General features: G+C 43.2%; 1 long non-coding RNA gene across 2 annotated transcripts; it reads left to right on the top strand.

The window, feature by feature from the left end:
• The first annotated feature begins 32,631 nt into the window (after window positions 1-32,631).
• Window positions 32,632-66,821, top strand: LOC140736608 (uncharacterized). Of its 2 annotated transcripts, none has more exons than XR_012100985.1 (2): window positions 32,632-32,728; window positions 66,678-66,821. It is a non-coding gene; the product is annotated as an uncharacterized lncRNA (long non-coding RNA). The 2 variants fall into 2 exon arrangements; XR_012100986.1 differs by lacking the exon at window positions 32,632-32,728 and adding an exon at window positions 37,239-37,368.
• The last annotated feature ends 5,268 nt before the right edge of the window (window positions 66,822-72,089 follow it).

Here is a 72,089-nt window from a genome sequence, read left to right as displayed (position 1 = left end):
CACACATCTCTCCAACTGATTGTGACCCATCCTTTTGCTCTTCATCAATGATTTAGACGTGTGTGCAAAATATATTTTTTTAAGTTTGAGAAAGACACGAAGTCTGAAAGTGTGGTAACAATGTGAAGGAGAATAACAGAATACAAGAATATTGCTCTCCAACTATACAAAGTGGCAGATGAAATTTAAGCAGAGAAATGTGAGAAAATAAATATTGGTAAAAAGAATACAAAAACAGGAATGGCACAGATGAAAAGGCTGTGCAGGAAGTAAGGGAGCTTGTTGTCCATGTATGTATATCCAATCAATACAGCAGGGTATGTTGAAAGAGCGGTTAGTACGGTATATGATACTCTGTGAACAAAGACAGGAAAGTTTGATGGAAGTGGACAAATAACACTGCAATCATAATTGGTAAGTTCTAATTCTAGTCACCACTTCAGGAAAATCATAAATGTGATGCAAAAATACCAGAATATTAATTGGAGTGGTTCAAGGGATTCCAGCCATATTGTTATAATAGGGAAGCTGAAGCTCTTTAGAACAAAGAGATTTCAAAGGACATTTTCAATGTGCACAAGATCACAATCGGCTTATTAGAGAAAACACTCCCACGTTGGTGTATGTTTGTGAATCAGGAGTCATCTGTTTAAAAAAAATTAACAAAATATAAATGAGGGATGTGGGGAGTAGGGTAGGGTAGTTAGGGATAAAATAAAAGGACAGTGAAGAAGGTTAGTAAAGATTATTGATGAATCTTGAACGGCTAGACAGTGAAAGGCAAATGGCTTTCAGTTCATATAAGTACAATATATAGCATTTTGGGAAATTAAACCAGGTTATGGTTGGGACCTGGGGAATATTGGAGAACTGGAGTCTAGGAATCTAGGAGTACAAGTGCTTAGATCCCTGGAGTGACACACAAAAAGGATAGTGAAGAAGGTTATTGGCACACTGGCCTTCATCAGTCAGAGGATTACCTATAGGAAGTGCGGTGCTGTGTTGCAGTTGTACAAGATGCTGCTGAGGCCCCACCTGGAGTATTGTGTATAGTTCTGGTTACCCTGTTATAGGAAAGAGATCATTATGCTGGAAATACATTTACAAGAAAGTTGCCAAGATTTGAGGGCCTGAGTTAAAGGGAGAAGTTGGACAGGCGAGGACTTTATTCCTTGGAGTGCAGGAGACTACGGGGTGACCTTACAGAGGTATATAAAATCATGAGGGTCATAGGTAGGGTGAATATGCACTACATTTTTTCTAGGGAAAGGGAGTCAAAAACCGGAAGACATGGGTTTAAAGTGAGAGAAGAAAGATTTAAAAGGAACATTAAGACAAACTTTTTTCATGTAGAAGATGGTGCGTGATATGAAACAACTGGTGGAGGAAGAAAGAGCTTGAGGCAGTTGCAATACAACATTTAAAAAGACAGTTGGTCAAATACATAGACAGGAAAGATTTAGAGGGATATGGGCCCAGCAAGGACAAATAGGACTAGTTCAGATGGGCATCTTTGTCAGCATGGACAAATTGGTCCAGAAGGTCTGTTTCTATGCTGCCTTGTCCTATGATTCTATGACCTACAATGCACTGGTGGTAGATCTGTAGAAACAGAATCAATAAATGCCAGTGAAAGGGATACAGACTTGAGAGAGATAGGTTGCACAGCCTAAGGAATAGGACTGATAAGGAACCAGAATAGACTTGATAAGCAAAGTGGTCTTATATATTGTAACAATGCTACAGTTCTGTGAACAAACAAGGGCTGATCAGGCATTGCATTCCCAACAAAGTCTAACTAAAATTTAGCCCACAACTTCCCAGCAAAACAGGCCAATAATTGGAAACTCAGGAAGTATTTAATGGAATCAAAGATCTTGGTAGTCTTCAGGTGTTGTGAAGTACCAAAAAGTTATCAAAATACTAGGGGATTAAAAAAGAAATGTTGTAGAAGGAGAATTGAAGTACAATTAGATCATAAGGCCATAAGATACCATAGCACAATTAGGCCATTTGGCACATTGAATCTGCTCCACCATTCAACCATAGTTGATTATTTTGCACTCAGCTCCATTCTCCCTGTAACTATTAACCTCTTTGTCAATCAAGAAATTATTGATCATTCCCTTAAATGCACCCAATGATGTGGTCTCCACAGCCCTCTGAGAAAACAAATTCTATAGATTTGCTACCCTATAGCCAAAGAAAATCCTCCTCATCTCAGTTCAAAAGGGATGTCAATTTATTCTGACATCGTGTCCTCAGATCCAACACTCCTCTACTAATGGAAACATCCTCTCTACATCCATTCCTTCCAAACCCTTTTAATATTCAGTAAGTTTCAATGAGATAATCCTTGGCCTTTAGACCTCCATGGAGTACAGGCCCAGAGCCATCAAATGCTCCTCATGAGTGAAATCTTTCATTGAAAGGGCTTAAACCATCTTTCTTCAATAGCAGTAGCTCCTTTAAAATTCTTGTACACAGCTCAATCACTGAAATAATCAGCACTATATCTTGAGACTGGACAAAAAGCAGCTCTTAACTTACAAGGGAATCTGATAATCCTTTGGCCAGGGATGCAGACTTCATTCAGAATAAGAGTCTGAACTGGAATGAAATCTCCAAAGTGTTACCACTCAAGAGGTTAAAACATAGTTCAGAGGCCTCATAACGTACAAATTGAAATTCATATCAGCTGAAACAAAGCAGGGAACATGCCAGGTTTGGCAAGAGCTGGCAGGTGGGGTGGAAGGGAAGTTGGTTCAGTGATGGATTGTCTAAGGAATGAACAGTCAGTTCGAAGGATTGCACAGGAGAGTCATGTACACAGACTGTGATATGAGTACATAGAATACAATAGATTTGTATCACAACTCCTGGCTGCATGGGCTATTTTATGGTTGCTTGCCTTTGGAAATGAAAATTCTGCAACCCGTTGACAAATAAAGAGCTAAAGCTGGTAGCATTCCATTGAGAACATGTCCATTAACTGATGACGTGGCAATAACACAAATAGTGCTTTCATAGAGTAATCCAGCTCAGAAACAAACTCTTCATCCCATCTAGTCCATGCCAGACTGCTACTCTCATCGACCTGCATTTGGACGACAGCCCTCCATACCCTGCTCATGCATGTACCTATCCAAATTTCTCCTAAATGTTGCTATAAAACGCACATTCACCAGTTCCAGTAGCATCTTGTTCCACAATCACATTACCCTCTGTGTGACGAAGTTCCCCCTCAGGTTCCCTTTAAATATTTCATCTTTCACCCTTAATAGATGACCTCTACTTTTAGTCTTACTGAACCCCAGTGGAAAAAGCCTGCTTACATTTGCCCTATCTACTGTACGCCACTCATGCTATTGTTTATCTCTATCAAATCTCCCCTCATACTTGTACGCCCCAAGGAATAAAGTCCAAACCTTTCCCTATTTCTCAGATCCTCAAGTCCCAGCAGTATCGTTGTAAATTTTCTCTGTACTCCTTCAACCTTATTGATATCCTTCCTGTAAGCAGGCGACCAGAACTGCACACAATACTCCAATGTTTCAGCAGGCTGTCAGATTCAACATAACATCCCAACATGCAGCTCCCGTGTGGTTCGACTTATCTGATATTTGCACAGTCCAGAATCCCAAAGGCTGATTTGAAATGGATGGCATCAACCCAAGGGAAGGAATAAATATATATGCTGAATATTTGGACAGTGACTCTGAAAATAAGATTATGTTAACTGTAGTACCGTGTAAAAGTCTTAGCCTCATATATACAGCTTGGGTGCCAGAGACTTTTGCACAGTATTGAAGTAATTTTATATATTGCATTGTTCTGCTGCAACAAGAGAAAAAAACAAATTTCATAACATAAGAAAGTGATGATAAATTTGATTCTGATATTGGTCTCTTTTGTGGATTGAGAGTAGGAAGGGGATAGGGAGAGGGGAACCATAGTTGGGAAAAGGCAAAGAGAGAGGGAAGGGAGCAGGAAACACTAAAGAGACATTGTAATAATGATTAATAAGCTAGTTGTTTAGAATCAAATTGCCTTGCCTGGTGTCTCAGGGCTGGGTGTGTCTGCAATTGCGCCACCGCCCACCCCTGACACTCCTCCTCTGCCACCTGTCTCACAGCCCTCCCATGTCGCTCAGCCTCATTCCCAACATCCATTGCTCCCACCAGATTTACAAACCTGTTCTCAGCTCCATATTGACTAATACAGTACTGTGCAAAAGGCTTAGGCACCCCAGCAATTTATGTGTGACTCAGACTTCTGCACATTGCTGTATATAGGTGATAGAGGACAAGAAGAGACACATCTCCAGAGTACAGCTGGATTTCAAATGATCTGCAGCTTGTGAGATGGTAAAATGGGCTGCTTTGTTATGACTCGCTTTCGAAGCCTTTTCAATTCAAACTGCAGTTTCGCCCGCCTTCCATTCTTTTAACTGAGATTGACAAGCGGAACAATTGATTTGCATGAACATTACCATTTCATTTGCATGAATGTTTCCAGCATTGTCATTTCTCATGCTCTCTGGCTGTCTTTGCTTGTGCTGGTTGACCTTAATTATGTTGCTGTCTCCAAGATTCCTCAAAGTATCTGGCAGGAATATCCCCCTGGGATTCAGTCCAAACCCCGCCTGGCCATTCCCAATACAAACACGGGCAAATTCCTGGCAAGTTGCCACATTCTCCAAAGGAAACCCTTACGGGTGTTAGAAGAGTCCCAGAAACTATCACATTCAATAGCAGGTAAACTTTGAATGATTCCTTCAAATTACAACATTCCTTCCCAGGTACCACCCCACCCCCACCCCAACACCACCGCTAATTCTGATGCATTCCTATAAGACTCCTTGTAAATATTAACATGTTGCTGAGGAACATTTGTTCTAATTGGCAAAAAATATCATGTTAAAGCTAAAACTTCATTATCTGACATTGCAGCAAAAATCATGCGATGGCAGACTAGCTGAAGAGGAATTTTAATTCCATCATTTTTTATTGCTGCCCCAGTATTAGCTGCCCTCAGGTTAGCAGGCAGAACTTTGTGCTTCACACAAAAGAACTAGTAATAATGCTGAGTATGAATAGAACCATTCAGCAGGAGAGGTACGGTGAGTAGAATGAGTGTGTTGTCAAGTCAAGCAAGTCTAGGTAGTCTGGGGTTTGCATTCCTCAGAGTTCAGAAGAACGAGGGTGGTCCTCAGGGGGCTTGACATGGTAGATGCTAAAATGTTCTCACTAGTGAGAGTAACATAGACACAAACAAAGGGACACAGGCACAAAATAAGGAGCTGGTCATTTAAAACAGAGGTGAGTAGAAAACACAAAATGCTGGAGAAACTCAGCAGGTCAGGCAGCATCTGTGGAAAGGAATAAGCATTTAATGTTTCAGCTGAAACCCTTCAGTGAATCTCTTGAACTCTTTGCTCCTCAAAGTGATGGGGGCCAGATCATTAGATGTAAATAATGTGGAGAAAGGTATAGTATTTTGCAAAAGTCTTAGGCACTTGTATATAGATAGGGTACCTAAGACTTTTGCACAGTACTGTAATAATTTTATGTATTGCACTGTACAGCTGCCACAAAAAAAATCATGATATCTGTGAGTGATGATAAACCTGATTCTGATATGGATTTCTATTGTGGTCTGAGAGTGGGAAGGGGGCAAGGAGGGGGAATCATTGTTGGAAAAAGGGGAAGGGAAAGGTGAGGAAGTGGGAAGCACCAGAGACATTCTGTAATGATCAATAAAGCAATTGTTTGGAATTAAGTTACCTTGCCCGATGTCTCATGATGGTTGTGTTTGCATCCGTGCCAACCTTCCGCCCTGTCACCTGTCCCACACCCATTCCACGGCGCTCCACCCTCACCATTCCTTTGCTTCCGCCAGATTTACAAACTCGCTTTCCACTCCACATTGACAGATTCAGTATTCTGCAAAAGTCTTCAGCATCCTAGCTATACATACTTGATGATTAAGGCATTGTGAATGATGGGGAACTGGCACAGAAGAGGAGTCGAGGTCCAGCATTGATCAACACCAATCATATTGAATTGTGGGGAAGTACTGAAGAGCTGTGTGACCTACTTCTCCAATTTTCTTGGGAGGACATGAGATGTATCAATGCTGCATTCTACTGGAATGTGTCAGTGTTGCTATGGTAAACGTCTTCATTGAGAGGAACTTTAGCACAGTTTTTAAACCATTTCCTTTTATGTTCCACCTGTCTCCACCACATTGTCAGTGAACCATTTTGGAAAAGTGAAACAACTTTGATCCTACTGTTATGACCTCAGCCCCCTCCTTTGTGAGAATCGCAAGAGCCCTAGTCAAGGGGGGGGGGGGTCAACTGACCCAAGAGTGGGAGAGACGTGCTGAATAAACACAGGAAATGAGAGAGAGAGAGGGAGACGTGCGGAAGACCACGTTCTCCTGAGAAGCAGAGTAAAGTGACTCTGACTATTGTCTCATGAAGACCACGTGTAAAGCCCTAGGGCAACGTGGGCTGGGTGATGGGGGAAGGATTGCCTCACCCCCCACCCTGATTGACATCTACAACCCTGCCAGTCCAGATAAAAGGTGGGCTGCCGAGGTGGGCCCTGAGACGCACCAGAAGACACGCTAGAAATCCTGTGACAGCGTTTTGATAGCGACAGCCGGTGGTGGGGTTCGTGTGCGTCTTTTCCTTGCCTGGGATTGGCGACCCCACAACGGAAGAACGGCTTAGCTACAGGGGAGGCCACAGATGAGCGTTCATTCCCCCAATGAGGCTCCGACAAACCGAACTCCTCCAGGTTGGAAAACCGGTCGGGTAACTGTTTCATCCCATCTCTCTCTCTCTTTCTAACAAAAGTGCACCAACGCGACACCACAACCAACGGCAGCTGGTGGAACTGCAGTGACCGCAAAAGACTTTTAGATATCCAGCAAACAATATATATCTACATTACCCCTAGACAACGATAGAGCTTATTTCTGATTGATTATTACTATACCTGTGCTTTAGATTGAGTGTGACGACGTATATGATCTGAATGTTTTGTATTAACCATACGTTTGTACCCCTTTATAAATAAAAACGTTTGAAAATAGTAGCACCAGGCTTCAGCGGACCTCTCTATCTTTGCTAGTAAGTCACCCGGTTACTGGGGAACGTAACACTACTAACTTTACAGTTAAGTGTTGGGAAGTTGGGTGTGGATTATTTTCAGCATCTAAATGACTTTGTACTCTCCACAAGGCCTGTGGCACAACTATCAATGTGGTTCAATCATGCTGGTTGATGTTCTAGTCTATCCTGATCTTTCATATCCTTAAACTTTAAAGCATATGGAACTGCCATGCATTTGCAAAAGGACCCACTTTCACTGTGGTCTGATCTGTTCTGTTAGAGTAGTTTGAATGGACCTTCATATATTTCTGGGGAGTAAAGTTGTGAATTTGAAATGGCAGAGTGAAATCAATCTGTGTTGAGCTGTTGGTCAGTCCATCCATCTTTAAATTTTGACTGTTCTCATTCCTTGCTACAATGATAGGTAGCAAGACTGCCACTCATCCAATTTGCAAAAGAGTACAATCACACAAATTTTACAAAAAAGAAAACAAAAAAACACGGAGCATGAACTGTAGAGTCCCTGAAAGCGAGTCCACAACTGCGGAGCGCATTCAGCACTGAGACGAGTGAAGCTTGTCCAGGACCCTAATGGCTGCAGGGAAACCACTGATCTCGAACCTGGCAATGTGGGACATGAGACTCTTGCACCTCCCGCCCAACTGTTGTAGCAAGAAGAGAGAACAAGCAGACCAGTCAACAGCAGGTAGACAGCACTGAACACTTGTTCATTTTCCACTCCCATCAACAACGATTTTAATCTCGCTTGACACTATAATTGGTGCAGAGTGATGGAGCCAACCTCGAATTCATATTCCATTATCAGGCCACGATACTGTATCCACTCCCAGAGATGGCCATATCTGCAATCTCAAGCGTCTAGTTCACCGAGTCCCCTCGGAGATCGCAAGCCTACCAAATCACTTAGGGTTTAAAACTGCATCCATAAAAGGGAAATTAGAGGCTACAGACTACAGCGATCGCAGTTCAGAGGGCTGGGGAATTATAAGAAAATTAGGAAATTTGTTCACATGGGTGTCGTACAGATTAGAAAGGGTTGGTAAAGAGGCCGATAGCAGGCATGGTTTAGAGGAAACAGGGTAGTACTTACATTGTACTTTCAATTACAAGGGAAATCCAGAGGCAGCAGATATGAAGAAATTTAGCGTTAATGCAGGAGAGTTGATCATAGATAAGCAAACTCATAACAAAAGGATGTCCATAAATTAGAACACTCATCTGCAGGGAAAATACAGGAAATGGCTCTTTGATAAAGGAAGGCAAAGTCCCATCTGTCAAGGAGTTAGAGGCAACCCCGGTGGTGATAAAGCAGAGATCAAATACTGTGAATAAAAGTGGGATAGTTACAAAATTGTGAAATCCACATGTAACTAATGTAAAATGAATGGGTCAGTGGAGGATCGTTGAGCTCTCGTTCAAAGTGCTCCTCAGTGTACATTGTAACAGGAACTGAATAAACCAACTTGTTTGAAAAACTCACCACCGCAGAATGTGAGATTTTCTTTGTGTGTGGTCCTGAAGTGTGTGATAATTAAGAGGGCAATTGGGTCCCTGGTGAAAGCAGATTCAGGGTGCACAGCTCAAAATGCACTCAAGCTCTCCTGGCCATTTGTTTGTTCCTGTCTGAAGCACATAAACAAAGCTTGCCATTGGATGGACCTTAAACAGTTCAGTTATCTGAGTTTCAGCATTTTAGCTCCCTCTGGCCTGTTCTCGTCAAACAGTACACCCCAAGAGAATCTGCCACAAAAAACAGACACAGGCTTTTAGACACATTAAATTGCACTTAGCAATTTCAAATTAGTAGGAGCTCCTGAAAGTACTCTTTTTTCATAATTATCTTGCTTACAATATGTTCTTATGCAATGGCACTTAGCAGAACCAAAGAACACTCGAACTGAAAACTGCAGTGCCGGAGATTGGCTTCAACATGTGGACTGAATGAAATAGCTTCTGAAAGGCATAGACAATTGAATTGTTGAGACTGCACTCCATCTGGTTTCTGCATTAAGGAGACATAGTGTAAGGTACAGTAAATTGGAAGAGATGCAGTGAGGGCACTTGCATCAAGAATGTTACAATGAGAGGCACATTATATCAGGATTGTGGTATGAAGGGCCCAGCATTTCATAAGTATTAGCCTGTGCATTATATAATGGGAGTTTCATTGAGGAGACAAGTGTGCCAGGGGTTTTATACAGCAGGACATTGCATATCAGGAATGTCATTCAAAAAGCCCACTATCTCAGTGGTTAACATTGGATTACAGTGTCCTGCATTCATTAGCTCTGTTTTTCCAGCATTTCCTATATTTCCTTTTATAATAAATACTGCATTGTAATGGCATTTCCAATATTCCTCTGTTTTGCTTTTACATTGCTGGAAATCAAGAGCAAATGAGTGGTGACTTGGCCACCACTGCTGACCCACCAACTGGAGAGTGTACTGGTTAATGGTCGAACCAGTCTGTGAAGGCTGAGCACCATCTGAAGACATCTTCCCCTGTCCAAAGACTATGGTTACCTCATCAGGTAACCGAAGAGTGCATCTTGGTGTATGATGCAAGCAAAATCTGGTTCACCAGAGACTTCCAGGAAAGACTGGATGGCAACCAAGAAAGGTTGGTGATGCTAAAACTACGGCTGACCTCCAGGAAAACGAACACGGGCACACAAGGTGAGCAACCATACAAGCTATGGATGAACTAAATACTCAATGCTAAAGAGTGATTTGGCCCATTGAGACGAAGGGGGATCTTAAACCATCATGGCAACCAAACAGGAGGGAAAGGGAGACTCGCAACCTGAGAAGTGAGGTAAAGACCCTGAACAAACAATTCAAAAACAGTTCACCTGATGAAAAAGTTGTCAAAGATCTAACCAGAGAACTGCAGGAACAGGTGCAAAAGTGAAGAACGGAGAAAGAGAGGAGAATGCAGTTTGTTAAAAGCCCATTCAGGTTCAACAGGGCTCTTCACAGCCAGCGAAAATCTGGCACCCTAACCAGCTCGAAGCAGGAGGTGGGAGGATTTCTGTAGGAATCTCCACAATAATTAGGGAATAGAATTCAGTCAAGAAGTCCCCCAACCAAGAGTTGAACATGGCAGAGCCCACATAGCAGGAGGTCCAGGATATCATCAAGAGAGCAAAGTCATCTGCTGCCCCAAGACAATGTGGTATACCCTACATGGTATATAAGAGATGCTCAAAACTCCTCTGGAGATTGAGGAAGATAATGAGGAAGATTTGGACCAAAGGCTTTATTCCACCAAGCAGGAAAATGGCTGAAGGATGCTTTGTTCCCAAAGAAGATTCCTCCACAATCACCCAGTCTAGGACAATCTCCCTCTTTAGCATGAAGTGCAAGATATTCTTCTCAGTGCTTATGAGAAGGTTGACCTCTTATATCAAAATAACCCATCTATCCAGAAAGGTGGCATCCTGGGATTTTTTGGGTGCCTTGAACATACCTCAATAATTAGCCAGTTGATCCACAAGGCCAAGTTAAAGAAAGGTGATCGAACAGCTGTCTGGTTAGACCTAGCCAATGCCAACAGATCAATTCCACACATCATCATCCAGGTTGGCCTAGACCACTACCATATCCTGCCAGTGACACAAAACATGATCACCAGTTACCTAGGAGGATTCAAGCTAATCTTCACTTCAGCCCACTTTACATCCAGGTGGAATGGCTTCCAAAAAGAGATTATAATTGGCTGTACCATCTCCCACATCTTGTTTGTCATGGGTATGAACCTCCTCATAACAGCAGCAGCAAATATAACCCGAGGCCCAGCATTGGAGCCCGGCATCTGACAACCTGCATACAGGTGTTCATGAATGATATCACAGTAACCTCTGTAACCCGTATCCAAGCAAGATGGGTATTGGAAACACTGGACAATGTAGCTACCTGGACTAAGATGACCTTCAAGTTCACGAAGCCCAGATGCAAGGTGATCAAAAAGATCAAGATTACTGGCAAGTTCAGTCTTCAAGTACAGGGAGAAGTCATTCTATCCATGGAGGACAACCCAGTAAAGTGTCTTGGAAAGTGGTTTAATGCAACAATGATGGACAGCACCAACCTTACCAACACTGTAAAGCACAATGAAGAGTGGCTGAAGAAAATTAACAAAACTGGACTCTCTGATAAATTTCAGACATGGTTGTACCAACATGTTCTTCTACCAAGGCTGCTCTGGCTTCTCATGATGTATGAGTTCCCCATGGCCAGCTACAACTGCCTCTGTCATCGGTAGTGGAGGAGCTCAAGGTGGCAAAGTGTAAAGTTGTGTTAACACTGAGAGACTCTGGTGACAAGCTAACAAACCAAGCAGGAGCCACAACATGACTGGGCCGAAAGTGGATCACCAACTCGGCCATAGAACAGGCAGTGAGCTGGTCATCGACAACCCGTGCCTGGGACAGCAAAGGCTCAGCTCCGCACATTTCCAACAATGGGGGAGTGTAAGTGCAAGGGATCAGTGTGATATGGTCCACACAGAGGTACAGAACTGTGTGTACGAAGGGTGAAATGGGATCTTCCCAAGAGCAAGATCACTTGCTTTGAAGACTACAGCCCTTCCGTATTTCTTTCCTTCTGTGGTCTCTGTACGACACTTTCCCTACACCATCACTGCTGCACAATGGGGGCTGAGAGAGGATCCTAACTGCAAGCTTTGTGGCCAGCGGGGGCCACTGTCAGCATGTGAAGCAGCTTTAACGCAAGAATGGTAGAGATGGTACCACGACAAGGTCGTGCTGTCCCTTGCTGACACACTGGAGCGAGAGCGGTGTAAAAAGAGACCAGCTGGCACTGAGGCAAACAGGGCAGTCATTTTCATCAAGGAGAGGGCCACGCCTATCACATCAAAGATACCTAAATCCAAGATGCTGCAAACTGCAAGATCTTGAGATGAGGGTCAATGTGGGGAGGAAGATACCGTTCCCAGAGGTGCTGCATCATACTGTGGTCCACCAAAGACAAGAAAATCATCCTGGAGGAGTTCGCAGTACCATGGGAGGAAGGATGTGAGGAGGATCATGAGAGGAAGACCCTAAAGTACCAGTCTTTAGTCCAGGAGGACAAAGGATGGCAGACATGGCTATTCCTTGTGGAGATCAGCTGTAGAGGGTTCCCAGTAAGGTCAGCATGGAGGTTGCTGTCTGTGCTGGAACTTGATGGAAAGAGCAAGAAGCAAGCTGCTCGCAGGATGGGGGAGGAAGCAGAAAGAGCCTCTTACTGGATATGGAGCAGGTGAGAGGACATGATCTACAAATCAGGAGCAGATGGGCAGTGACTTGACCACCACTGCCGACCCGCCAGCTGGAGAGTGCAGTAGTTAAGGGTCGAGTCACTCGATGAAGGTTGGGCACCACCTGACGACATCTGCCCCTGACCAAAGGCTACGGTTACCTCATCAGGTAACTGAAGAGAGCAACCCCTCCCCCACCGGTGTATGAAGTAAGCAAATCCATGATTAGCAGTGGATTACAGTAAACTGTATTCATTAGCTCAGTTTTAACAGCACTTTCTATAATATTTCCTTTTATACTAAATACTACATTGTAACTGCAATTCCAATATTTCTTTGTTTTGCTCTTCCATTGCTTCTTGTGCTCATTTCTTGCACTGGTATTTTCTGAGAGGCCCTGGGTGCTATTGCAATACCTTTTCTAATTCTCTGCTGTACATAGACTGCTTTACTTTATGCTAGTCTGGTAATAGTTGTGCTGATAAATCAGGGCCACAGGCATTTGTGAAAGCTTCTATTTGCTTTTACAGTAATCTGACATAGTTTTATTGCAGCTGTAGTGTTTTTTTTTTGGTTGTAAAGTTCTTTGCATTTGTGTATATCAACTTCTCTTTGCTGTTAAATTACTTGCTTCAGTTACATTTGTGTTTACCATTTGCTATTAAATTTGTACATGCTCTATTGATGGTAATAGACAGTGAATTGTGTTAATTTTGTGTATTTCCTATATGGCATTATTGTACTGTTTAGTACAATTAGATTCATCATTGCACCAACTGCTGTGCAGTTTATCTGTATCACTGTGGTAATCTCTGCTGTCTATTGCCAGTTCAGTATTTCCCCCAATAATAAGCTGCTGTGATGCTGTCTGTTGCAATATTTTTGGTGTTGCTTAACTGTTACTAAACTACTCTTATCTTGATTGTGTTACAGGTCATGAATTACCATGCTTCAATATGTCTTGTGCTGCATCATCAAGGACCCCCACGATCTAGACCATGCTCTCTTCTTGCTGCTGCCATCAGGCAGGTGGCACAGAAGCCTTAGGTCCCACACCACCAGGTTCAGGAACAATTATGACCCTATGGTTCAGGCTCCTGAACCAGCGTGGATAATTTCACTCACTTCAAATCTAAACTGATTCCATTACCTATGGACTCACTTTCCAGGACTCATGTTGACAGTATTATTTACTTATTTTTTTCATTTGCATAGCTTCTCTTCATTTTGTACATTGGTTGTTTGTCAGTCTTAGTTTATGTGTAGTTTTTAATTGATTCTGTTGTATTTTGCTGTTCTACTGCAAATGCCTGCAAGAAAATGAATCGTAAGGTAGTATATGGTGACAAATACATATTTTGGTTATAAATATATACTTCAAAATTTGAGCATTATTTATATTGATGCAAAACTGAGTATTGCATTTGCACAAAGGAGATGGTGATGAATTTTAGGAAGACTAAGCCTGCATTGCTCCCTGTTACTATTGATGGTGAGGATGTGGATGTGGTGAGAACCTACAAGTACCTGGAAATGCACCTGGATGACAGACTTGAGTGGAGCACCAACACAGAAGCTGTTTTCAAGAAGGGCCAGGGTCACTTCTACTTCTTGAGAAGACTGAGGTCCTTTGTTGTATGCAGGCCTCTCCAGTACATGCTCTATCGTCAATATAGTCCTCTATGTGGCGGTGTGCTGGGGCAATGGCATCAACATGGGTGATGCCAACAGGCTCAATAAATTGATTAGAAAGGCTGGCTTTGTTACAGGAGTCAAACTGGACATACTGGAGACTGCGGTAGAACAAAGGACCCTAAGGAACATCCTAGCAATTCTGGACAATGTTTCTCACCCTCTGTATGTTACCTTAGCTGAACAGAGAAGCACTGTTAGTAATAGACTAAGACAAATGCGTTACTCCAAAGAGTGCCATATGAGGTCATTCTAACCCTTGGCCATTAGGCTCTATAGTGATTCAACCTATAGCCGAGGAAGTAGTGACTCCCTCCTGTTGGACTGTTTGAGCTAACTTATTTTTTATTCCTTCTTATATTTCTTCTACTATTTGTATATATATGCACTTGTAATGCTACAGTGACACTGTCATTTTCTTTGGAATCAATAAAATATCTAGCCATCTGTCTATATTTTGTGTCCTGCTATGTATGCTAGTTTGTGTGCTTTGTTCCAAATGTTCAGAATCAGATTCAGGTTTATTATCACCGGCATGTGACATGAAATTTGTTAACTTAGCAGCAGCAGTTCAATGCAATACATAATCTAGCAGAGAAAAAAATAATAGTAAATAAAATTAAGATAATAATAATAAATAAACAAATCAATTACGTGTGTATTGCAAATACTAATCAAAATGGCTTCTTTGTTTGTTAACAGTAAAAATGCTTCTTTGTTATGCTAAATGGTGAGAAGCTTGTTTAGGTTAAAGTTACTGATAATGGGGATTGTTTTCTTTTGTTAACCAATTGGGTTAGATGTTATTTTCTCTTGTGGGTTTGTGAGCTGTGATTGCGCGGGTTTTCTGGGGAGTCGGGAAGGAGACCATGAGGAAGGCGGACGGGTGTGGCACAGCTGGTTGATCACTGAGGGTGGTCCCAGCTGCGCAGGTCGTGGAGGTCGGAGAAGATCGGAAAGTGGTCGGAAGAATTGATGGTTGATATCCAACGATGTGCACTAATTGTCTGAACTCTGATAAGTTTTGGCGCCTTTTCTGTATTTTCTTTCCCTTCATATATATATTGTATTGTTATTAGTCACTTAGTCTTAGTAAGATTTATAAAGTGTATTCTGTAAATGTACCTAGTGTGCACTTGATATTGTGTGTGCGAGTTTGTATTAGTGTGTATTTCACAGCATCCACGTATACAGGAGGCGTGGTTTGGCGGTTGGACGAATCTTCCCCTAGACATACACCAGCCGGTCACGTAAGCATAACATTTGTGGGGGCTCGTCTGGGATTGCATTTTCTGTAGCTGTGTAAATCACGCACGTCCAGTAGTGCAGAGATGGATAGAGATAAGATTGTAAACTGGTGCAATTTAGAGGATGTACCGGTGAATTATGCGTGTGTGGTAAGCAGGGTGGATTTTCACATTTTGGATGGTGCGTTAGTGCGGGGGTTGAGTTTGGTCAAAGGTATGGGGCCAATAGAACTCATGGCACGTAGGTGCGGTAAAGCGCTGGAGGCAAGCTGGGTATTGGTTCGTACAAGTGCTGACGTCAGGATGTTGGAACTGCCAGTGACGGTCAGCGTCCAGGGGGAGGCGTGGCTGTGGGGCCTCCACACGCTCCCGGAGGACAAAGGTGTGAAGACCTCGCAATTGTTGCCAGGCAACCGGGTTCTTATACGGAATTTAGGACTACCCGATAAGCACAAGTTGATGGATCAATGGGCAGCCACCCCCTATGTGGTAGAGAGCCAGATGCCGAATCTACCTGTTTACCGGATGGGAAGGGGCCTGTCAAGGTACTCCATCGGAACCTCTTGCTGCCCCTGGGTCAAGCAGTGCAGGTGGATAAAGAGCCCGAGTGGGAGGTTACGCCTAGTACGAGGACTCTGCGAGCGCGCAGGACAAAGAAAGAGCCCACTGCGGAAGAGATGGGACCGGTCTGCAGCCCGGAAAGGGATACCGATTCGGAAGACAACAATTCAGATGTGTGGCCCCTGTTTCCGTTCATTAATTGCCTAGTACCGGAAGAAGAGGCCCCTGGCCCTTCCCCTACTGAGTTAGGTGAGAGGAGGGAGGGTGTTGAGGGGCAGACTGAGATGCAGCCGGCATTGGGGGGAGAGAGGGGGGAACCGGAACACAAGACAGAGGGCTCTCAGGTGAAGAGGGATCCCAGTGAGGAAGAGGGTGAGGATCCAACAGGTAGACCTGGGGTGTCCCCCATGGTGTCTGAGGCAGAAGGTTTGGCAGAGGGGGTATGGAGGTCTCAAAGAAGTATTCCCCCTTCGGAGCGGTTGACATATGCAGTGCCAGGAGAACTGAATGTGATCTCTACCGCCCTGGGCAGTTATGTCACTGCTTTCTGCACCTGGGTTGGGTTTTGTGTTTTGCAAGAAGCATTGGGGAACTCTGTTAGTGTCATGAGGGCATGACTTTTGTTGATAGGGAGAGAGTGTGTTATTAATCATTATTAATCACTTAGTTTTAGTAAGATTTATAAAGTGTATTCTGTAAAAGAACCTGGTGTGCACTTGATATTGTGTGTGCGAGTTTGTATTAGTGTGTATTTCACAGCATCCACGTATACGGGAGGCGTGGTTTGGTGGGTGGATGAATCCTCCCCTAGACATACACCAGCCGGTCGTGAATGCATTACATGTATATTAAATAGATTTTTAAAAACTGTAAAAACTGAAATACCGTATATTAAAAAAAAGTGAGGTAGTGTCCAAAGATTCAATGTCCACTTAGGAATCGGATGGTAGAGGGAAAGAAGCTGTACCTGAATCACTGAGTGTGTGCCTTCAGGCTTCTGTACCTCCTACCTGATGGTAACAGTGAGAAAAGAGCATGTCCTGGGTGCTGGAGGTATTTAATAATGGATACTGACTTTATGAGACACTGCTCCCTAAAGATGTCCTGGGTACTTTGTAGGCTAGTGCCCAAGATGGAGCTGACTGGAGTTATAACCTTCTGCAGCTTCTTTTGGTCCTGTGTAGTAGCCCCTCTGATACTAGACAGTGATGCAGCCTGTCAGAATGCTCTCCATGGTACAACTATAGAAGTTTTTGAGTGTATTTATTGACATGCCAGATCTCTTCATCCTAATAAATTATAGCCGCTGTCTTACCTTCTTTATAACTACATCGATATGTTGGGACCAGGTTAGATCCTCAAAGAGCTAGAGGCCCAGGAACTTGAAACTGCTCACTCTCTCCACTTCTGATCCCTCTATGAGGATTGGTATGTGTTCCTTCGTCTTACCCTTCATGAAGTCCACAATCAGCTCTTTCATCTTACTGACCTTGAGTGCCAGGTTGTTGCTGTGACACCACTCCACTAGTTGGCATATCTCACTCCTGTACACCCACCCGTCACCACCTGAGATTTTACTAAAAATGGAAATTTGTAGATTTATGCCGAGCCACACAGGCATGTGCATACAGAGAGTGGAGCAGTGGGCTAAGCACACACCCCTGAGGTGCACCAGTGTTGATCATCAGCGAGGAGGATATGTTATCATTAATCCACTCAGACTGTGGTCTTCCGCTTAGGAAGTTCAGGATCCAGTTGCAGAGGGAAGTACAGAGGCCCAGGTTTTACAACTTCTCAGTCAAGATTGTGGGAATGATGGTATTAAATGCTGAGCTATAGTTGATGAACAGCATCCTGATGTAGGTGTTTGTGTTGTCCAGGTGGTCTCAAGCTGTGTGGAGAGCCATTGAAATTGTATCTGTCGTTGACCTATTGTGGTGATAGGCAAATTGCAGTGGGTCCATGTCCTTGCTGAGGCAGGAGTTCAGTCTAGTCATGACCAACCTCTCAAAGCATTTCATCACTGTTGATGTGAGTGCTACTGGGTGATAGTCATTAAGTCAGCCCACATAATTCTTCTTAGGCACTGGTATAATTGTTGCCTTTTTGAATCAAGTAGGAACTTCCACCCATAGCAGTGAGAGATTGAAAATGTCTTTGAATACTCTCGCTAGTTGGTTGGCACAGGTTTTCAGAGCCTTACTCCTTACTCTAGAGTACTCCATCGGGATCTTCCACCTTGCGAGGGTTCACTGCCTTTAAAGAGTCTAACATTGGCCTCTCAGACAGAGATCACAGGGTCAACAGGTGCAACTTTAGAGCTGTAGTTGTGTTCTCCCTTTCAAACCGTGCATAGAAGGCATTGAGTTCATCTGGTAGTGAAGCATCGCTGCCATTCATGCTATTGGGTTTTGCTTTGTAGGAAGTAATGTCTTGTAGACCCTGCCAGAGTTGTCATGCATCCGATGTCACCTCCAACCTCATTTAAAATTGTCTCTTTGCCCTTGAAATATCCCTCCACAAATCATACACACAAAATGCTGGTGGAATACAGCAGGCCAGGCAGCATCTATAGGGAGAAGTGCTGTTGACAGTGCTTCTCCCTATAGATACTGCCTGGCCTGATGTGTTCCACCAGCATTTTGTGTGTGTTGTTTGAATTTACAGCATCTGCAGATTTCCTCGTGTTTGCTCCACAAATCATACTTGATTTTCTGGTTCATGCTTGGGTTGCCAGATTTGAATGACACAATCTAGCCTTCAGCAGATGACGTACCTCTTGATTCATCCACGACTTTTGGTTTGGAAATGTACAGTAAGTCTCTGTGGGCACACACTCATCCATACAGGTCTTAATGAAGTTGGTAACAACTGCAGCATACTCATCCAAATTCGAACATGAATCCCTGAATGCAGTCCAGTCCACCGATTTGAAGCAGTCCTGTTGACATTCTTGTGTTTCCCTTGTCCATACCTTTTTGGTCCTCGCTGCTGTTGCTGCAGACTTCAATCTCTGCCTATGCTCAGGGAGTAGAAGTACAGCTAGGTGATCAGACTTCTCAAAGTGAGGTCATGGAATATCATGGTAGACATTCTTGATGGTGGTGTAGAAATGGTCCAGTGTGTTGTTTCGTCTGGTATTGCAAGAGATCTGTTGATGGTAGTTGCTTAGTGATTTTTTTCTGACTGGCCTGGTTACAATCTCCCAAAACGATGGTGAAGGCATTAGCTTACGCTGTTTCATGCATGTTAATCCCATTACTCAGATAATCTAAAGCCTGATTGACACTGGCCTGGTATAGTAAACCCGTCAATCTGAATCGTTGCATCCGGTACAGAAGGGGTTAACCAGGATTCCGTGAAACAAAGAACACATGCAGTCAGTACTGTGCAAAAGTCTTAGGCACATATATACAGGGTTAGGGTGCCTAAGACTTTTGCACAGTATTGTAGTAATTTTATGTATTGCACTGTACAGCTGTCACAAAAAAAGTACATGTCAAATATGAGTAATGATAAACCTGATTCTGATTATCAGTCGCTGATGTGGGGAGGAGGTCAGGGAGAGGAGAATCGTGGTTTGGAAAAGGAAAAGGGAGAGGGGAGGGAGCAGGAAGCACCAGAAAGATATTCTGAAATGATCAATTATCCAATTGTTTGGAATCAAATGATCTTGCCTGGTGTCTCAGGGCTGGGTGTGTCTGCACCCACGCGATCCCCTACCCCTGACAATCCTTCTCGCTTCTCTGCCACCTCTTCCACACCTCTCCCACGGCACTCCACCATCACCATTCCCAGCAGCCTTTCCTCCCACCAGGTTTACAGACTCGCTCTCCGCTCCATGCTGACAAATACAGTACTGTGCAAAATTCTTAGGCATCCTAGCTATATACATTTGTTATCTTTGTGCAGTCAGTGAGCTGCTTTTATTTGTTATATTTCAGTTCTGGCAGTGTTGGGATTTCAGGCACATTACACTAAATGTAGTGTTGCACCAGGTTTTACTTCAATGCTGTTGCAGTGATGCAATTTATTTACACTTACGTTACTTTCTTGTTACTTTTGCTGTACTTGCTTGTTGTGAAATTGGATGGTATGGACTATTCATGCAAATGTCAATCTTCACAGCACTGGTGAGGATTGTATGAATATTACTGGAAGGAGATACAGGAGCAGCCCCTTATTCCATATTTCCTACGGCATAAATTCAGGCCATTCACCCAATAAGTCTATACCAGCTCATTCTTGCCGCTGTCTATAAGGAGTTTGTACATTCTCCCTGTGACTGTGTGGGTTTCATTTAGGTAGTCTGGTTTCCTGCCACAGTCCAAAGACTTACTGTTTGGTAGGTTAATTGGACATTGTAAATTGTCCCATGATTAGGCTAGGGTTATATCGGGGGTTGCTGTGAAGCTTGGCTCAAAGGGCTGAAAGAGCCTATTCTGTGTTGAATCTCAATAAATAAATAAATGAATAAATATTCTCCAACTGATTTTCCACAGAATATATTCACAACCCTCTTAATGCCCATCAATTTCATTGGATTTTACCACTTACCAATTCTCTGGGAGAAATTGACAGTTGCCTATGAACCTAACAACCCACATGTCTTTGGGATATGGAAGGAAACTGGAGCACTCGAAGGAAACTCTCATAGTCACGGGGAGAATGTTTACACTCCACATGTGGAGTGGTATAAGTTAGGATTGAATCAAGGTCACTGGAGATGCAAGGCTGTGAGGCAGGAGCTTTACTTACTCAGCCACTGTGTTGTCCATAGGGTCTGTCACTGAAAACTGGCCTCAGTAGACCTCTTTAACAAACTTACTCATCTCCCTTCTAAGCACCTCCGAATATTTAACCCATCTGCTCAAGCCTTGACAACTAGTAGTGGTAGTGCATACACTCGAGTTGAGTGTAATGTTTTCTTAAGGGGTGGTCTAATGGTGGGTCCTCAGGTGGCTGCAGAGGTCAGTCCAGGATCCACATATTCTGGGGCAGTGTGGGTAAGAGTAAGTGGTGGCTGTAGTTAGTCATTCAGTCTTTAGGTTGTTCAGACTCTCCTTTTGCAGCTGACACTTGTTCTCTGAGGCACAATGGGGAGCATTCTCATTTAATACAGCTCCATCTTGGACAGATTTCCTGCAGGTGTATCAATTGAGTGTGATATCTTCCTGTTTTAGATATAATGTTGAATTTCTTCAACCTGATTTTGATGTTATCTTTGAAGAATTTCCTTTGCTCACAAGGGAGTCACTGACCTTCCTTCAACTGGGAATAAGGGATCTGTTTAGGGAGACACAAGTTAGGCATACACATGACAAAAGTTGGTATTGCTTTATTGTGGTGGAGATGCTGTTCACATTGGCCTTCTCCCAAAAGCCAGTTTTAGTGCATCTGTCTTTCCAATGATCCTCAAAATCTTTTGTAAGGCTCTTGAAAGAAGACTACAGGGAGTTAGGAAGGAAGTTAGGCAGGACCTCAAAGGTAGTAATCTCAGGATTACTGGCTGTGCCACTTGACAGTGAGAATAGGAATAGAATGAGGTGGAGGATAAATGTGTGGCTGAGAGATTGGAGCAGGGGACAGGGATTCAGATTTCTGGATCATTGGGACCTCTTCTGGGGCAGGTGTGACCTGTACAAAAAGGACGGATTGCACTTGAATCCCAGGGGGACCAATATCCTGGCAGGGAGATTTGCGAAGGCTACTGGGGAGACGTTAAACTAGAATGGTTGGGGAATGGGAATCAAATTTAAGAGACTAGGAGAGAGGAGGTTAGTTCACAAATAGAGAAAGCTAGTAGACAGTGTGTGAGGGAGGATAGACAGGTGACAGAGAAGGGGAGCACTCAGACCGAAGATGTAGGGGAGAAGGACCACCTTATAGACCACCTAATGGAGAGCGAGAATTGGAGGTGGATATGGCTTGTTCATAGGAAAGGCCAGGTGATGCAAGTTTCAAAGCTTTATAAATATCCTGATTCCTCAAACCTTGTCCCAACAATCAGCAGCCATGGGCTCCTCTAAACAGCTGCCTAGCACTCTGAAAATTAAAATAAATGATGCCCACAAAGCAGGAGAAGGCTATAAGAAGATAGCAAACCGTTTTCAGGTACTGGTAGCTGTGTCCTCAGTTCATAATGTTACTAAGAAATAGCAGTTAACAGGAATGGTGGAGGTCAAGTTGAGGTCTGGAAGACAAAGAAAACTTTTGAGGGAACTGCTTGTAGGATTGCTAGAAAGGCAAATCAAAACCCCCATTTGACTGCAAAGATCTTCAGGAAGATTTAGCAGACTCTGGAGTAGTGTTGCACTGTTCTACTGTGCAGCGACATCTGCACAAATATGACCTTCCTGGAAGAGTCATCAGATGAAAACGTTTCTTGTGCCCTCACCACAAAATTCAGCATCAGAAGTTTTCAAAGGAACATTTAAACAAGCCTGATGTATTCTGGAAACAAGTCCTATGGACTGATAAAGTTAAAATGAAACTTTTTGGCTGCAATGAGCAAAGGTATGTTTGGAGAAAAAAGGGTGCAAAATTTCATGAAAAGAACACCTCTCCAACTGTTAAGCACGGGGGTGCATCAATCATGCTTTGGGCTTGTGTTGCAGCCAATGGCATGGGGAACATTTCACTGGTAGAGGGAAGAATGAATTCAATTAAATACCAGCAAATTCTGGAAGCAAACATCACACCATCTGTAAAAAAGCTGAAGATGAAAAGAGGATGGCTTCTACTACAGGATAATGATCCTAAACACACCTCAAAATCCACAATGGACTACCTCAACAGGCGCAAGCTGGAGGTTTTGCCATGGCCCTCACAGTCCCCTGACACAAACATCATCGGAAATCTGTGGATAGACCTCAAAAGAACAGTGCATGCAAGATGGCCCAAGAATCTCTCAGAACTCAAAGCCTTTTGCAAGGAAAAGGGGCAAAAATCCCCCAAACAAGAATTGAAAGACTCTTAGCTGGCTACAGAAAGCATTTACAATCTGTGATACTTGCCAAAGGGGGGTGTTACTAAGTACTGACAATGCAGGGTGCCCAAACTTTGTTTCATGCCCTTTTCCTTTTTTGTTATTTTGAAACTGTAAAAGATGGAAGTGAAAAAGTAATCTTGCTTCAAATATTAAAGAAATGTGTCATCTTTAATGTTATGCCTTTTACTCACTTAGCTATTCACAGTGACAGAAATTTTGACCAGGGGTGCCCAAACTTTTGCATGCCACTGTATAACCTCTGGCCACTTTGAATGAGCATCCCCAGCAATCAGAAACATGGAGTCCATGAATGGCCCAGCAAAGTCAATATGTATTCTTTGCCATGGTGAAGGCAGTCACTCCCACAGGGGTAACGGTGCCTGTAGGGGTGCATTTTGAACTCTTTGGTATCCTGAACAGCTTTTGGTCAAGCCTTCAATCTATTTATCTATCCCCAGCCATCACACATAGCTCCAGGCAAATCTCTTCAATGTTTGGGAGAAACCAGTGGTAGTATTTTATAAGGCTGAAGTATGATCTCAGTTGTGACACATTTTCCAGTTTGGGTACCTGTAGCACAGTTTCAGTCTTCTCTTGTGATGTATGTAAGCCATGCTTGTCAATGACATGTCCATAATATGAGATTTCTTTCTTGAAAAACTCATAGATCTCTCTCTTTGCACATAGACCACACTCAGTCAACCTGGTATGCACTTTACCAAGTTTCAAGAGATGTTCTTCATCATTTTTGCCTATCACAATGATGTCATTAAGGTAACATTAAGGAGTTTCTGGGATATCATGCAGCACTTTCTCCATTGCTCTTTGCCAAATTGCTGGAGCTGATGTGATGCCAAAGATGAGACGATTATACTGAACTGTCCCTTTTGAGTGTTGATTATGAGGAACATCCTGCTTGACTCCTTAATCAACATTTGCAGATAGGCTGGAGACAATTCAATCTTTGAAAACTTCTCCCTGTGTGCCAAAGATGCAAAAATGTCTTCTATTCAAAACACTGTATGCAACACCGGGTTGATGGTCACTTTGAAATCCACACATATGTAAATGGCTCTGGCCTTCCCTTTCTTGATCACTGGGACAATAGGCATGGCCCAATCACTCCACTCACCCTTGGAGGAAATTGCAGACCCCTCCATCTTTTTTTACTGATTTACTCATTTTTACTGAGTTAAGTATTGTATGTAATTAGTTTTGCTACAATAAGTGTATGGGACATTGGAAAAAATGTTGAATTTCCCCATGGGGATGAATAAAGTATCTATCTATCTATCTATCTATCTATCTATCTATCTATCTCTGCAGTTCAGCATCCACATTAAGATATAGTGCGTAAGGAACTAGATGCCCTTTATGGAATCATGATGTTACTGTTTCATCCAGTTCAATTATGGCCTTCATGTCTTTGAGCTTACCAATCCTCTTCTCAAACACTTTCTCATCAGCATTAACCATCTGTGCCAGTCTCTGGTTAATGTTCCCGTTTGGACTGCAGTTGCCTGTTGATGCCACACCCAGAGCTTTGACTGAGTGCCAGTCTAGTTGGATTTTTCTCAACCATCCACATCTGAAAGTTGCTGGTCCTCCACTTTTCAGTACATAAAATTCTAACTACTGTGTTTGGCCGCTGTATGTCACCTTCACTTTCAGTTTGCCTTTGGCAGACACTTTTTCATCTGTGTAGTTCTTTCGCATCACTGAGTCTTCTCTAATGATATCTTAGAAACCAGTCTGTTGTAGTCAGCCTCTGGAATTATAAACAAAGCCGACCCCCTATCCAGCCCCATTTTCAATTTTACACTGGACACACCTACTGTGATCCATATTATATTATGATCTGCTTCAGTAATACTATGCAGTTCTACGCATGAAAGTTCACCTTTGTCAGACTCTATGCTGTCTGATTCTGTTTTACATTTAGTAATTTTGTGCATTTATTTAGCTTTGTGTTTGAGACTTTTCACTTGGTTGTGCTTTTTGTCTGTCTTGCACAGACTCTATGTGACCTTGTTTGTGACTCTTTCTGCAGACTTTATCCTTGAACCAACAGTCATTTGCATCATGGGAGGGTTTGCCACATCGATAACATTTTTGGCTTTTTGCATCATTCAGATACATTTTGTGCATTTCACATTCTAACCTCCTTTTCTATAGTTCTGCTGCATCCTTTGCTGCAGTCTCTAATGATATTGCAATGGTCAATGCCTGTTCTAAGGTTACGTCTCTTTTGGACAGTAGCCTCTTTCAAGTGCTTTGACTATGTGTGCCAGATACAAGTCCATCCCTCAATGCATCAGAAAGTTCATCTCTAAAGTCACAGTACTGGGAAAGTTTGCACAGTTCTGCAATGTATTCAGAAAGGTTTTCATCTTTTGACTGAATCCTTTTGTAAAATCTAAATCTGTCAGCTATTACCAGTGGTTTAGAGCTGAAGTGATTTTGTAATATTGTAACAATTTCATCGAGCGCCTTGCTTGCTGGCTTTGCAGGGGTTACTAAGTTGCATAAGAGACTGTAAGTTCTTGGCCCATTAAGCTAAGAAGTATAGGGGCTTTCTTTTTCTCCTTCATGTTCATGTCACAATACAGTTCAACCCTCTGAATATACAACTCCCAACCTTCATTAGCACTATCAAATTCGTCATCTTTCCCTGCTGAAGCCCACATTATTTTCAATTTAACTTCAGTGTGTCTTTCACTGTTACAATGCCCTGTACTCACCTGTTTGTTAGCATCTGTGACAAACCTCCAGCCTCCAGTATGTCCAGTCATTGTTCTAAAAAAAAGATCCATACAGTACATGACCAATTAATCTACAGTACACCCCCCTCCCCACACCTTTGGAAAATGGGAGGAAATTGGAGCATTCGGAGGAAACCCATTCGGTTACGGAGAGAACATACAAACTCCTTACAGACAATGACAAAATTGAGCCCAGGTAGCTGGTGCTGTAATAGTGTTATTCTAATTGCTGCACTACCATATTTGCTAGATACATTAGTTCCTATCATTGACTTTGCTGCCTTGTACAATATAATTTGTTATAATGTTCGCTGCATTCCAGGAACACAGAAGCAGATGTAGAATCTCTTTGACTACTCAACAAGACCACAGTTGTTCTGTCATCTAATTCCCATGACAGGCCCTGCACCCAAAACCCCTGCCCCTGCACCACCCCCCCCCCCCCCAGTTAGGGAACACCCAACTTAAGGACACTCCTTACATAGAAATGGGCATTTAGAAAACAAATGTAAATTAATTCATGGACTGCTGCAGGGGTGCTGGGAGCATGAAACATTTAGTGGCACCTTCTCTCACAGCACCACCCCCCCCCCCCACCCCCCGACTCCAGTCCCAAGCTGAACAGAGCTGAGCAGAGCTAGGAACACTGGGCAGACTCATTCACTCGTTCACTTAGTCATTGAAGACGGCTGGTGTCTCCTCGTCCATGCTCGTTCAATCTTCCGTCATAGCTGCTTCAGTGATCCTCTCTCACACACTGTTGTCCATTTCCAACTTGCAAACAGTTCAGAATTATGAACAGTTGTCAGAAACAACACTCTTATAAATTGGGGGCAGCCTGTACAGTCCTTTCATTGACTTCCCCAATAGAATATCTGAAATTTGTCAAACTCACGTTTAAAATCAACCAGCATCAATTGATTCATGCAGTGGGGAACGAAGTTAAACTATTTACACTCTTTTAGTATTATTTATATTGCATTGTTAATTATAATGCTACAGGCGTCCCCCACTTTATGAATGTTCGGTTTACAGCACTTCGCTTTTACAAAAGACCTACGGTACATTGAGAACCTGTTTTCACATTACAAAGAGGATTTTCACTCTTACGAAAATGTTTCCCATATAAATTAATGGTTCCTTGCTTTATGCCAGTTCAGCTTAAGAAAAGTTTCATAGGAACGCTCTACCTTTGTAAAAGGGGGGAACACCTGTACTTCGGTGCGTTTTTCATATAGGCTGTTACCCAATGAGTGGTTTTGTTTGCTCTGTTTCATATTTGTGCATATTTGCATTATTTCCAGTACTATTCTTCTTGATAAATGCATTATTTACTATTCATTTGTTGTCATTAAAACAGGGTGTATTTAAATAATACCGATGCTGGAATTTTGAAATAAAACGGAAAATGCTGTAAAAATTCAGCAAGTCAAAGTTAATATTCCACATCAAAACATCTCATAAAAACTGGACAGTACTGGTTCTGATTAAAGGGCATCAACCTGAAACATTAATTCTCTCCTTAGATTAGAGGTTCCCAACCATTTTTATGCAATGCACTCCTACCGTTAACCAAGGGGTCTGTGGACTCCTGCTAGATGCTGCCTGATGTGCTGAACATTTCCAGCAGGTTCTACTTTTGACCTGCACTGCTAAATTGTATCCAATGTTTAGGTAAAAAAATGCTGCACAATTTGTCTTGTCTTGGTATTAGCTAAGTTGCATAATTTGCTCTTTTGTCTATTTGCTTGATCGTAATTAATCTCAAAGTTTATAAACTGACTGTTGCAACATTTCCACTCCTTTAGTGTAATCAGTGTTTTTTAGCTGCAGTGTTACTTTCACTTGAAATACTATAGTATTAATTGCTGTACACCAATATATATTTCACTCCTTACGTGTTTCATTTTCTATTCTCGTGTTGTATCTTTTTTCTGTATTGCAGGACTGGTTTGATTTCAATTTTCACTCATCCCAGTGTTGCTGTTTCATGCTATTTGATCCATTTTAGTACTTAACTGCTTTTCTTTGTGTGCTGTGGTGCATGTGTGGTACGGGGAGAATGATGCCCTGTTGGAAATGCTGCACTTTATGCAAGAGGCAAAATGGAGGGCCCATTTGCTGTCTCTTGTGGGAATTTAAGATTTCACAGCACCATCTGAAGATGAATGAAAGAGTTTTCCTGAATATTCAATGCTCTATTCTCAATCAATATTCTGAAAGCAGCAACCTGCTTTCACATTGCTGTTTAAGGAAGCACAGCCAATATGAATCAGCTTCTTACATTATAGCATTGACTATGCTCCAAAAAGACTTCTTGATTTTTGTAAATAAATTAAATCTTTTACATTGTTTGACATCTGATCCTGCATCTATTTCTGCTTATAGATTCAGAGTTATACAATATGGAAACCCTTCTGAAAAGAAATGGATCCATCAGGCAGACACAGCATGGATTCAGCAAAGGCAGGTCCTGTTTGACAAACTCACTGGAGTTCATTGAGGATGTAACAAGCACAGTAGATAAAGGGGAACAGATGGATGTTATTTACTTGGATTTCCAGAAGTGTTTGATAAGGTGCCATATAAAAGACTTATCCATAAGATAAGGATGCATAGAGTTGGGGATGATGGATGCATGAATAGCGAATTAGTTTACCAATAGAAAGCAGAGAGTTGGGATACATGGGTGTTGCTCTGGTTGGCAATCAGTGGTGAGTGGTGTGCTGCAGGGGTTTGGTTCACCTGCAACTGTTCATGATATACATTAATAATCTGGAAGAGGGGACTGAGTGTAGTGTATCTAAGTTTGCTGATGACACTAAATTGAGTGGAAAAGCGAATTGTGTAGAAGATATAGAGCATCTGCAGAGAGATATAGATAGGTTAAGTGAGTGGACAAGGGTCTGGCAGATGGAGTACCATGTTAGTGAATGCGAGGTCATCTACTTTGGAAGGAAAAATGGAAGATCAGATTATTATTTGAATATTAAAAGATTGCAGCATGCTGCTGTGCAGAGGGACTTGGGAGTGCTTGTGCACGAATCACAAAAGGTTGGTTTGCAGGTGCGGCAGGCTATCAAGAAGGCAAATGGAATGTTAGCCTTCATTGCTAGAGGGATTGAATTTAAGAACAGGGAGGTTATGCTGCAAATGTATAGGGTACTGGTGAGGCTGCATCTGGAGTACTGCACGCAGTTCTGGTCTCCTTATGTGAGGAAGGATATACTGGCTTTGGAGGCCGTGCAGAGGTTCACCAGGTTGATTCCAGAGATGAGGAATTAGACTATAAGGAGAAATTGAGTCGCCTGGGACTGTACGCACTGGAATTCAGAAGGATGTGTGGAAATCTTATAGAAACATGTAAAATTATGAAAGAGATAGATAAGAAAGAGGCAGGAAAGTTGCTTCCATTGGTAGGTGAGATGAGAACTAGGGGACATAGCCTCAAGATTCGGGGGAGAAGATTTAGGACAGAGATGAGGAGCATCTGCATTTCCCAAAGAGTGGTGAATCTTTGGAATTCTCTGCCCAATGAAGCAATGGAGACTACCTCAGTAAATATATTTAAGACAAGGTAGGATATATTTTTATATAATAGGAGAATTAAGGATTATAGGGAAAAGGCAGGTAGGTGGAATTGAGTCCATGGTCAGATCAGCCATGATCTTATTGAATGGCGGAGCAGGCCTGATGGGCCAGATGGCCTACTCCTGCTCCTATTTCTTATGTTAAGTTCTTATGTTCATCTTATCTTGTCCATGGTGATCAAATTGCCAACCTGAGTTAGCCCATTTGTCTGCCTTTGCCATTGGCCTTTATCTCTTTAAATTGTTCCACCCTCTCCAAATATCTTATAAATATTGTAATTGCATTTACTTTACAATTTGCTTTGCTGGTTCATTGCATGTGCCCTCTGAGGGAAAAACCTACTTCTCAGATCCCCTGATGACTTTTATAAGTTTCTATAAGATCTCCGTTCAGAGAGAAAAACGCCAGTCCACCCAGACTCTCCTTATACTGTAAATCAAGGCCTCCAGTCCCAGTAACATCATTCTGAATCGTCTTTGCACTCTTTCCACCTTGATGACATCACTCCCACAGGTGTGCAACTGGAACTGCCACAGGCTGGCACAGTCTTTTGCTCCTTCTTTGAACTATTGTTCTTCCTTGGTCTGGCTCTTGCAATGAATTCTTGGTTGACCTTTCTAGTTTTGGACTTTGGTAGCTGGAAAATTGTGTTTGGTTTAGGTCAGTTAACTTATGAAAGGATGTACTTGCCAGAGAGGGAGCACAGTGAAGGATCATTGGGCTGATTGCAAGGGCAGCTGGATTGCCTTATTACAAGAGGTGCAGTACTTTATGTTCTTCAGAGTTTAAAAGAATGAGGGGAGATCTAATGGATAGTAACAACAGTTTTGACAGGCTTCATGAAATATTGAAAGGCCTAGATAAAGACGATGTGGAAAGGATACTTCATACTGTGGGGGAGTGAAGGACAGGAGGACACAGCATCAGATTACAACGTCCCTTAGGAACAGAGATGAGGAGGAATTTCTTTAGCCAGAAGATGGTGTATCTGTGGAATTCATTGGGTATGTTTGAGGCAGAGCAGCTGGATGACAAAACTCTGTTCCTATGTATTATTAATCTTATACCCCTATGTTTTACTCTCTGCAAACTTCTGATCATCCATGAACATATTGCCCTGAGTCCTGATCTCCAATCATCATCATGTTTAATGACCTACACTATTTTGACTCCCAGTTAATCAATGCTTAGTTTTAATTTAAAAATAGAGAATGCTAGACATTCTCAGCAGGACATGTAGCACCTGTAGAGACAGAGAAAGAAACAGAGTTAACATCCTGATAAGAGTTCTGAAAGGTCATTGACTGGAAACTCCACTCATTTTCTCCGCACAGGTACTGCAGATCAGCTGAGTATTTCCTCTGCTCTCAGTTTATACATCAGATTTCTAGCACCTGTAGTAACTGGCAAACATACGACCGCATTTAGCAAACCATGCACTGACTGATAAAAAATACTTGGTAAAGAAAACAAAACATGAGGTATAAAAATATAAGAAATAAAACAACACAAGATGGCAAATAATACAATATTATTGTATTATATCATAGTCCACAACTAGGACCACAAATAGATGCTCCTTAATCAGCTCTGTAATTTCAGAATTTTTTTTCCTATTTAAGTTTTTTCTAGTGTCCATAGTATTTTCTACCCTAATTCTAAAACTCCTGGGATTTGTTTCAGTTCTTTCAATTCTCCCCTCCTCTGTACTGGAATTCCTTGATTTATGAACATTTCAATGCTGGGCCAGATGGATTGAAAAGGCAGGGTCAGGACCAGAGGGAAGGGTTGGGTTGGTTCTGCTCGCAGCTCCGCGATGTCTATTCTGCAATGTGCTGAGACTGAGGCGGAGGCTGTGGCCTGCTCAGCTGCTCCAGGCTTCGTGTCTGATGACTCACTTTTTTTCTATATGTCATTTGTTTACTTTTATTGTTTGCATGATTTTGATTTTTTTCTCTCTTGATGCATATTGGATGCTTGTCAGTTTTTTTTATGGGTTCTTTTGGGTTTCTTCTTTTGTGGCTGTCTGCAAGGTTGTATAATATATACAAACTTTGATAATAAATGTACTTTGACCTTTGAACTTTGATTTGATATAGAAATGTCCACCTTAATGCCAATGACTCTTCAGAGTGCATGCCTTTCACCTGAAAACTTATTTTTTGGCACCAAGTAGTGTTCCATTCTTTATATTTAGGAATATACTGCACTGAAATGCTCACAGATTATAATATGCAATATTTTCAAGTTACGCAATTTTGCCTTACGGAATGTAAATTGAGAAATAAGCCTCACCTCCATTTAATCATTTCATTATTAGTGTCCATGTCCTGAAAAGTTCTCTCCCAGAAGATTTCAAAGTTCTCTACCCCACTACTCCTCCTTCCTTACTGAACCACATGTAGAACATGTTTAGTTTTATATATGGCTCAGCATCAGCTTTCTGAAAGATAGCACTCCTGCGAAGTTCCTTGAAGGGTTTTTACTACTTTTGAGCTGCAAGGTAAAGGTTTTCTGTTCAGTGCTGTCTTTGTTACATTAAATACTATTCAAGACATCATTTGTATTAGGTGCACTGCTGTACCAGCTATGCTTTCATAAATGATGGTGGGATTACTCACTTCGTTTCAGCATTTGTTGTAGCATACATTTGTGGAATAATACTTTTCTACATGTGGCCAAGTGGTTAAGATGTTCATCTAGTAATCTGAAGGTCACTATTTTGAGCCTTGGCTGAGGCTGCTGTGTCCTTGAGCAAGGCACTTAATCACACATTGCTCTGCGACGTCACCAGTGCCAAGCTGTATGGGTTCTAATGCCCTTCCCTTGGACAACATCGGTGGTGTGGAGAGGGGAGACTTGCAGCTTGGGCAACTGCCGGTCTTCCATAAAAAAAACCTTGCCCAGGCTTACACCCTGGAAACTTTCCAAGATGCAAATCCATGGTCTATCGAGACTAACAGAGGCCTGCACTACCCTTTTCTACATGTAGCATTTATATTGTTCTGTACTTGCTAGCTTGCATTATTTTCTTTGCCATTGTATTTGTTGTGTTCCATTGGTATTGCAGCGCAGCACTGATCGCTGTCCTTGCTGCATTGTATTATTTGAATTAAGTTGTTCCATTACTTAGCACATTTGAGTCCTTTCTGTGTTGAAGATTTACCACATATCTGATCGTTTTACATTGCATTATTTGCTAAGCATCTGTGCTTAAGGTGTTGCGTTATTAGCTTTGCATCTGTGTTTGGTGTAGAACATTATGTATTTGCTCAACACTCAGAGCTAACTGTTGGTTCTGCACAAAACTGCTGACTGACTGCATTGTTGGCATTGATGCATTCCTCGCACCTGCACGCCACAGAGTGAAAGTGCAGAACAAGCTGGAAGCCAAGTATGGCACAACTCACTACTCACTCTGTGCAGCACATCGAGAGAAGCCCCATCCATTTGAACAAATTCATCATACTTACCAAAAGAGTAAGTGAAATTTTCCTTCATCAATCCATTTTAATGTTATTAATTTAATGATGTTGGTTAAATGAATTTGTAAGTTGATTAATATTCTTAACACCTTTTAATAATTTTGAGTTTTGGAAGCAGTACTTTGCAAAAGTTTTAGGCACATATATACCACTAGGCTGCCTTAGACATTTGCACAGTTCAATATTTTTAACTGAGTGGTGAGCGAGTTTATAAATCTAGCGGGAGCAGAGGATGTTGGAAATGGTGAGAGTGCAGTGCCACGAGTGCATTGTGGGACAGCTGGTAGAGAAGGAGCACCAGGGGCTGGGGGAGGCGTGGGTGCAGACACACTCAACCATAAAACACCAGACAAAATCATTTGATTCCAAACATTTGGTTTATTGATCTTTACGAAATGCTGCTCTGGTGCTTCTTGTTCCCTCCCCTCTCCCATCCCCCTTTTCCAACCAGGATTCTCCTCTCCGTGCCCCTTCCCACTCTCAGTCCATGATGGAGACCTGTATCAGAATCAGGTTTATCATCACTCAGACATGCCATTTTTTTTTTGAGATAGCAGTACAGTGCAATACATAAAATTACTTAAGTACAGTGCAAACGTCTTAGGCACCCTAGCTACATATGTGTGCCTAAGACTCCTGCACACTACAGTATGCCACAAACAATTGAATATGCTTGTCTCATCAATTGCTTTATGTTGGTGTAATCCTTTATGGAAAGTCCTACAGAGATCAACAAGCACAGCGAAAGCATAACTACCACACAAGGGATTGCAGAGCACAGGGTGGGCACTGATATTTCAAGTTCCAACGCCCTTGACAAGCACTCAGACAAAGACTGATGGCAGTGTCATCAGCACATTATCCACCATTAGGCTGCTTCATACTGAAGCTCAGTCTTGTTTTCCCTCAGTGCAACACCCACAACAGAGCACTGGACCATAAAAGCAATTGCTGTGCAGAGCTGTAAAAGACAGTTCAGTTTGATAAGGCAACTTTTAAATGCCAAGCTCCTGCGTTAGTGAACCATGGTTTGGCTGCCTTGATCCGGTTCTGAGTTGCTGTAGCTGCCGCAGGTCAGTGTAAGTTCTCACATCAATACGGCTTGGCAGATATAGAAAAGAGAGGCATCGCAGAAGGAAATGGAACCTACAAACACTCGCGTCGACAGAGTGGGTTTGCAGATCAAATATAGTCACCAGTTGACAATCTTTTCCACCCTTGGCTGGGTGACATTGTCTCAATCTGGCTGGCATGAAATAAGTTCAAGGGATTCAGTTTGATTGATGTATACAGCCGAGCATACGAAGCAATTGATAGATTTTCGCTGTTATTTTTCTCCCTCAGGGTCTCAGCTCAACCTGCACAAAAACTGAGCAGGGCATTTCTTTATTCCATTCTTCCTCTTAATGGTATTACTAAAATTTGTCAACATAGTTACCTCTGGTGTCCTGTATAACACTTACCCTCCAAACAAAAGAATGAAGAAACAGATTACGTATCTACATTTTGGATCTTGCTTGGCTGCCCTATTTTTTTACATTAGGAGAACAACACTCTTTCAGTATTAGAAATCTGGGTGTAAAGCACAGTGGGACACATACACTCTCTGGCCACTTCATTAGGTACACCTGTACAACTGCTCATTAATGCAAATAACTCACCAGCCAAATATATGGCAGCGTCTCAGTGCATAAATTCCATACAGACATGACCAAGAGGTTCGGTTGTTATTCAGATAAATATCTCTATTTTTCCTTTTCGGGGTTCATTTGAAGACCCTGACCTGGAGTTACACGCTGACTATGGTTCTTTGCGGGAATGGGACCCACTCTCGGGGTTTCACGACTGGCCGTCATTCGGCATGCCAAGGGCTCGGCCTAAGAGCTCTGCTCGCCTTTTCAGGACCAACTTTTTGTGGCTCTCGAGACGGCGGGATCGGAAGTCTGTGTCCGAGAAGAAGACCAGCTTGTCGTGGGAGCTGGAAGATCTAAGGTTGTGTGCCCAGAGAGCCAAGATCTTTGGGCATAGAGCTCAGAAAAAGTGATGCAATGGACTTTTAACGTCGTAAACCAGTGAGTTGTTTGTTATGTCTCCCATGTCGCTGTGAAATAGAGACATCTCTTTCTCCCTTTTTAGGGAGAGAGAGCGCGTGTGGTATGTCGAATGCTGGGTGAATGCGTAGTCTTTGGAGTCACTGCCAGTCTGTTGCCTTGCTCACGCTTGAGTGCTCGGTGGCGTGTGCCGATGCTTTTTTTTGCCAGTGGGGGGAGGGGGCATTGTTGCTTACTGCCACTTATGCACGGGAGGGAGGGGAGCTGGGGGCTACTTCGGGATTCTAACATTTAACTGTCATTCATTCTTTGGGGCACTCCTCTGTTTTCGTGGATGTTTGCGAAGAAAAAGCGTTTCAAGATGTATATTGTATATATTTCTCTGACATTAAATGTACCTTTGAAACCTTTAAGATCAAGTGTCAGAATGGGAAAAGAAACGTGATCTAAGAGGCTTTGACCTGTGGAATGATTGCTGGAACTAGATGGGTTGCTTTCAGTATCTCAGAAACTGCTGAAATCTCGGGGCTTTCATGCTTAACAGTCTCCAGAGCAGGGGTTCCCAACTTGGGGTATATAGTAGAGGTCCATGGCATAAAAGAGGTTGGAAACCCCTTCTCTAGTGTTGATAAAGAATGGTGTGAAAAACAAGAAGAAAAAACACCCAGTAAGCAGCGGTTCTGTGGGTGAAAACTTGCTATTAAGAGAGGTCAGAAGAGAATGTCCACACTGGTTCAAGATGATAGGAAGCTGACAATAACTCGAATAACCGCACGCTATGACAATGGTGTGCAGAAGAGCATCTCTGAATGCACAAAGTATCGAACCTTGAGGTGGATGGGCTGCAGCCGCAGAAGGCCATGAACATACACTCAATGGCCACTTTATTAGCGTCAGGAGGTACCAAGGTGGCTGGCAACTCCATTGCAACTGCTCTTGTTCACCTTGTGCAATGCAACTATGTCCTAAAGCTCTACCTGGATCATGTATGACTTTCACAGTTTGGAAATGTTACTAACCAGTTGTGAGAATAATATGGTTGCTCCCAGAAAGAAACCTCAGGGCCTGCTGAGAGCTCTTAGAGAAGAAAACTTGCTGGACAGTGCAGCCCAAAGGGCCTGAACAGCCTATTCCGGCTGTATCTCTAAATAAATAAAATAAAACAGGTAGACTGATGGAGGGTGTGAGAAGCAAGTACAAACTGAGGAGGGACAGGGAGAGAAAATCAAACTCTCATAATTATTGGCATAAGAGTGAGTGCAGATGCTGGACATCTGGATCAACACAAAAAAAACTCAACAGATCAGGATTCATGAAGGTTCTTTGCCCGAAACATCGACTGTTGATTTTCCTCCATTGATGCTGCCTGATCTGCTGTTCCTCAGCACTTTGTGTGTATTAATCAGAGAGATGGAAACAAGAGGCTAGACACAGGAAGATCAGCTGAGCCTCGAAGGAACGACCTAGGGGCACCATGAGACAATTCATTCTCTCCAAAACCATGATTCCGGTAAGGCACTGACGAGAGTCCTCTAAAATAATCATACAATGCGGGAACCATATGCCAGTTACAATTAACTTGGCAAGATTAGACTGGAAGCAAAAGAGCTTAATGGTTGTAGTTAAGATAACGATTAGTAATTAAAGATGCTCAGGAACCCTAGAAGCTTAACATTCTATGCCAAGCTGCAGAGCGCATGACATTGAATTCTGCTTTCTTTTCAGTATTTCTCTCTATCTTTTGCCTATCCATGTACAGATGCTTTTTAAATACTGTGATTGTACCCTCCTCTGGCAGTGTGATTTACTGATTACATAATTTGCATGGTTTCTTGTTGGACCTTGGTCAGCAAATGTCTTTAAATCTATGTTTTCCCCTGGAGTTGTGACTGTACTTCCAGTCCAATGACACAGTCTGGTAATGATTAATTAGCTCCCAGGCCCGTGGGTTATTTTGATTAAACCAGTTACAATGGTTTTTTTAAAAATTATCTTTTGACTAAAAGTTGCAAACAAAGTTTCCATTCAAGATGGTGCCTGTGTACAGCACTCATTCAGTCGACATCTTCTGGATAGATCGTGAAACCATATATTTCACTTATTTTATGACTTTTATGTTTTTTTTTTCATCTTGGATATGAAACTGTTGGAGCCTTTGCTTTGCAGTTTGGAGATTGTTCAGGTGTTCCATCACTCTAGGATTCTGGATGGCAGAGATGACAAGCATGAGCAGGCTGCGGGAAGGAGCACAAGACAACATTTGACTCTGTTTTGTTAATTAAAGCTTCCATTGTTTGCCAATTAAAGCGACGAGGGAGATTGAAACGTCGAGGTGAATGCGGAGGCTTGGAGATCTTTTGAGTGCTTCAGAGCTCCGTATCCTCAGAGGATTCTAGGAGGCAGAGGCAGCATGCACAAACTTCATGACAGGCAGGCTGCTGGGCACGAGCCATTGTTCAACTCCATTCCATTGATTGTAGCTTCCATTGTTCGCCAATTAAAGCAACGAGGGATATTGAAGAACTGAGGCGAGCTCAGAGTGTGAGCGCTAGCTGCCTGTCTTTGATCACTCTACTGTGGAGAGGTAAAGTTCTGCCACTGGGGTTGGAGAGCGTTGCCCAGGTTTCTGTGTTTTGGATGTGGACTTGGACTGTAGATTTTTCTTTGGTCTTCTAGTTTTCTTTTATATTCTGTGTTTTTCGCCTGATCTTTCTTGTTCTTTTTTGTGCTGTGAGGGGCATTTGGGGGCTGATGTACCTGTCCTATTTTGTTTGATTTTTGAGTGAGGGGAGAGGATTTGGGAGTCAATGTGCCTGTTCTGTTTTTGTTCGTTTTTTGGGTGGGGAGGGAGATTTGGGGGTCAATGTAGCTGTTTTGTTTTGTTCATTTTTTTGAGCAGGGAGGGAGAATTTGTGGATTGATGTGCCTATTCTGTTTTTGTTCTTTTTTTTGAGTGAGTGGAGGGGATTTGGGAATCAATGTGCCTGTTCCGTTTTGTTCGGTTTTTTTTGTGTGGGGTGAGGGTATGGGGTTTGATGATCATGCTGCTTTCTTTTCTTCCTTGGTTTCATGACTATTCGCAAAAGAAGAATTTCAAGTTGTATACTTTGATAGTAAATGAACCTTTAAGCCTTTTTTCTTTATTACACCCTCTCCCATCACTCCCCAGTTTGTCACTATTTCTCTGACTAGTTTGACTTTCATTCTAACTCTCACGAAACTAGGACCCTCCATTACCCTCAGAACCGGAAAGGAGGCAGTAAATCTCAACGGCAACTGTTTAGTCTTTTCCATAGATGTTGCCAGGCCTGCTGAGTTCTTCCAGCATTTTGTGTGGGGACAGCATCTGCAGGTCTCCTCTTGATTGGAATGAGGGAACATCATTTTTCAGCCCACTCTACCTCTGGAGAGTGGAAGATTAAATTAACCCTTGCACTATGAACCTTCTCTGCCAGTACCTGCATGTCCTTTTCCTTTGGTATCCTGTAGCAAAGGGGCTCCCTCAACTTTAGCTCTCCTCTTTCAAGAACTGTGCTGCCTAAAGTATGACAGCAGTGAGCTCTGTTAAAACCTGCAAAAGGTACCGTAGATTTCGCACTACAGAGCGCACCTGATTAAAAGCCGCTGGCTCTAATTTTAGAAAGAAAATCAATTTTGTACTTGTACAGGCCGCACCGGATTTTAGGCCGCACCGGATTTTCGGCCGCAGGTGTCCCACGTTGTAATATGAGATATTTACACAGAAAGATATTACACGTGAGGATTTTTTAACTTTTAATTAAATCCATATGGTAACATAAACAAATACATATTGCAAATGCTTTTTTTCGAACCGTGCCTGTAACGCGGCTACTTTTAAATATACGTTGCGTATACTTTTTTACTGAACAACATTCCAATATCTCCTAACGACTGGTAAAAAATATATATACTGCAGCCTACCAGGAAAAGTTATTGATTGCCTTTAACTTAAAAGCAGCGTTCGCTCAGATCTAATGCCGCTCGCGTAATGCCGCTCGCCCCCGCCTTCCCGTTTATCGCAAACCGGCATTTTTCCCACAAGACGCGGCGAAACCGGGTGTGACGTCATAGCATCCTGCGATGTAGTACAGAAAACAAATATAGTTAAAACTCTTCTAACTTTAACTAACAAATGAATTACTAAGCAAAAATATTATAAACTAAATAACTGCCATAAAGGCAGCACAATGCTTTTCTTCGAGTGTTTTCCATGTTGATGAGGGTGAGTACAAATGACTGATTTACAATAATTTAATTGTGAAAGTGCGCTTGATTTATCGTACAATTTCATTGGACCTCTGTGAACTACTCATCAATTTTATTGGTCTACTGTTACGAGGCAAAATGTTTTTGGCGGCATGAAAAAAATCATGCATTAGCCGCACCGTAGTAAAGGCCGCAGTGTTCAAAGCTGTTCAAAATGTGGGAAAAAAGTAGCGGCTTATAATCCGACATCTACGGTAATTAATAAAATACCTGAAGAGGAAAGGTTTGCAGATTATGTGTAAGGAACAGGGGTCTGGGACCAGCTGAGTAGTTTTCTCAAAGAAAGTGATCAGATTCATGATGTAGCCAATTGCCTTCTACAATAAAATATAGAACAGCACAGGAACAGACCCTTCAGCCCACAATGTTGTGCCAAACAAATCAAGTTAATGACACCTAATTCCTTTTGCCTGCACATGGTTCACATCCGTCCTTTCTCTGCATATCCATATGCCTATCTAAGAGCCTCTGAAACATCTCCATTGTACAGGTCTCTATCACCACCACTGGCAGCGCATTCCAAACACCCACCACTCCCTGTGTAAAATCTTGCCCCATTTATCACTTCCGAACTTTCCCTCCACACCTTAAATGCATACCCTCTAGTACTAGATATTTCCACCCTGGGGAAAGTTTACTCTAACTACACCTTCCATAATTTCATAAACTCCTAGAAGATCTCCATTCAGCCGCTGAAATTCCAGAGAAAACAACCCTAGTTTCCTGTACCTTCTCTGCCATATGTAGCTGCAGTTCTCATTGGCTTATGTTAAAATGCAAAAGAAGATCAACATTAAAATTTATAAATCACTGTAAGCATGCAGAGTTGAAAGGAACAATGGAAAATACATTATCCTCTACTTTAACCCTCTGTCTTTCTATGAACTCGGTAAATCATGATGCATGAGCCGAACATTCCCGAGACCTCAATCACTGAGGGCTCTCTATTTTTCTTGTGCAATGAAAGAATAATAAAGGAAATAGAATATGTGGTTCAGGTCCCTTTCGGGGAAATAAAACACCTTTAATGTCAGAGTGAAATTGTCAGCACTGCCTTTGGCGCTTGCAAATTTTTGTATCTTTCTCAGGAGTATGAGGGGGACTGCTGGAAATAAAATAACCCAGACAGGAACACAATATACAAGTCTTGGATGGGCTCTGAATTTAAATTAGACTATCCTGAATTCCATCTGTTAAATCATCCAGCATATGCGAATATTATCACACATTAACTACCCGCCAAACGTGCTACAGCTGGAGACAATGTGCCATTTCTGGCAATTACTGGAGTTCTGCATCATCTCTACAATATCAAACAGCTGTAATAGGCTGCATCAACAATCTAAGCATGAGAGGATTGGTCCTATTTGGCAGAGCCTGGTTTTGTCACCTGATAGAGATCTTCACTCCGTTTCCTTTTTGTAATCCATTTCACAAATTTAGTCCTGCATGTTTTGCTTCTCCAAGTTCAGCAACATCAGCTGTTCTAATCTGGGCAATTTCATTTAATGGTTGACTGCTATTGTCCTTTGTTTATTGAAACAATAATACAATTCTATATATATATTCAGTAAGTACGATGTCTTCATAACAGTCAAGATGAGGTTTAGTTTATATTCTTAAGAAGGTGTAAAAAAGTTTGAAGTGCATTTATTATCAAAGTATGTATACACTATGCATCCTTGAAACTCCTCTCTTTTCAGGCAGCCACAAAACAAACAAACCTCAAAAGAACCCACTAAAAATGACCATCAAACACCCAATGCATAGAGAGAGAGAAAAAAAACAAATCACGCAAACCACAAGAGCAAGACAATAGGTTCAGAACTAAAGTTTTATAAAAGATATGAAGACAGGCATCACTGCAGCTGGTGCTGGCAACAGTTCCAGTTCATACCAAAGCCGAGCAAACAATGAGAGACCACGGACACAAAGCCAGCCATCACTGCAGTTAACACTACACTCCAGCATAGGGACAGATGTTGCTGTATTCTCTGCTGGTTCCGTGGTGCAGAAGGGAAAGAGGAAGAAGAGGAATGCAGTAGTTATAGAGGATTCCATAGTGAGGGGAACTTACAGGAGGTTCTGTCAGTCTGATAGAGATACCTGTGTGGTGTGTTGCCTCCCAGGTGCCAGGGTATGGGATGTCTCAGATCGGGTGCAGAGTATTCTGAAGGGAGAAGGATAATAGCCAGAAGTCTTGGTACATGTTGGTACCACTGACATAGGTAGAAAAAGGGAGGAGGTCCTGAAGAGAGAATTCAGGGAGTTAGGTAGAAACATAGAACATAGAAACATAGAAAACCTACAGCAAAATACAGGCCCTTCAGCCCACAATGTTGCCAAACATGTACATACTTTAGAAATTACCTTGGTTTACCCATAGGCCTCTATTTTGTAAGATCCAAGTACCTATTCAGGAGCCTCTTAAAATACCCTATTGTATCCACCTCCACCACCGTCGCCAGCAGCCCATTCCACGCACTCACCATTCTCTGCATAAAAAAACTCCATAAGGCATGCTCCCCAATCCAGGCAACATCCTTGTAAATCTCCTCTGCACCCTTTCTATAGTTTCCACATCCTTCCTGTAGTGAGGTGACCAGAACTGAGCACAGTACTCCAAGTGGGGTCTGACCAGGGTCCTATATAGCTGTAATATTACCTCTCGGCTCTTGAACTCAATCCCATGGTTCATGAAGGCCAATACACCGTATGCCTTCTTAACCACACAGTCAATCTGTGCAGCAGCTTTGAGTGTCCTATGGACCGGACCCCAAGATTCCTCTGATCCTCCACACTGCCAAGAGTCTTACCATTAATACTATATTCTGCCATCATATTTGACCTATCAAAATGAACCATCTCAGACTTATCTGGGTTGAACACCATCTGCCACTTCTCAGCCCAGTTTTGCATCCTATCAATGTCCAGTTGTAACCTCTGACAGCCCTCCACACTATTCACAACACCTCCAACCTTTGTGTCATCAGCAAATTTACTAACACATCCCTTCACTTCTTCATCCAGACCATTTATACAAATCATGAATGGGACCCAGAACAGATCCCTGAGGCACACCACTGGCCACCAATCTCCATGCAGAATATGATCCATCTATTACCACTGTGTGCAAGCCATTTCTGGATCCACAGAGCAATATCCCCTTGGATCCCACGCCTCCTTATTTTCTCAGTAAGCCTTGAATGGGATACCTTATCAAATGCCTTGCTGAAATCCATATACACTACATCTACTGCTCTACCTTCATCAATGTGTTTAGGCACATCCTCAAAAAATTCAATCAGGTTGGTAAGGCCTTTGACAAAGCCATTCTGACTATTCCTAAACAAATTATGCCTCTCCAAATGTTCATAAATCCTGCCTCCCAGGATCTTCTCCATCAACTTACAACGAATGAAGTGAGACTCACTGGTCTACAATTTACTGGGCTATCTCTACTCCCTTTCTTGAATATGGGAACAACATCTGCAACCCTCCAAGCCTCCAGAACCTCTCCTGTCCTCATTGACGATGCAAAGATCATCGCCAGAGGCTCAGCAATCTTCTCCCTCACTTCCCACAGTAGCCTGGGGTACATCTCATCCGGTCCCAGTGACTTATTCAACTTGATGCTTTCCAAAAGTTCCAGCACATCCTCTTTCTTAATGTCTATATGGCCAAGCTTTTCAGTCCACTGTAAGTCATCCCTACAATTGCCAAGGTCCTTTTCTGTAGTGAATACTGAAGCAGAGTATTCATTAATTACCTTTGCTATCTCCCCCGGTTCCATACACATTTTTCCATTGTCAAACTTGATTAGTCCTATTCTCTCTCATTGTATCCTCTTGCACTTCACATATTTATAGAATGCCTTGGATTTTCCTTAATCCTGCTCATCAAGGCCTTCTCATGGCCCTTTCTGGTTCTCCTAATTTCATTCTTAAGCTTCTTCCTGCTAGCCTTATAATTTTCTAGATCTCTATCACTACCTAGTTTTTTGAACTTTTCGTAAGCTCTTGTTTTCTTCTTGATGAGATTTTCAACTGCCTATGTACACCATAGTTCCTGTACCCTACCATTCTTTCCCTGTCTCATTGGAATGTACCTGTGCAGAATGCCACACAAATATCCCCTGAACATTTGTCATATTTTTTCTATACATTTCCCTGAGAAAATCTGTTCTCAATTTATGCTTCCAAGTTCCTGCCTGATAGCTTCATATTACCCTTACTCCAGTTAAATGCTCTCCTAACTTGTCTGTTCCTATCCCTCTCCAGTACTACGGTAAAGGAGATAGAATTGTGATCACTATCTCCAAAACGCTCTCCCACTGAGAGACCTGACACCTGACTGGCTTCATTTCCCAATACCAGATCAAGTACAGCCTCTCCTCTTGTAGGCTTATCTACATATTGTGTCAGGAAACTTTCCTGAACACGCCTAAAAAACTCCACCCCATCTATATCCCGCTCTCTAGGAAGATGCCAATCCCCCGGCAACAACCCTGTTATTACTGCACCGTTCTAGAATCTGTCTCCCTTTCTGCTCCTTGATGTCCCTGTTATTATTGGATGGTTTATAAAAAACACCCAGTAGAGTTATTGACCCCTTCCTGTTTCAAACTTCCACCCACAGAGACTCAGTAGACATTCCCTCCATGACTTCCTCCTTTTCTGCAGCCGTGACACTATCTCTGATCAGTAGTGCCACTCTCCCACCTCTTTTGCCTCCCTCTCTGTCCTTTCTGAAACATCTAAAGCAGTGGTTCCCAACGTGGGGCGTACGCCCCATAGGGGGGTAATTTGATTTTTAAGGGGGGCAATTCGAGAATGAGTTATTAACAGTGAATTTTTTCTAGTAAGTCTGTGTGAGTATGAGTGTGTGTGCGAGTTAATACATATGTGTATATACAGTATGCATACATAAAAATACTTGTGTGTATGTACATGTGTAATTGCGTATGTACTGTATATATAGTGTATCACCATCATTACAAACATCAAATGGCTTTCATAATTAAATTAATGAATTGACTGATGTAGGAAGGAACGAATGAACAAGTCCAAACGCGTAAGAAACTCGTACGAGGTCGCGCCAATGCTGCTTTTTGCAGTAGCTTTCGGTTCTTGGTGGTGTGAAGGTGTGTACATTGCGTCATCTCTTTTAAACGGTGTATCTGTCTTTGTATGCTGTAGAAACAAATCCGCATTGTTTTATTTATTTATTATTATTATTTTAATATCACTTAATGCTCTTTTTTTTTTACAATTTCTTAGTAATTTCTTCCTCAGAACTTTAACAGTCCTTTGGTTCTTTTATTTTTCTCTTTCATGAATGCCATGTTCTTTGGAAGCTTGTTTAAACCAAGTTAATGGTCTTTTAGGCTTCCTCCAGGTGACTAGGAGTTCACTTTTTGAGTAATAAGAATTATATATCACCACAGGGGGCATCAGGATTTTAGAGGTGATTAGGTGGGGCATGGCCAAAAAAAGGTTGGGAACCACTGATCTAAAGCCTTGCAAGCTAAGTAATTTCTGCCGCTGAGCCATCCAATGGCCATAACTGTTACAAGGGGCGACAGCGGAGAACCCAAGTGCAGGACACTGGCACGTCGACTCAGTTGGAGAGGCTGTCGTAGACTTGAACGTAGAGCAGAAAACCAGGGGATCTTGACAATGAGACGGGATTCACGGGGACTCTCTAGAACTAGGGCGGAACTTAGAATTGCCGATTCCAATCGGAATAGGGAACGAAGTATCACACAAGGATTGACCAATGAACTGGCAACCTGTGATAGGGTCGTCCTCGTTTTTATTTCCCATTCTCTGATTGAAAGCCAGATGTACGGTAATTGAGTAACTAGCAGCAATTAACCGAAATTGGGGCATGATCAGGGAGAAAGGAGTGTTAAAGGGGAACGGCCGACCAGAACCATGACAGTACCCCCCCCCCCCCCCCTCAATGGGAGCCTCCCGGCTTTCCTCCAGGTCTGTCTGGATGGTCCCGATGGAAGTCCTGGATGAGGGAAGGGTCTAGGATAAAGGAGTGGGGGACCCAGGAACACTCTTCAGGACCGTACCCCTCCCAGTCCACCAGGTATTGGAGGCCCCTGCCCCGACGGCGCACATCTAGCAGTCGTCGGACGGTGTATGCCGGATGGTTGTCGATGAGCCAGGCAGGGGCAGGAGTCTCGGCTGGGGGACACAAAGGGCTGACGAAGACTGGTTTCAACTGTGATACATGAAAGGTTGGGTGAATACGCATGGACTTTGGCAGCGTGAGGCGGACCGCTGTGGGGTTGATAATCCTTTCGAACTTGAATGGTCCCAGGAAGCGGGGTTCGAGTTTCCTAGGTTCGCATTTGAGCAGGATATCCTTGGCAGAAAGCCACACCATCTGCCCCGGTTTGTACTCTGGTGCTGGAGTCTGGTGTCGGTCGGCCGTTTTCTTCTTTCGGTTTGTCGATCGGAGTAGGGCCGTGTGAGTCTCCTCCCAAATCTTCCAGCACCAATCAGCATGGTCCTGAACTGACGGTACCGCGATCTCTTCTTCCTGAGCAGAGTACAGCGGGGGTTGGTACCCAAGGGAGCACTCGAACGGGGACCTCCCAATGGCAGAGCTCACCAGGGAGTTGTGGGCGTACTCATCCCACGGGAGATGGGCGCTCCAGGTTGACGGGTGGTTTGCCGTTACGCAACGTAACGTCACCTCCAGGTCTTGGTTGACCCGTTCCGTCTGCCCTTTCGTCTGGGGGTGGAAGCCGGATGACAGGCTGGCAGTTGCTCCTAGGGCTCAACAGAAGACTCTCCATACCTGCCAGACAAACTGGGGACCCCAATCAGAGAGGATGTCCGTGGGGATTCCGTGGAGGCGGAAGACGTGGAGGACTAGAAGATCTGCGGTTTCCTGCGAGGATGGGAGTTTAGAGAGGGCCACAAAATGCACCGCCTTGGAGAATCGGTCTACCACGGTGAGGACAATTGTGTTTCTGCGGGAGGGGAGTAGACCGGTGACGAAGTCCAGGGCAATGTGCGACCAGGGATGACCAGGGATGGGTACAGGACGAAGTAGGCCCGTCGGTGGTCGATGAGAGGCCTTTCCCTGGGCTCAAATGGAATAAGCTGAGACATAAGAGCGGGTGTCCCCCTCCATGGACGGCCACCAGAAGTATCTTCTCAAGAGAGCCAGGGTCCGATCACTCCCGGGGTGGCAGGCAAACTGGGATGTGTGTCCCCATTGGAGGACCTGAAGCCTGACGGAGGTGGGCACGTACAGGCGACCGCTGGGTCCGCTTCCAGGATCGGGGTTGTCCCACTGGGCTTCTCTTACCTTCACCTCGATCTCCCAAGAGAGGGTGGCCACCACGCAGGTTGGAGGGAGGATCGTCTCGGGACTGGAGGTGTCTCCCTTGGTGTCATGTTGACGGGACAGCGCGTCCTGCTTCCCGTTCTTGGATCCTGGGCGGTATGTGAGGGTAAACTGGAAACGTCCGAAAAACAATGCCCAACGGGCCTGATGGGAGTTCAGTTGCTTGGCGGTCTTAATATACTCCAGGTTCTTATGATCCGTCCATACCACGAACGGGTGCTCTGCCCCCTCCAACCAGTGCCTCTATTCTTCCAGCGCTAGCTTGACTGCCAGTAGCTCCCGATTCCCCACATCGTAATTCCGCTCGGCGGGGGACAGTCGGCGAGAGCAGAAGGCGCAGGGGTGAAGCTTTTCGTCTGAACTTGCCCGTTGGGATAGGACCGCTCCTACCCCGGAGTCGGAGACATTCGCTTCCACGGTGAATTGCCGGGATGGGTCCGGATGAACCAGGATGGGGACAGTGGTGAAACGCTTCTTCAGATTGGTGAATGCTGAGTCAGCCTCGGGATTCCAGCAGAACGGTGTGGTGGGTGAGGTAAGTCGGGTAAGGGGGGGCCGCCACCTGACTGTAGTTTCTGATGAACCGGCGATAGAAGTTCGCAAACCCCAGGAACTGTTGGAGTTTCTTGCGGTCCGTGGGTTTGGGCCACTCCGCCACAGCCCGGATCTTCTCGGGATCAGCTCTGACCTGTCCCCTCTTGATGATATACCCTAGGAAGCTGACCGAGGAGACGTGGAATTCGCATTTCTCCGCCTTCACGAATAATTTATTCTCCCCCAGTCTCTGCAGAACTTGACAGACATGGGGATTGCCGGAAAAGATCAGGATATCATCCAGGTAGACAAACAGGAAGCGGTTAATGAAGTCTCTTAGGACATTATTAATCAAGGCTTGAAAAACGGTGGGGGCATTTGTGAGGCCGAAAGGCATGACTAGATACTCAAAGTGGCCTAAAGGGGTATTGAAAGCTGTCTTCCATTCGTCCCCCTCCCTTATCCACACCAGATGGTAGGCGTTTCGGAGGTCCAACTTCAAGAAGATGGTGGCTCCATGAAGTGGCTCAAATGCAGAACTTATAAGAAGCAGTGGGTACTTGTTCCTAATAGTGATATGGTTTAGGCCTCAGTAATCAATGCAGGGACGGAGAGAGCCATCCTTCTTCTCCACAAAGAAAAATCCAGCGCCCACCGGGGAGGATGAGGGTCGAATCATGCCTGCCGTGAGAGACTCACAAATATATTTCTCTATGGCTTCTTTCTCAGGCCGGGACAAATTATACAGGCAACTGTTAGGTAGCGAGGCCCCGGGGAGAAGGTCGTTTGCACAATTGTATGGGCGGTGCGGGGGTAGAGAAAGGGCCCGCTGCTTGCTGAACACCTGTCCTAAGTCATGGTACTCCTTTGGGACCCGGGACAAGTCAAGGGGTTCCAAAACAGGTGGGGTCACGGTAGCTTCTCTGGGAGACAGGGCCAACCGCAGGCAGTTGGTATGGCAGGACGGGCTCCTTTTGGCTATCCTCCCGGTAGACCAGTCAATACGGAGATTGTACTGGGTCAGCCATGGGTACCCTAGGACTACCGGGGCTTGGAGTGACTGAATGAGGCTGAAACGTACTTCCTCCTAATGATTGCCGGAAAGAATCAAGGTCAGGGGCAGCATACAGTGGGTCACCTGAGCAAGCAGTTTCCCGGCCAGGGCCCAGGCCTCCAGAAATTAACAGGCAGACTAATATTTAGATGGGGAGAGAATTCAAAACGCATTGATGCAAAGGGACTTGGGCAGGAAACCCTAAAGGTTAACCTCCAGGTTGAGTTGGTGGTGAAGAAGGCAAATGCAATGTTGGCATTCATTTCAAGAGGTATAGAATATAAGAGCAGGGATGTGATATTGAGGCTCTCTAAGGCACTCATGAGACCACACAGAGTATTGTGTACAGTTTTGTGCTCCTTATTTTAGAAAGAATATACTGATATTGGAGAAGGTTCAGAAAAAATTCTTGAGAATGATTCCAGGAATGAAAGGGTTACCATATGAGGAAAGTCTGGCAGAACTTGGGCTGTATTTCCTGGAGTTCAGGAGAATGAGGGGGAATCTCATAGAAACATTCCAAATGTTAAAAGGCCTGAACAGATTAGATATGGCAAAGTTATTTCCCATCATAGGGGAGTCTAAGACAAGAGTCCACGACTTCAGGATTGAAGAACATCCATTTAGAACAAAGAAGCAAAGAAATTACTTTAGGCAGAGGATGGTAAATCTGTGGAATTTGTTGTCACGATTGGCTATGGAGGCCAAGTCATTGGGTGTATTTAAGGCAGAGATAGATAGGTTCTTGATTAGCCAGGGCATCAAGGGGTATGGAGTAAAGGCAGGGGAGTGGGGATGACTGGAAGAATTGGATCAGCCCATGATTGAATGGCAGAGCAGACTCAATGTGCCAACTGGCCTATTTCTACTCTTATATCTTATGGTCTTATATGGAATTTGGTATATTTCTCCTAACTCTGTGTTCTATATTCAGAATGTCTCCACTGTGTAAGATTGGCTTATCAATTTGCAGAGGATCACTCCACAAGAGAGATTCTGAGTTTCTAGCTACTTGTCATTTAAACTCTCCAACCCTTTCTTCTTCCTCTGTCTACATCCTCCTGCCTTGTTCCAGTGAAGCTCAACATAAACTCATGGAGCTGCACCTTACATTCTGACTTTGACTAAGATAGCGGTGTGACGCAGCAGTGCGCAGCGGCCACTTCAGAATGAATATCTGTAATCTGTCAAGTAGGATGCCGTGTACAATCCTGATTTGATGGAGACGAACGGATGAAGCACGAAGGAACATCTGGTGAAACTCTTGAAACGCCTGTTTCACTGCCACTGCTACAGTGTGATCAGAAAATCTCCGGGAGGAAGGCCCCGAATCCTCGGCTTTGCCTGTTGCTTGGCGGCCGGTGCCAGGGTCGAAGCGTTCGGCAGAGATGGTGCTCGGTGCTCGGTGTCGGAGGCTCGAAGTTTTCGAACGGGCTCAGAGTTGGCTGTGGTCGGGTGCTTCCAGGGGACTGGAGGTTCATGGCAGGAAGAATTTATTTTCCTTCTACCGTCTGCGTGAGATGATGGGCTGTTGGGACTTTGAGACTTTTTTTTACCGTGCCATGGACTGCTCTTTATCAGATTACGGTATAGCTTTACACTGTTGGAACTAAATGTTAAATTATGAGGTATTTGTCAGTTAGTCTTTTATCAATTATGGTATTGTCTGCACTGTTGCAACTAAATGTTAACTATAACTATGTGGTTTTGTGTAGGTTTTTGGTTTGTTGGGTGGTAAAGTTGGTCTCCTGACTTGGTGTGTCTGGGTAGTCTTGTTTTGTCTGATGGATTTGGAGTTCCTTTCCAGGGAATGTGCTAAGATGGTAGCACAATATTAATATGCAGCAGCCTCTCTGGACTCTGGATTGGAGATTACCAAACGTTATGTGGTTTTTCTTGTGTGGTCTGTTTTGTCGAGTGCTTTTTATTTGTGATATCATTCCGGAGAACGTTGTCTCATTTTTTAACTGCATTGCATTTGTGGTTTCTAAATGACAATAAACTGAATCTGAATATGAATCTGAAAATCATCACAGGCTTCCTGCCTCAGTGTTTCAAATAATTAACTTCTCCAGAAACCTTCGAATTTATAGCATCCACAGCATAGTTGCTATGATATGCTTCTTTAGATATTCACATCCTGTTTCTCTTTCTCTTTCACTTAGTTCATCTCTCTTGCCTTTCATCCCATCATCGACCTCCCCTTTGAGCCTTGCCTCTACCTGTGCACTACAGCTCACATCACTTTTCTTTGCATCTTTAAGCCTATTTAATCTCTAACTGCTCCCAGGACTGATAGAGATCTTGAGTCATAAAGCACAGAAAAGTAGTAATCTGAAACTATAACTTTGATGAAAGTCTGAATAGTGGTAAAATAAAGTTCAAATTCATTGTCATTCAACCATACACATGTATACTGCCAAATGAAGCAATGTTCCTCTGGACCAAGGCTCACAACAGAGAATATATAACTCATACACACAGCACATAAATTAATATTACCACAAATAAATTAATAAATAATAAGGTGCATTTATGGTACAAGTTAAGAAGTAAACAGTATAACATTACTGGCATTGCATAAGTGATGAGGTGTGGACGGAGGCAGGGTGTTTGGTCATCTTACTGCCTGGGGGAATAAGCAGCTTTCCAATCTAGCAGTTCTTGCCTTAATGCTATGAAACCACCTGCCTGATGGTTGGGGTCAAAGAAGTTGTTGGACAGTTGGGAGAAATCATTGATAATGCTAAGAGCCCTGCATACACTGAGTTCTTGAAAAATATTCACTGGTGGGTGGAAAAGAGACCCTGATGATCCTCAGCAGCCCTTTGTAGGGACATGCACTCAGATGCTTAGCAATTCCCCTACCAGATGCTGATGCAGATGGTCAGGACACTCTCAATGGTGCTCCTGTAAAAGTTGGTTAGAATGGAGTGAGAGAGTCAGGCCTGCCTTAATCTCCTCAGGAAGTGGAGATGCTGTTGTGCTTTCTTGACCAAGGAGGCGGTGTTGAGGGACCATGTGAGATCAGCCATTTTGTGCACTTGCAGAAACTTTGTGCTCCTAACACAGTCCACGAAGGAGCTGATTATATGCAGTGATGATTGGTCAGCCAACTCCTTCCTAAAGGCTCAAATCAACTCCTTGGTCTTGGCTACATTCAGACACGTTATTGTGCTCACACCAATCTATCAGCCACTCTACCTCCTCTCTGTATGCTGTCTTGTCATTTTTGTTGATGATGTCAAACAGTGTCATCAGTGAGCTTGATGATTTGGATTGAACTGGATCTAGCAGTGCGGTCACACATGAACAGCAGTGGGATGAGCACACAGCCCTGGGGAGCGCTGGTGCTCAGCATGATGCAGCTAGAGGTGTTTCTGGCAACACAAACTGACTGTGGCCTTTCTGTAAAGAAGTCCAAGATCCAGTTATAGAGAGAGGTGTTGAGACACAACGGGAAACAGTTTGCACCTCAGCTTCTGAGGGATGATCATAAACCCTTAATAACTCAGGCAGTGCCTGAGGGATAAGGAACAGTTCAAGATTCCTCCGGAAGATCTTTCTGTAGAGCTGACAGAGTTTTCAGTTCAACACGAGTGAATCTGCAGATGCTGGAAATAAATAAAAACACAAAATGCTGGCAGAACTCAGCAGGCCAGACAGCATCTATGGGAGGAGGTAGTGACGATATTTCGGGCCGAAACCCTTCATCAGAGTTTTCAGTTCTGTGCCTCACCTACTGAGAATTTCCAGCAATTTCTCTTTATATTTTAGTAAGTCATAGAACATTCACTTTATTAATGAATACTGCACATTATCCCATTGTTGTACAAGTTTCAATGTGACTATCCTCCTATTTTCTAACTTTTCAAAGAACTTTGCTGGATTTTTTCCAAAACAGATTTTGACTCTCCCCGTAAGTGTTCAGCTAGAGTCCCTGTTCAAGTCTTTTCGTCTCACTTTAACACATGACCAAGAGAAACTGAAGGGATTTACAACAGAGTGTGAGATGTTATTTTCAATTACCCAGCCAACCCATCAAATTACTAGTTTAATCAGTGGGAAAAGTAACTCCAGGTGAGTTTATTCTCCATCTCCCCTCCAAATACATTGAAAAAAGTTAACTAGTTATAATAGATAAAGGACTGCAAGTCCAATATCCAAAGTAATTATTTTTTGAATATTTCTATTCATTGAACTCTGCCCTGCACATTTCTGTATGTGTCAGCTATCCAATAGTTTTGTGGTGGAACAAGAGAATGCAGATCTGGGAACCTGGAGCAAAAGCAAATTGCTGAAGGAACTCAGCAGGTTGCGGAGCATCTGAACAGTCAGTGTTTGAGGTGGAAATGCTTCACCTGGACTGAAAGGTGGAAAGGAAATGGCCAGTATAAAGAACTGAGGGGAGGGGGCGTGACAAGAGAATGTGGGCAGCAGGAATCTCAGAAGGGAGCAGTGAGAGAGGATCTGTCAAAAGGAAAACTTCTTTTAAGTGAGCATACCTTGAAAAGACTTTGCAGTGGAGTAGTAAAATCATGACACAAGAGACTGCAGCTATTGGATTTGGGGTGCCGGTACAAACCAATCAAACTGAATGGGTGCTGGGAGCTAAAGTAGTTAGATGCAGTCAATGTGAGTGTCCCCCTACACCAGAGATTTCCAACCTGGGATCCACACACCCCTTGGTTAATGGTAGGGGTCCATGGCATAAAAAAGGCTGGGAACCCCTGTTCTACACAAGTATCTTTTTAAAGTCATGGAGTCATACAACAGAGAAACATGTTCGTGCTATCTACAAATAGCACATCTATACCAATTCCAATTACCAGCACTTAGTACATTGCAATTCAGATGCTCAGCTATGTACTTCCTAAATTTGGGTTATGTTCTCTGGAGCATCAGAAGCTGAGGTGAGACCTGAGAGAGATTTATAAAATTACTGGAGGCAGAGATAGGTTGGACAGTCAGAAGCCTGTTTCCTGGTGCTAAAATATCAAATATTAGAGGGCATGTAAGAGGGAGAAATTTTAAAGGAGGAGTACAGGGCTAGTTTTACATACAAAGTGCTGGGTGTCTGAAATAGGATAGTGATGTAATCAGGTGTGATGGTGGCAGTTAACAGGTTTTGAGACAGTCAGGTTACTCTGCAAGGACTGGAGTGATATGGATCAGGCAGGAACATTAATGTAATTCAGCATCGTGTTCAGTGCAGTCATTGTGGGCTTGAAGGTGCTGCTCCCTTGCTGTATGTTCTATTTTTAAATGTTATGAGTTTGCCTGCCTGTACCTTCCAGTGGAAGTGCTGCAGAAACTTCATCAGAACCAGCTTTTCAACTGGACCACACGGGGACAACCAGCCCTTAAAAAAAGGACATGCCAAAATTTTAGAAGCACTTTTGCAGATAAATGCTGGCAACTTGGTGCAGAACTGCAGTAGTATCCAAAATGTCAATGGAGAGTTTATTGTCATATGCACAAGTATATGTATGTACAGAAGCAATAATAAACTTCCTTGTAACAGCTTCACAGACACATGGCATCATATAAGCAGCATTCACAAGAAAAATGTAAACACAATTAAAAACAGTTTTTTACAAGAAAGGTCACAATACAATCAGAAAAGTATATGGTCTATTCTAGTGCAAGGTGATTAAACAGGTAATAGTATTGCTCAACTCTAGTGATCAGTGTTGTGCTGGTTGAGTGAAGAACCGAATGTTTGAAGGGAAGGAGCTGTTCTTGAACCTTTGATGTATTAGGCTGAGTCCATTACTCTGCAGCTTTTTACATTCCTGTACGTTTGAATTGCTGTACCAGTCAAGAACATTCAACAGTACGTCTTGAGAGGTTTGTTAGAGGGTTCGGTGGCAAACCATTGAATGCACCACACTCTGAGTTCCACCCATTCACCATTTGTATAAACTCAGCTGTTTTTGGTAGCTTCAGATTCATGTTCAGATATATTTATCGCAACTAGATAGAAACGCGCTGTACAGTGAAACAACCAACACACCTAAAGGTCTACAGGAGGCAGCCCGCATTTCTGAGCCAGCATAACGTGCCCATTGTGCCCAACAGAACAACTCAGAATACAAGAAAGCAGAATGTAAAATTGTCATAGTGTGCCCACGGCTCCATTACATTCATTACACCCATATCATCATCAGCTTACTCGTGCTGATTGCTTCATTTCTTTGTGCTGACTGCTTTAGTCATGCCCAAAATCAGAAGAATTCATTCTGGTTGAATACTCCATCACTTAGTACTTGCCTCCCACTCTATTAATTAAGTAATGCCCACTCTTTAATTCTCCTCTAATGTATGCTGTGTTTATTCAAGTGTAATGCATCAATCAGACATTCATGTTGGGCTCATTTATACCTCCTGTCCCATTAATTTATTCACACTAAATGTTCCATTAACTACTTCACACCATCCACACTGTCGGCAGCACTACCACAGCGGGATGGTATGCATTCAATGCAACCTGCTTTCCTCCTGTGCTTGTCCTGGAGTCACACCTGTGGCAGCCAAACTGTTCCCATTTGATTTCATGACCATCCAGTCAGTAGGATGCAGCCTTGAGATTCAAGATTGTTTAGTGTCATTTCCTGTTCGCAAGTGTAAGGATAACAAAATAATTGTTACTCCAGATCCGATACAGCACCATAAAAAATACAAAAGATAAAGAACACAATAACACACAGTACATAAGTACATAAGGTAGCTTAGTTACATAGATTGATTGGATGTCAATAAAGTGACACTAGACTGTAAAAGTGACTGATGGGAAACAATCAGATAGTGGTGGAGTTAGTGAGTGGAAGTGTTGATCAGTCTTCCTGCTTGGGGAAAGTAACCGTTTTTGAGCCTGGTTGTCTTGGCTTCATTGCCTCCTCTCTGATGAGAGTAAGACAACAGTCCATGAGCAGCGAGAGTAGGGTCCATTATGATGTTATTGGCCCTATCCAGCACCCTTCTGTACATATGTCCTTGATGGCAGATAGGCTAGTGCTGATGATGCGTTAGGTACTTTTGACTACCCATTGTAGAGTCTTCCTGACCACCGCAGTGCAGTTTCTGTAGCAAGCAGATGAGATAACACATCCTATGGTTCTGCCACATCGTATACTGAATGCTTTTGTCAGTCTTCTAAAGGCCAGTTTGATTCATTTTAAAATTTCATTGTTGAAATTGAATAATAATTAAGTATATTTAAATTTTTTACATAACTTTTAAAATACTTGTATCTAGATACACTCTACTTATTAATGAACAACATCAAATAGTGAACCAAACAAACAAAAGTAAATGTAGATTTTAATTAATGTGGCTGACACCGTTCAAAGTCAGGCACAATGTTTTCTTCTGTGCAATAGAGCACAGCTGTGCAAGTCTGGAAAGCATTAAATTCACGCCAAGAAATTATTCACATCACTTGCTCCCGAAGGTTGCTGTTCCATACATTCATTCTTGATGGCCATTATCAGAAGAATGCAGTAGCAATGGAGAGCTTGCAGTAAAGGTTCAACAGAATGTTGCCTGGAATGGAGAATGGCATTAAAAAGTAGAGACTGGATCGGTTGGGCCCATTGAATCTTTATTCATTTTCTTAGATGCTGCCTGACCTGCTCAGTTACTCCGGCATTTTGCATGTGTTGTATTGTAACTGTATCCAGCTGTGTGCTTCTTCTGGCTGTCGATCCCTATACCCACTACCCTCTGTGTGAAAACCTGTAGAACGCAGGACACTGAGGGCCAACGTTGAAATCATCTGTGAAATCATGAAAGGCATAAATAGAATAGGCAATCAGAGTCTTTTTCCGAGTGCAGGGGATTCTCAACCAAGAGGGCTCCAGTGCAGAGAGAGGGGAGAACTTCTGTAAGCAAGTTTGTACGTTCCTTCCTGTGTGCACGTGGGTTTCCTCCGGGTGCACAATCCAAAAAACATACTGGTTAGAAGGCTAATTGGTCATTGTAAATTGTTCCGTGATTAGGTTAGTGTTAAATAGGTGAGTTGCTGGACAGTGTGACTCATTGGGTTGGAAGGGTCTGTTCCGTGCTGGGTCTCTAAATAAATAAACAAGCTTTGGAGGAGACCTTAGGGCTAAGGTTTTCACACAGAGGGTACTGGGTATAGGGATCGACAGCCAGAAGAGGCATACAGCTAGATATATATTTACAATACAACACACACAAAATGCTAGAGTTACTCAGCAGGTCAGGCAGCATCTATGAAAATGAATAAAGAGTCAATGTTTCGAGCTGAGACCCTTCATCAGGACTGAATGAATGGAAGGGGGAAGGTGCCAGAATAAAAAGGTGGGGAGGGCAAGGATGACAAGCCAGAAGATGATAGGTGAAACCAGGTGAGTGGGAAAGATAAAGGGCTGGGGAGGAAGGATTCTGATAGGAGAGGAGAGTGGACCATGGGAGAAAGGGAAGAAGGAGGGGAACCAGGGAGAAGTGATAGGTAAATGAGGAGAAGACATAAGAGGCCAAAGTAGGGAATAGAAAATGAGGGAAACGGGAGGGGAAAGGGAAGTAGAAATTGACATTCATGCTGTCAGATTGGAGGCTATTAAGATGGGATATGAGATGCGTGTTGCTCCTCCACCCTGAGAGTGGCTTCCTCATGGCACAAGAGGAGGCCATGGACTGACATGCCGGAATGGGAATGAGGATAGGAATTAAAATGGTTGGCCACTGGGAAATTCTGATTTTGGTGGATGGGTAGATAGTGCTCAATTTAAGTCAGATCTCACCAGTGTAGAGGAGGCTGCATTGGGAACACGGCCCCAGCAGATTCACAGCTGAAGTGTTGCCTCACCTGGAAGGACAACCTTGGCCCTGACTGGAGATGAGGGAGGACCTGAATGGGTAGATGTAGTACTTTGGCTGCTTTCAGGGAGATGTGAAGGGAGGGATGACGGGACATAACAATCACGGAGGAAGCAATTACTGCAGAAAGTGGAGAGAGGGACAGGGTGAAGTTGTTGCAGCCTGGGTAAAAGTACACACTCAGGACAACTACTTTTTCGGGTTTTAATTCCTTTATCTGTTTTAGACGTTTAAATGCCAGAAGAGGGTCTTAAAACAAAGCAAAAGACCTTACAATCAGGTCCTGCTGCTTACAGTCTCTGTTTAACCTTCGATTCACATGCTTGCATCTTGATCAATTGCGTATGCAGTATAAAAATACAAAGAAAACCGCACAAAACGAATACAGTACTAATACGGTAGTGGCAATTTTGAAGAAACACAATACAAACAACATTAGAATCCCCTCCAACCCTGTACCTTATACATAGCAGTGCAAAATGTAAGCGAATATTTCTCATCTAAGATGTCTACTACTTTTTAGTACACACGTGCTGAACCCCCGAACGGAGACTGAACATTCACATTACGCTGTTACATGCACAATCAGTCATGATACAATAAAGTTAGACAAAAGGTACACTTTGGCACAACTTTTGCAAGATATTGCCTGGTCATTAAATTACAGGAAGTCTGACCTACTTGGCCGGTGAGGAACCTTGCAAGCCACGCTATCCAGCGTCGAGTTCTTTACTCATGAAAATCTAACGCATCCACATGTAAAACACGTCAAATTACCAGCATACCCAATTTGCCAACAAGCATAAACGAATTCACATGGATATTGTAAATTAATGCTCACCTTTCCTCACCATGCCTAGCATCCCTGGGAGGAACGCAATTGCAAAGCCCCACCAGCTCCTGCAGCAGAAAACAAAATGGTCTCCCCACTATCCCGCGCGTGCGTAATGACGTCACCATCTCCACTTAAAGGCACAGACAACTATTCTAGCATTACCTGGATGAATGCCTGAGTACACTTTTTAACAATAATGAATCGCATTTGATGGTCACCCGGTTACATTCTCCCTGCATTCAAGTAATCGTCCTCCATTACTCGCTCAATACAAGGGTACTTTTAACCTCCTTAAGTGCTTCTCTAAAGATAACTGAACTAAGACTAGCCAGTATCTCAGACACAGTTGCCGGACTGATGGGGTCCTCAGCAGGGACTGACCTTGGTGCGCGATGTGGGTTAGGGTGCTGTCCAGCATTTACTCGTTTACTCCTGCGGGGTGCTGCCCCAGGAGGGCTACTGACCTCTGCCCCTGCATTAGCAGTTGTCGGCTCCCCAGTCTCAATCCCAGGAGGTGTCACGTTTTCGGAAGATATGCTGTCTAGGCTAGGGTCAAGACTCTGTACACCCTGTTCTGACATCTTCTACCACTATCATACCATTTTCTGAATCCTCAGATTCTGATTCCTGCCCCAGGGGCGAGCTGGCCTGAGTTACTGGAGTTAGCAGTCTCCTTTGGGGAGCTGGAGTGGGATGGTTCTCACAGGGCCTGATGTCTACCCTGTTCACCCTCTTGCTAGGCCCGCCCTCCCAAGGTTCCACAGTGTATGTGTTGCCCAGTACCTCTACCACCCTGTAGACGGTAGGGTTCCAAGCATCCTGGATCTTATTACAGCCTAATGGTCTGTTACTCAAGTAAACCAGCGCATTCACAGCAACTTTGGGACAGTAAACTTTGTCCTCCTGCCGGGCAATGTGTTCTGCTGCCTTCTGTTCAGAGTATTCTTTTGCTCTGGCATGCGCATCCCTCGGTCGGCTCTGGGATACAGCTGGCGTTGGAGTGTTCCCTTGCATCGGACCACTTACATCACTAGTACCAGCTTCCCAAGCTCAAATCTGCTTAACCCTACAGCTGTTAAGACCAGCGGCAACCAGTGCCGGGTCAAGAGCAATGCCGCGATTGATCAAATTACAGATCGCCACAGACCCATCAAACTCCGCATCTTCTGAGACAGGCTCCGGCTCCCCTGCAAATGGCTGCCTAGAGAGTGCATCAGCCATGGCATTGCTCCGACCCGGACGATACTGTACAGCGAAGTCAAACCCTGACAGCTGTGAGATCCATCTTTGCTCCACTGCGCCCAACTCGGCAGTTTTCAAGTGGGATGGGGGTTATTGTCAGTGGTTTCAGACCCAGCAGGTATGTGCTCAGTATCTTTTCCCAATACTCAGACTACTGCTTTTCTTTCAGTAGCGTGCTTCTGCACTTTCTGGAAAACTTCTCTGCATTGAGAATCCAGCTTCCCTTCTAGGGTGGTGTCAAACTCTGGGTAGACAAGTTGCCTACACTGGCTCATGCCTACAAAACATGGGATAGGTGGTTCGGAGCCACCAGGATCCCTGACTACTAGAAAGCCACAATTTGGTATCTTCATGCCCATTGCTTGAACCTCTAGATCTAGATACCCAAGGTAAGGAATATCAAGAGTGTTAGCCTAAGCCAGCCAGCAGTGGACAACATATCCTTGTCCTCTCCATTCAAGTGTTTGCAAAGAACTGTTCAGTCAGGGTGCTTACTTGACTACCTGTGTCCGACAGACAATGGACAGGGACACCTGATATTTCAAGCTCAGCCACTGGACATGTTCCTATCACGCATTGCAGCAACTGGTCATGGGATAGCGGTTGATCCTTCATATCTATGAGTTTCCTCCGAATTGCCCGACTCCCAACCTCTTGAGAGCAGGAGGATGCAGACTCCACTTCCCCTGCACACTGCTTCTATGGGCAATTCTTGGCCAAGTGCCCTCTCACCCGACACTTGAAACATATCGGTGTCCTATCTTCTGTGAACCTAGGCTGTAAATTACGTCTGCCGCTAGTAGCATGTGTAAAATCCCTCTGTACAGTGAGATCTTTCACTGCATGAGTCAACTCACAGCTCTGCGACTACTTTAAGGATGTCATCTAATGTGACAGACTCAGATTCCTGAGCTTTAGCAATCGAGCACTGTGCCTGGCTAATGCTACCCTTGACTTTCCAGACTTTGTGTCTCCCAGGGGCTCTTCTGCGAGCCACAGACGAGCCTCTTCTCTCACTTCTATCATTGAGGACTCAGGGTGGTTCCGCACGAATCTGTGGAGCTCCCTTCTGAGGGAAGGATCCCTGATCCCCTCTATAAATTGATCTCTTAGTACCACCCTCTTATTGGTCACAGCATCAAGGCAGTGCTTCAGTATTGTTACGTACCCCGTAACTGGCTCACTTACCAGCAAAGGTAGAGAGGTCCATTGAAGTCTGATGGTACTATTTTTAACAGTATTTATTGATAAAAATACACAAAAATAATATCAATGCAAACATACAGATAATATACGTCATCAATACTAAATCTAAAAGCGCGAGTATAATAATAATCAATAAGGAATAGCTCTATCGTTGTCTAGGGGATAATGTATTGTCCAATGGAAATATAAAAGTCACTTTAGTTCATTCAAGCTGCAGTTTTTTGGTTGGAGAGAAAGACGGGTTAAAACTTGCTCATTCCTTTTATGATGTCAATCCTTCGAGAGACGTTGGGAGTTGATTTCCCCGTTGTTAGCTAAAAACCGTTCTTCCATGGTAAAGGCCCACCGATTCTGGGGCAAATGGAAACGGACGCACGTGGCCTTCCCCACCGGCTTTCGCTAGTACGGGATCGCTAGCGTTTCTTCTGGTGCGTCTGAGGGGGCTGTGCCCACAGACCCTCTTTTATCCTGACTCACAGGGTCTCAGGTGTCAATCAGGCTGGGATGATGCAATCCCTCCACCAACCTCCCCCTCGGTTCATTGCCTGAGGCTTCGATTGCATCATACAGTATTCAATACACAATCCCGTCTCCAAGAGACAATAGCCATTATCAATGGTTCCGCCTTTCGGAGGCCAGGACACATTCCAAACTCTTTGTGGATTCTGCATGTCTTTCTCTCATTTCCTGGGTCTCCTGACCCAAATCAATAGCGATCCTGCGATTCTCAAAAAGGAGGGGGCTGCAGGCGTAACTGTATCAAGTTAAGAGCTTGGGCTAGGGCATGTGAAAACTCTCTTACATCTTCACCCTCAAGCTGTTTGCGACTGTAGAGGCTATGCCATGGCTGGGGTACGCTGTGCTTGTCTCTAAAAGCTTCCCTGAGATAGGTGAACAGTCACCAGCCCGGTCTTCCCCCACATCACTGTGCATATGACAAAGTCATATTGATCCTGGTCAGACTGATTTCTACTATGAAGTGCACGTTGTACTTCTTCAATAAAGTCATCAACAGACCTCCCATCTTTCTCAACATCCCCCGTAAAAGGAACAATGTGTCTTTTCCTGGGGACATATACAAAGGACCTTTTGCTTAATGAATCTATGATTGCCATGGCTTCATCATACCTAATTCCCTAATTTGCTCATTCAAATCAAGTTCAACTGGTTTGTCCTCTGAGTGTGACATAGTAAAAACTCAAGTCTTTAAAGTTTTCACAAGCCTGCAAAAGGAGTTGCTGCCATCCTTTGCTGCAAACGTGATGGCTTCACGGCCCGCAGTTCCCTGGATCCACGTCACCGCTCTGTGTCCTGACGTCAGTCGCTGACATCCCAGCCCAGTCCCGAGGCTTCACCACGCTCTCCACGAGGCAACAGGCGCTCTCCCCTTCTGCCCGATGGGAACACAGTCCAGTCTTCACCACTACCATATTAGGTATTGTATATTATACTGCATACAACAATCAGAGACCCTCTAAACTGGTTTGGAATTAGCCCCACTCCTGGTACCAAATGTTATAGCCTGCGTAAAAGTACACACTCAGGACAACAACTACTTTTTCGGGTTTTAATTCCTTATCTGTTTTAGACGTTTAAGGGCCAGAAGAGGATCTTAAAACAAAACGAATGACTTTACAATCAGGTCCTGCCACTTACAATCTCCATTTAACCTTCGACCCACACACTTGCGTCTCGACCAATTGCATATGAAGTATAAAAATACAAAGAAAACCGCACAAAACGAATACAGTACTAATACGGTAGTGGAAATTCTGAAGAAACACAATACAAACAACATTAGAATCCCCTCCAACCCTGTACCTTATACATAGCAGCAAAAAATGTACGCGAATACATCTTATCTAAGACATCTACTATTTTTTAGTACACACGTGCTGAACGCCCGAACGGAGACTAATCATTCACATTATGCGGTTACATGCACAATCAGTCATGATACAATAAAGTTAGACAAAAGCTACGCTTCAGCACAACTTTTACAAGATAGTGCCTGGTAGTTAAATTACAGGAAGACTGACCTACTTGGCCGGTGAGGAACTTTGCACAAGCCACGCTATCCAGTGTCGAGTTCTTCACTCATGAAAATCTAACACATCCACATGTAAAACATGTCAAATTATTGATATTCCTGATTGGCCAACAAGCATAAATGAATTCACATGTATATCGTCAATTAATGCTCACATGGGAGGAACTCAATTTCAAAGCCCCACCAGCTCCTGCAGCAGAAAACAAAATGGTCTCCCCACTATCCCGCGCGTGCGTAATGACGTCATCATCTCCAATTAAAGGCACAGACAACTATTCTAGCATTACCCGGATGAATGCCTGAGTACACTTTTTAACGATAATGAATAGCATTCGATGGTCACCCGGTTACAGAAGTAATAATGTGTTTGGTGATAATTCTCTTGCTTGCAGAGTGAGAATATATTTTATCTTCTTTTTCTTTACTCCTCCGCCTTCTCCATTCTTCCATTCCCTACTCTGGCCTCATATATCTTATCCTCACCTGCCTATCTCATCCCCTGGTATCCCTTTTTCTTCCCTTTTTCTCATGGTCTACTCTCCTCTCCTGTCAGATTCCTTCTTCTCCAGCCCTTCACTTTTCCCACTGTCCTGACCTTACCTATCACCTTCCAGCCTATTCTTCTTCTCCTCCCCCTTTTCATTCTGGCATCTTCCCCCTTATTTTCTGATGAAGGGTCTCAGGCCAAGACATTGTAAATTAATTTTCATAGATGCTGCTTGACCTGCAGAGTTGCTTCAGTATTTTGTACGTGTTGCCCTGGACTTCCAGCACCTGTTGATGTTTTACCTCAGTGCCATGTTCCTGTATTTAACTAAATCCTTTGTTTTCTTTAATGAAAAACTCACCCAAGAGGTTGGTGCTAATATACATCTGAAAGGAAAAAGAGGGTGGGGCAAATGAGGTTTAAGGAAGGAATATCAAAGATTGGGTTGGTTCTACCACTGATGGCAGAGAAGGCCAGATCTGAATGAGTACCAATTTCAGAAGGATTCGAAGGCTGGAGGATGTGAGAGAGATTCAGATTCAGATTTATTTATCACATGTACATCGGAAGACACAGTGAAATGCATTGGTTGTTTTAACAAACTGCACATCCAAGGATGTGCTGGGGACAGCCCACAAGTGTTGCCACACATTCTGGCACTAACATAGCATGCATGCAACATCTAACACAGCACACAACACACAATACATACAGTAGCAACAACAGCAGCAAGCCACTCTCTCATTTATCCAAGCCCTCATATGCAGGCAGGTTTCCAGCACCAAGACTGGCCACCTCTTGGCCCAGTACTCTCAGAGTCACAGACTCAAACTTTGGCCCTCTACCTCTGGACCTGCCAACTCTGTTCTTCATCCCTTTGGGCTTACTACCTCTGCATTCACTAAATTTGGTTTTTGACTTTTCCAGCTTTCTACCTTTGCGGTCATTGAGCTCTAGGCTTCAAACTTTGGCTTTATCCTCCAAACTTTGCCTCCCTCTGGGTATTGACCACATAACTCACCAATCATGGGTTTGACTTTTGGTCCTTGACTCAAGACTTGCCTATCATGGGTTTGACATGTTTAACATTTGGGCCTCAGCCCCAGAACTCACCAATCATGAGTTTAATCTTCGGGCCTTGAGTGACCCAACCTCTGGGATCATTGACCTGATACCAGAGGGTATCAGGCCTTGACTTCTGGACTCACATGACTGACGTTCTGATCCTAGTGACTGAGGATGGAGTGTGGTGGGGGTTACCAGCCCTTACAGACCTGTAACTGGAATTCATTAAACTGGGGATCGCAGGTCTCATCAGTGCCTGTTAGCCTGACATGACCTAACTTCTGGATTGCTGAGCATTCCAACTTGGACTCTGAATACAGGCTCCTGCCCCTGACTCTTCAATGCTTCCTTATCCTGTTTTCAGACTTCAGGAGAGGGAAATCAGATGTCCCTGAGCCAGTCCTCATTGGAAGATCAGAGGCAGAGAGGGTTAGCAACTTTACACTCCTGCATGTTACTATTTCAGAGGACATGTCCTCACATGCAAATGCTATTGTGAAAGAAGCATGGCAGCACCTCTACTTCCTGAGGAGTCTGCAGGTCTTGCATGTCATTAAAATCTTTGACAAGCTTCTATAGATGTGCAGAGTAGATTGACTGGCTACATCATGGCCTGGTATGGAAACACCAATGTCTTTGAATGCAATATCCTACAAAGGGTAGTGGATTCAGCCAAGTATATCACAGGTAAATCCTTCCCAATTATTGACCACATCTACGTGAAACACTGTTGTTGGAAAACAGCATCCATCATCAGAGATCCTCACCACCCAGTCCATGCTCTCTTCTCGCTGCTCCTATCAGGTAGAAGGTACATGTGTCACAGGTCTCGCAACACCAGTTTCAAGAACAGTTGCTACCCCTCAATCATTAGGCTCTTGAACAAAAGTAGATAACTAGACTTACTTGTCCCATCAGTAAAATGTTCCTATAATCAATTATTTCACTTTAAGGACTCTTTATCTCATTATCTCATGTTCTCGTTATTTATTGCTATTTATTTATATTTGCATTTCACAATTTGTTGACTTTGACGTTCCGGCTGATCTTTCATTGATTCTGTTATAGTTACTCTTCTATAGATTTGCTGAGTATGCCTACAGAAAAGTGAATCTCAGGATTATATGTAGTGACATGTATGTATTCTGATAATAAAATTACTTTGAACTTTGAACACTGATCCCTGTCCCTGAACCCTTATCCGACTCCTAGCTCTGCACACTGTCCTATGAACCTAAAAAGAACAATTAAATCAGAGCCACGATGTTGATAGGTCATCTTGACCTGGATGTTAACCCGGACAATTGGAGAGGGAAAAGGCCATGAAGGGATTTGAAACCATTTTACAGAACTTATACATTGTGTTGTTGCCATACTGAGAACCAAGGTAAAGCACAAAGATAAAGGCAAATGAGCTTTGTGTAAAGGTACTTGAATGATTAATTACTGTTGGATCCTTGGCAGACCAAATAAGCTCAACCTCTGACCATGGTTTCTGAAAGTGTCATCTCAAACACATGCAATCGTTGCTCTGAAGCACTCTGCCTCATTTAGTTAATTTTTTTAATCTACCTGCTATATTGTAGAAGCAGATGTGTTGTCCATTGTTTCCTTTATAAAGGCAACATTAGCGATTGCCAGCATGCCTCAGATAAACAAGCCAAGAGTAAGTAAATAATCAGCTAACAGAATGAAAGTCTGATAAAGAGGAGAAAATGCTTGTGCAAATCCTATGGGAAATAAGGAGAATCAGACGACTGGAATGAATGAAGGAACTGCAGCCACCTATCCGACAGATAAACACAGGGTTATTGAAAGACCTGGGGGAAATTACAAAGAGCTGTGAAATGGTTAAAACATATGATTTAGTTAAACAGCAGCAGCTAAGTAGTCACACAGAATAAGAGTAAAATATACAAAGAGTGTTTGATGATAATTTTGAGTAAATATGAATATGTTCTGAATGATTGATTTCTTTAAGTTTGTTAGCTTGCTATAAGAGGGGATAAGCAGTTCTGCAGAGATGCACAACCCACTTCAACACCACAGTACAAGTGCATCACTCCTGCAGTATAAACTCATCTGTGATACAGGGCGACACGGTGGCAAAGCTAGTAGAATTCCACTGTTTCACAGAGCCAGGGAGCCCAGAAAGCTTGGAGCTCTTCTCATATCTCAGGACCCACCTCTTAGAAAAGGCATGCATAGTTCATGAAATTTACTATCATCTTTCGTGCTCCAGCACAGGCTCTCTTCACTTGAGAGAAGGTATATCTGAAGATCAAGACCTCACACTTCCACAAAATTCCTATATGTAGTAATCATACACATACCCCACCATTATGCCCATGATCCACTTAAAAGATTTTGTGATCCCCACAGCAGTGGCTTCTTGGTAGTGTTTCAAATCAAAGAGTTTTCATCAGATATTTTTGTGAGGTTACTGTTGGTTGTGTTTTTCTCTCCACAGATGCATCGTAACCTGTTCAGTGTTTCAGACTTTACCTGTGTAAACATTACTACACTGGCAACTGATGAGGGCTGCATTTTCTTCTCTCTCAACTGTTCTTTGTGTATCAATGCCGATCAATTTGTTAAACCAGGTGGAAAATCGGATACCTTGCCTTTGTTGCTAAGTGTGCAAAGCTGATGAACCAATAACCACTAAGATCTTTTATTTGAAAATACCATAGAAAGCAAAACATATTTTTTATACTTTGTGGAAAAAATGATTCTCTGAAGATTGCTTCACTCACTGCCAAAAAAGTAAATGAATTTGTTCAACTGCCTAAGTAGAAATAGACTTTGAGCAAATCCAAGTTCTTGCACCTGCTCGACAGGAGAGATAACAAGCTTTTTACAATGCATTTGTAAGCCATCTGCTCACATTTTTTTTGTACTTTCTGTTTTGTTCTTAGATTGAAAGGAGCTCTTAAGGAAATTACCATTCACATCAACAGCGTGCAGAACACTTCAACTTCTGACTTGCTCTGAAAGGGCAGAAAATGTGCTTCAATCTATTCTTTGATGTGATGTTACCAAATAAATATGACCTCAGTGATTACTGTATGGAGCCAGTACTAAAATGTCAATGTGCTCACTCCTCATACTGACAGCTTTGACTCGAATCTTGAATTGAAAGAATGACACACTTCCTCTAATACTCTGTGTTGCTGCACCGAGAGTGCCTAATTCACTGCACTGACCATCGGACTCATTATTCATAAAAAGAACCTTATTCTTTCCCTGTGCTGCACCACCAAATACCAATAGTCTGACTCATTATTCATGTGCACCTTGGACAATTTTAGATTTAGAAACAAGTCTGTATTGCTATTCCTACATAAAAATACTGCTCTAGAGTCACAGTAATAAAGTTTACAAACAAGCCCGTTGGTACCCTGAATCCATGCTGAACATTAACCACCTCCTTACATTAATCCAACATTAATTGTCCCCATAATGTCATTAACTAGCCTCAAGTTCAACTATTCACCTACACACTACTTGCAATCACAGCTGTCATTTAACCTTGTAACCTGCAGACTGTACACACAAAATGCCAGAGGAACTCAACAGCCCAGACAGCATCTCTGGAAATCTCTGAGTGAACAGCCGACACTTTGAGCCGAGACCCTTCATCAGGTCTGGAAAAAAGAGATGAGAAGTTATTGTAAGAAGGTGGGGGGAGGAGAGGAACAGGTACAAGGTAGTAGGAGACAGGTGAGACCGGGAGAGGGGGAGGGGTGAAGTAAAGAGCTGGGAAGTCGATTGGTGAAAGAGATAAAGGTCCGGAGAATGGGAATCTGATAGGAGAGGACAGAAGGCCATGAAAAATAGGGCAGAGGGAGGCGATGGGCAAGTAAAGAGATAAGGTGAGAGTCGGAAATGGGAATGGGGAAAGGTGAAGGAGACGGTGGGGGCGGGTTTGAGAATTACCAGAAATTTGAGAAATCGATGTTCGTGCCATCAGGTTGGAGACTACACAGACGGAATATAAGGTGGTGCTCCTCTAACCTGAGAGCGGCCTCATCATGGCAACCGGAGAAGCACATGATCACAGAGTGTGCTTGTACCACACAGACAGCACCAAATAGTCTTGTTGAGGATTCTCATCATTGTAGGCTCGTCTTAGTGATTGATTCGGATGGGCAGAACAATACCTTAAAATGCACCCATTAGGTCTTGCAGGTGGAGAGATAATATCTTGTAGTCAAAAGGAGACAATGTAGCTCATTATGTGTGGATACTTTAGACATTCCGCCTTTCCCCCTCAGTCTTTGATAGTGCCTAACATTGAGGTCATTAAAGCTGCTGGAATAACAACTTGCTGTCAGAGACTGTGCATCTGGATGCAGTATATGAGTGGTTTTTATTTGGACAAAACCTTTAAACTGCACTTAGAAATAAAAGAAGAAACAGTTGTCGACTGAAAATGCAGACCGACAAGAGGGTTTGTTTAAATTATTAGCATGGCACAAGACTGGTCGGGTGGAAGGCCTCTTCCCTCCCTGCAAACATTAATTGCCTCTCATCGTACCAAGCAGGGGAATACATACAGGAGATAATAAAGTGCATCATTTACAATCCTGTCACTGTGATAAATGCCACAGGGCGCTCATTATTGCAGGCTTCCTCAGACTTGATTTGTTCCCCCGGCTCGAAGAGTGGTTACTGCTGAGACTTGGAACTGTGCGCCACAGGTATAAAAACGCTGATATCCCAAGAGAAAAGAAGCACAGCGAACACCGGATGTGCCAAAGCCTGAAGAATTGGGACCCAGCCACTGGCAGGAGGACAAATATAACCTTCTTGGAAGGACAATCATCAAAGGACATTCTGTATTTCAGTGGCCTGCTCATCAGCACCCAGATAAAAGGTATTTCTTGTGCACTGCAATTGCCGTGAAATTATCACAAAGTCATCATTATCTCCAGTGTCCACTACTTTTACCCTTCCATCTGCTTGTTTGTTTTCCCCTCCTCCTGTTTGAAAGGATGGTTCAAGTTGCTAAAAGCCTTCTGATATATTGATGGTAGTTGGTTACAGAAGAGTTGGTTGAGGGCAGCACAATATTATTAGAGTTATAGAGTCAAAAAGACTCTGAGTTACACAGTGTGAAAACAGGTCTATTGGCTCAACTGGCCCAGGCCAGCCAAGATTCCCATCTAAGCTAGACCCATTTTCCCATGTTTACCACATATCATTCTGAACCTTTTAGATCCATTTTCTTGTCCAAATGTCTTTAAAGTGTTGTGAACATATCTGCTTCAACCACTTCCTCTGGCAGCTCATTTCATATGTAGTCCACCCTCTGTGTGAAGTATTTACCCAGGAGGTTTCTATTAAATTACTCTCCTCTCACCTTAAACCTGTGCTTTTTAGTTATTGATTCCCCAACCCTAGGAAAAATTATATATGCAGTCATTCTATCTATGTACCTCATGACTTTATACAATCACCCCTCATTCTCCAATGCTCCATTGCACATCAGAAAAATTCATGGCATATGTATCTAACAGTGAACATGCCAATGTGAATGGAGTATTGAACAGATAAACCTTTTATAAACTAGTATGGTGCTATTCAGCTTAGAATATGACATGGGTTATGGACACTGTCCTATTGTGTGTGAAACTGCATTCTGATATCTCTACTTGTATGTTTAGGGTAGTCATAGCCAAAGGGTGGTAGTGAGGATGAACTCCCACTGCTAAACAAATGCTCTTCATGGCGTGCGTCTCAAACAGCCTCTGACAACCAAGTCCAACTCCTGGCCTTCACATGTGGCATAGTTCTTATGCCCGGCGGAGCTGTTCTCACTGACAGAAGGGGCAAAGGTGGGCCACTGGCGTCTTAAAACCAGTGGCAGATGGGGCTTGTTAACCATGGATGGTAGCTCATCTAGGAGAGGGAAATCTCCGATTTCAAACCTCCGCTGCCTTGCGGCTATACCCGCTGACGAGAAAGGCTCTGGGAGTAAACACTGAGGAAAAATCCGGAGTCGGAGTCCGAAGGCGGCTGACTGCTGTACCCAGTACCGGCACGACAACTCCTGCAATGCTGCTGGCACCAAACTGTATCACCTTCCGTCGTTCCTTTGGATCTGTCGTCAGCATGGAGAGGGGGTCCCACTGCATGGGGAACAGACAGATCTCCATATCAACTCTGCCCTGGAGAAGCCACTCACAGTGACTACCAGAGGTGCAGTACCCATGGTCGACCACGACTGACGGACGCCACAAATGTTGTAAGACACTCTGTTCATTGTAATTACTGTACCACATGTAACTTTTAAAGTTATTTTTGTCATCTTTCATTATTTGACAGTGTGCAGGTGGGAACCTTTTAAATACATGCTTCATCAACCTGTTGATAGCTCAAAATTACAAGACTAAGACTTCTTGGTAGTCTCAATCTGGATGAAAGATAACAATCCACCTGACAGTTGCACTCCACAATAGTTAGAGGACAAATCCACAATTAAGAAATCAAGTTCTGTAGGTAAGTCAGTCAATATGGCACACAAAATTTGACCTATTCATGTTGACACAATGTATCAGCCAGGAACTACATGGCAATAGTCTGGCATCTGGATATAAAGCTGAAGAATAAGATCCTACCACAATGTTCCAATCACAACAATAGGGAGTAAGTGAGACGTCAGGGGAATTAAACAATTGCCCTGAACAGGAATGGACTGTAAGAACTTTGATTGGTATGTTAAAAGGAAAAGATTAGTCAGGAGAAAATGTAAGCCTGTAACAAACAGAGACAGGAGAATTTATCATAGGAAATGAGGAGATATCAAGGGAATTAAACAGTTACTTTGAATTCTTGAAACCAGCCTGAAATAGTAGATAATCAAGAGTCTACAGGGAACAGGAATTGAAGGAAATAAGTATTACTCAAGTAAAGTCTTGAGCAATTAGTGAGCTTCAAAGCTAATAAATCCCAAGGATCTATATCTCAGGGATTTGTAAGAGATGGCTTTAGTGATAATGGAAGTTCTGATTGTCAATCTTCTGTGGTTCTATAGATTCTTGAATTATTCTTGTGGATTAAAAGTAACACCCTAAATAGTGAGTCCACTGTTTAAGAAAGGAAGCAGAGATAAAATAGGAATGTATTGACCTATTTATAGAGTAAGTGATGAAATTCATAATGAAAACTAAAATAATAGAACATTCTGAAAGTAATAATTGCATTGTACAGAATCAACCTGTATTTATAAGAGAAAATTGTGTTTTGTGGAGTTCTATGTGAATGCAGCTAATAACTGAGAGGGAACTAGTACATACGGTGTATTTGAATTTCTGGAAAGCTTTCAATAAAGTCTCACATGGGAAGCTGATCAACATGACACAAGGGATTGGAGATAATACACTTCTTTAGATTGGGAATTGGTTGTTGGCAGAGGACAAAGGGAGGAACAAACCTATCCCACTCAGCGTGGCAGACTGTGATTAACAGGGTATAACAGAGATCACTGTTGGGGTCATAATTATTCACAATCTAGCTTGGTGATCTGGCTGAAGTAGTGGTCGCCAACCCATCAATCGCGATCGACAGGTCGATCTTTGAGACTTTCCCAGTAGATCCCAAAAAAAAATTTTTTTAAATACACAAATACTGTTGAGAGATTGTTTCTGGGTTGCGGGGTTTTATTTACGTTCTTTCTGCCCAATGTGCATGTGTACTACACGGTGTACCCCCGCATTACAAGGTGTACCCCCGCACTACACAGTGTACCCCCGCACTACACGGTGTACCCCCGCACTACACAGTGTACCCCCGCACTACACGGTGTACCCCCGCACTACACAGTGTACTTCAGTGGTCTTTTTGTGTTCTTATCTCTTCCTCAAGGCTCATACTTCAGGGCCATTCTATGAAAGTGAAGCACCAACAAAGGTGTCATTGTTTATGAGACCTCTAAGGACCTGCCCAGCCTATCAGATGATTCAAAAAGAAACTGTAGAGAGGAGTTTTTCATGGTGTCTTCTCTAATGTTTGTCCTTCATGCAATATCACTATAACACATGTATCTTAACATTTCACAATATTTATATGTGCAAGATCTATTAAAAAATTGCCACTAAAGGAAACCGAATACTTTTGGGTCTTGTGATGTGAACTCTGCATGCCTGTGATGCCTGAACAATTCAAAGGACTGTGATTCTGCATCATGCAAAGGTTCAAAGGTTCATTTATTATTCTGATGGTGCAATCAGCAGCAGGAGCAGGCCACAGCGACGAGGTTTCTCGCAGGACGGTGATGCTTGTTTAAAAGGAGAGTTTTGTGGGTGTTCAGGCTCATTCTGATGATC

This window comes from Hemitrygon akajei, chromosome 12 (genome assembly GCF_048418815.1).
Source record: "Hemitrygon akajei chromosome 12, sHemAka1.3, whole genome shotgun sequence".
Lineage (NCBI taxonomy): Eukaryota > Metazoa > Chordata > Chondrichthyes > Myliobatiformes > Dasyatidae > Hemitrygon > Hemitrygon akajei.
This window is presented reverse-complemented; position numbering and strand designations above follow the sequence as displayed.